Source organism: Mytilus trossulus, chromosome 10, assembly GCF_036588685.1.
Source record: "Mytilus trossulus isolate FHL-02 chromosome 10, PNRI_Mtr1.1.1.hap1, whole genome shotgun sequence".
Taxonomy (NCBI): domain Eukaryota; kingdom Metazoa; phylum Mollusca; class Bivalvia; order Mytilida; family Mytilidae; genus Mytilus; species Mytilus trossulus.
This window is the reverse complement of record NC_086382.1, coordinates 49,867,963-49,936,535: the sequence shown is the minus strand read 5'-3', so window position 1 is coordinate 49,936,535 and position 68,573 is coordinate 49,867,963. Positions and strand designations below refer to the sequence as shown.

Here is a 68,573-nt window from a genome sequence, read left to right as displayed (position 1 = left end):
TTTTTTCACATTTGTTTCGTTTCCATGGCAACGGTAGCCATCTTGATGGTGCCATACCCCACTGCACTATAGAATGTTGTGGTCTACATTATGGTATAGTTCCATTAACATTGTTCAAGCCAATTCCGAGAAATAGCATGGACAAAAAAGTGTGGAAGAATAAATATAATAATAAGAAAAAAAGAAACGAACAATAACAATATGTCTGGAACATTTTGAGATTTTTGAAATTTTTGGTGTTGTTTCCATGGCAACATAGTAGTTCCAATGAGTACCAAAATCATCCAACACCTGTATATAGTGGGCACCTACATTGTATTAAAATATAATGATTCTGAATTAAAGACTATTCAAATAGTCCACCAAAACAAAAAACGGGATTTTTTCACATTTGTTTCGTTTCCATGGCAACGGTAGCCATCTTGATGGTGCCATACCCCACTGCACTATAGAATGTTGTGGTCTACATTATGGTATAGTTCCATTAACATTGTTCAAGCCAATTCCGAGAAATAGCATGGACAAAAAAGTGTGGAAGAATAAATATAATAATAAGAAAAAAAGAAACGAACAATAACAATATGTCTGGAACATTTTGAGATTTTTGAAATTTTTGGTGTTGTTTCCATGGCAACATAGTAGTTCCAATGAGTACCAAAATCATCCAACACCTGTATATAGTGGGCACCTACATTGTATTAAAATATAATGATTCTGAATTAAAGACTATTCAAATAGTCCACCAAAACAAAAAAACGGGATTTTTTCACATTTGTTTCGTTTCCATGGCAACGGTAGCCATCTTGATGGTGCCATACCCCACTGCACTATAGAATGTTGTGGTCTACATTATGGTATAGTTCCATTAACATTGTTCAAGCCAATTCCGAGAAATAGCATGGACAAAAAAGTGTGGAAGAATAAATATAATAATAAGAAAAAAAGAAACGAACAATAACAATATGTCTGGAACATTTTGAGATTTTTGAAATTTTTGGTGTTGTTTCCATGGCAACATAGTAGTTCCAATGAGTACCAAAATCATCCAACACCTGTATATAGTGGGCACCTACATTGTATTAAAATATAATGATTCTGAATTAAAGACTATTCAAATAGTCCACCAAAACAAAAAACGGGATTTTTTCACATTTGTTTCGTTTCCATGGCAACGGTAGCCATCTTGATGGTGCCATACCCCACTGCACTATAGAATGTTGTGGTCTACATTATGGTATAGTTCCATTAACATTGTTCAAGCCAATTCCGAGAAATAGCATGGACAAAAAAGTGTGGAAGAATAAATATAATAATAAGAAAAAAAGAAACGAACAATAACAATATGTCTGGAACATTTTGAGATTTTTGAAATTTTTGGTGTTGTTTCCATGGCAACATAGTAGTTCCAATGAGTACCAAAATCATCCAACACCTGTATATAGTGGGCACCTACATTGTATTAAAATATAATGATTCTGAATTAAAGACTATTCAAATAGTCCACCAAAACAAAAAACGGGATTTTTTCACATTTGTTTCGTTTCCATGGCAACGGTAGCCATCTTGATGGTGCCATACCCCACTGCACTATAGAATGTTGTGGTCTACATTATGGTATAGTTCCATTAACATTGTTCAAGCCAATTCCGAGAAATAGCATGGACAAAAAAGTGTGGAAGAATAAATATAATAATAAGAAAAAAAGAAACGAACAATAACAATATGTCTGGAACATTTTGAGATTTTTGAAATTTTTGGTGTTGTTTCCATGGCAACATAGTAGTTCCAATGAGTACCAAAATCATCCAACACCTGTATATAGTGGGCACCTACATTGTATTAAAATATAATGATTCTGAATTAAAGACTATTCAAATAGTCCACCAAAACAAAAAACGGGATTTTTTCACATTTGTTTCGTTTCCATGGCAACGGTAGCCATCTTGATGGTGCCATACCCCACTGCACTATAGAATGTTGTGGTCTACATTATGGTATAGTTCCATTAACATTGTTCAAGCCAATTCCGAGAAATAGCATGGACAAAAAAGTGTGGAAGAATAAATATAATAATAAGAAAAAAAGAAACGAACAATAACAATATGTCTGGAACATTTTGAGATTTTTGAAATTTTTGGTGTTGTTTCCATGGCAACATAGTAGTTCCAATGAGTACCAAAATCATCCAACACCTGTATATAGTGGGCACCTACATTGTATTAAAATATAATGATTCTGAATTAAAGACTATTCAAATAGTCCACCAAAACAAAAAACGGGATTTTTTCACATTTGTTTCGTTTCCATGGCAACGGTAGCCATCTTGATGGTGCCATACCCCACTGCACTATAGAATGTTGTGGTCTACATTATGGTATAGTTCCATTAACATTGTTCAAGCCAATTCCGAGAAATAGCATGGACAAAAAAGTGTGGAAGAATAAATATAATAATAAGAAAAAAAGAAACGAACAATAACAATATGTCTGGAACATTTTGAGATTTTTGAAATTTTTGGTGTTGTTTCCATGGCAACATAGTAGTTCCAATGAGTACCAAAATCATCCAACACCTGTATATAGTGGGCACCTACATTGTATTAAAATATAATGATTCTGAATTAAAGACTATTCAAATAGTCCACCAAAACAAAAAACGGGATTTTTTCACATTTGTTTCGTTTCCATGGCAACGGTAGCCATCTTGATGGTGCCATACCCCACTGCACTATAGAATGTTGTGGTCTACATTATGGTATAGTTCCATTAACATTGTTCAAGCCAATTCCGAGAAATAGCATGGACAAAAAAGTGTGGAAGAATAAATATAATAATAAGAAAAAAAGAAACGAACAATAACAATATGTCTGGAACATTTTGAGATTTTTGAAATTTTTGGTGTTGTTTCCATGGCAACATAGTAGTTCCAATGAGTACCAAAATCATCCAACACCTGTATATAGTGGGCACCTACATTGTATTAAAATATAATGATTCTGAATTAAAGACTATTCAAATAGTCCACCAAAACAAAAAACGGGATTTTTTCACATTTGTTTCGTTTCCATGGCAACGGTAGCCATCTTGATGGTGCCATACCCCACTGCACTATAGAATGTTGTGGTCTACATTATGGTATAGTTCCATTAACATTGTTCAAGCCAATTCCGAGAAATAGCATGGACAAAAAAGTGTGGAAGAATAAATATAATAATAAGAAAAAAAGAAACGAACAATAACAATATGTCTGGAACATTTTGAGATTTTTGAAATTTTTGGTGTTGTTTCCATGGCAACATAGTAGTTCCAATGAGTACCAAAATCATCCAACACCTGTATATAGTGGGCACCTACATTGTATTAAAATATAATGATTCTGAATTAAAGACTATTCAAATAGTCCACCAAAACAAAAAACGGGATTTTTTCACATTTGTTTCGTTTCCATGGCAACGGTAGCCATCTTGATGGTGCCATACCCCACTGCACTATAGAATGTTGTGGTCTACATTATGGTATAGTTCCATTAACATTGTTCAAGCCAATTCCGAGAAATAGCATGGACAAAAAAGTGTGGAAGAATAAATATAATAATAAGAAAAAAAGAAACGAACAATAACAATATGTCTGGAACATTTTGAGATTTTTGAAATTTTTGGTGTTGTTTCCATGGCAACATAGTAGTTCCAATGAGTACCAAAATCATCCAACACCTGTATATAGTGGGCACCTACATTGTATTAAAATATAATGATTCTGAATTAAAGACTATTCAAATAGTCCACCAAAACAAAAAACGGGATTTTTTCACATTTGTTTCGTTTCCATGGCAACGGTAGCCATCTTGATGGTGCCATACCCCACTGCACTATAGAATGTTGTGGTCTACATTATGGTATAGTTCCATTAACATTGTTCAAGCCAATTCCGAGAAATAGCATGGACAAAAAAGTGTGGAAGAATAAATATAATAATAAGAAAAAAAGAAACGAACAATAACAATATGTCTGGAACATTTTGAGATTTTTGAAATTTTTGGTGTTGTTTCCATGGCAACATAGTAGTTCCAATGAGTACCAAAATCATCCAACACCTGTATATAGTGGGCACCTACATTGTATTAAAATATAATGATTCTGAATTAAAGACTATTCAAATAGTCCACCAAAACAAAAAACGGGATTTTTTCACATTTGTTTCGTTTCCATGGCAACGGTAGCCATCTTGATGGTGCCATACCCCACTGCACTATAGAATGTTGTGGTCTACATTATGGTATAGTTCCATTAACATTGTTCAAGCCAATTCCGAGAAATAGCATGGACAAAAAAGTGTGGAAGAATAAATATAATAATAAGAAAAAAAGAAACGAACAATAACAATATGTCTGGAACATTTTGAGATTTTTGAAATTTTTGGTGTTGTTTCCATGGCAACATAGTAGTTCCAATGAGTACCAAAATCATCCAACACCTGTATATAGTGGGCACCTACATTGTATTAAAATATAATGATTCTGAATTAAAGACTATTCAAATAGTCCACCAAAACAAAAAACGGGATTTTTTCACATTTGTTTCGTTTCCATGGCAACGGTAGCCATCTTGATGGTGCCATACCCCACTGCACTATAGAATGTTGTGGTCTACATTATGGTATAGTTCCATTAACATTGTTCAAGCCAATTCCGAGAAATAGCATGGACAAAAAAGTGTGGAAGAATAAATATAATAATAAGAAAAAAAGAAACGAACAATAACAATATGTCTGGAACATTTTGAGATTTTTGAAATTTTTGGTGTTGTTTCCATGGCAACATAGTAGTTCCAATGAGTACCAAAATCATCCAACACCTGTATATAGTGGGCACCTACATTGTATTAAAATATAATGATTCTGAATTAAAGACTATTCAAATAGTCCACCAAAACAAAAAACGGGATTTTTTCACATTTGTTTCGTTTCCATGGCAACGGTAGCCATCTTGATGGTGCCATACCCCACTGCACTATAGAATGTTGTGGTCTACATTATGGTATAGTTCCATTAACATTGTTCAAGCCAATTCCGAGAAATAGCATGGACAAAAAAGTGTGGAAGAATAAATATAATAATAAGAAAAAAAGAAACGAACAATAACAATATGTCTGGAACATTTTGAGATTTTTGAAATTTTTGGTGTTGTTTCCATGGCAACATAGTAGTTCCAATGAGTACCAAAATCATCCAACACCTGTATATAGTGGGCACCTACATTGTATTAAAATATAATGATTCTGAATTAAAGACTATTCAAATAGTCCACCAAAACAAAAAACGGGATTTTTTCACATTTGTTTCGTTTCCATGGCAACGGTAGCCATCTTGATGGTGCCATACCCCACTGCACTATAGAATGTTGTGGTCTACATTATGGTATAGTTCCATTAACATTGTTCAAGCCAATTCCGAGAAATAGCATGGACAAAAAAGTGTGGAAGAATAAATATAATAATAAGAAAAAAAGAAACGAACAATAACAATATGTCTGGAACATTTTGAGATTTTTGAAATTTTTGGTGTTGTTTCCATGGCAACATAGTAGTTCCAATGAGTACCAAAATCATCCAACACCTGTATATAGTGGGCACCTACATTGTATTAAAATATAATGATTCTGAATTAAAGACTATTCAAATAGTCCACCAAAACAAAAAACGGGATTTTTTCACATTTGTTTCGTTTCCATGGCAACGGTAGCCATCTTGATGGTGCCATACCCCACTGCACTATAGAATGTTGTGGTCTACATTATGGTATAGTTCCATTAACATTGTTCAAGCCAATTCCGAGAAATAGCATGGACAAAAAAGTGTGGAAGAATAAATATAATAATAAGAAAAAAAGAAACGAACAATAACAATATGTCTGGAACATTTTGAGATTTTTGAAATTTTTGGTGTTGTTTCCATGGCAACATAGTAGTTCCAATGAGTACCAAAATCATCCAACACCTGTATATAGTGGGCACCTACATTGTATTAAAATATAATGATTCTGAATTAAAGACTATTCAAATAGTCCACCAAAACAAAAAACGGGATTTTTTCACATTTGTTTCGTTTCCATGGCAACGGTAGCCATCTTGATGGTGCCATACCCCACTGCACTATAGAATGTTGTGGTCTACATTATGGTATAGTTCCATTAACATTGTTCAAGCCAATTCCGAGAAATAGCATGGACAAAAAAGTGTGGAAGAATAAATATAATAATAAGAAAAAAAGAAACGAACAATAACAATATGTCTGGAACATTTTGAGATTTTTGAAATTTTTGGTGTTGTTTCCATGGCAACATAGTAGTTCCAATGAGTACCAAAATCATCCAACACCTGTATATAGTGGGCACCTACATTGTATTAAAATATAATGATTCTGAATTAAAGACTATTCAAATAGTCCACCAAAACAAAAAACGGGATTTTTTCACATTTGTTTCGTTTCCATGGCAACGGTAGCCATCTTGATGGTGCCATACCCCACTGCACTATAGAATGTTGTGGTCTACATTATGGTATAGTTCCATTAACATTGTTCAAGCCAATTCCGAGAAATAGCATGGACAAAAAAGTGTGGAAGAATAAATATAATAATAAGAAAAAAAGAAACGAACAATAACAATATGTCTGGAACATTTTGAGATTTTTGAAATTTTTGGTGTTGTTTCCATGGCAACATAGTAGTTCCAATGAGTACCAAAATCATCCAACACCTGTATATAGTGGGCACCTACATTGTATTAAAATATAATGATTCTGAATTAAAGACTATTCAAATAGTCCACCAAAACAAAAAACGGGATTTTTTCACATTTGTTTCGTTTCCATGGCAACGGTAGCCATCTTGATGGTGCCATACCCCACTGCACTATAGAATGTTGTGGTCTACATTATGGTATAGTTCCATTAACATTGTTCAAGCCAATTCCGAGAAATAGCATGGACAAAAAAGTGTGGAAGAATAAATATAATAATAAGAAAAAAAGAAACGAACAATAACAATATGTCTGGAACATTTTGAGATTTTTGAAATTTTTGGTGTTGTTTCCATGGCAACATAGTAGTTCCAATGAGTACCAAAATCATCCAACACCTGTATATAGTGGGCACCTACATTGTATTAAAATATAATGATTCTGAATTAAAGACTATTCAAATAGTCCACCAAAACAAAAAACGGGATTTTTTCACATTTGTTTCGTTTCCATGGCAACGGTAGCCATCTTGATGGTGCCATACCCCACTGCACTATAGAATGTTGTGGTCTACATTATGGTATAGTTCCATTAACATTGTTCAAGCCAATTCCGAGAAATAGCATGGACAAAAAAGTGTGGAAGAATAAATATAATAATAAGAAAAAAAGAAACGAACAATAACAATATGTCTGGAACATTTTGAGATTTTTGAAATTTTTGGTGTTGTTTCCATGGCAACATAGTAGTTCCAATGAGTACCAAAATCATCCAACACCTGTATATAGTGGGCACCTACATTGTATTAAAATATAATGATTCTGAATTAAAGACTATTCAAATAGTCCACCAAAACAAAAAACGGGATTTTTTCACATTTGTTTCGTTTCCATGGCAACGGTAGCCATCTTGATGGTGCCATACCCCACTGCACTATAGAATGTTGTGGTCTACATTATGGTATAGTTCCATTAACATTGTTCAAGCCAATTCCGAGAAATAGCATGGACAAAAAAGTGTGGAAGAATAAATATAATAATAAGAAAAAAAGAAACGAACAATAACAATATGTCTGGAACATTTTGAGATTTTTGAAATTTTTGGTGTTGTTTCCATGGCAACATAGTAGTTCCAATGAGTACCAAAATCATCCAACACCTGTATATAGTGGGCACCTACATTGTATTAAAATATAATGATTCTGAATTAAAGACTATTCAAATAGTCCACCAAAACAAAAAACGGGATTTTTTCACATTTGTTTCGTTTCCATGGCAACGGTAGCCATCTTGATGGTGCCATACCCCACTGCACTATAGAATGTTGTGGTCTACATTATGGTATAGTTCCATTAACATTGTTCAAGCCAATTCCGAGAAATAGCATGGACAAAAAAGTGTGGAAGAATAAATATAATAATAAGAAAAAAAGAAACGAACAATAACAATATGTCTGGAACATTTTGAGATTTTTGAAATTTTTGGTGTTGTTTCCATGGCAACATAGTAGTTCCAATGAGTACCAAAATCATCCAACACCTGTATATAGTGGGCACCTACATTGTATTAAAATATAATGATTCTGAATTAAAGACTATTCAAATAGTCCACCAAAACAAAAAACGGGATTTTTTCACATTTGTTTCGTTTCCATGGCAACGGTAGCCATCTTGATGGTGCCATACCCCACTGCACTATAGAATGTTGTGGTCTACATTATGGTATAGTTCCATTAACATTGTTCAAGCCAATTCCGAGAAATAGCATGGACAAAAAAGTGTGGAAGAATAAATATAATAATAAGAAAAAAAGAAACGAACAATAACAATATGTCTGGAACATTTTGAGATTTTTGAAATTTTTGGTGTTGTTTCCATGGCAACATAGTAGTTCCAATGAGTACCAAAATCATCCAACACCTGTATATAGTGGGCACCTACATTGTATTAAAATATAATGATTCTGAATTAAAGACTATTCAAATAGTCCACCAAAACAAAAAACGGGATTTTTTCACATTTGTTTCGTTTCCATGGCAACGGTAGCCATCTTGATGGTGCCATACCCCACTGCACTATAGAATGTTGTGGTCTACATTATGGTATAGTTCCATTAACATTGTTCAAGCCAATTCCGAGAAATAGCATGGACAAAAAAGTGTGGAAGAATAAATATAATAATAAGAAAAAAAGAAACGAACAATAACAATATGTCTGGAACATTTTGAGATTTTTGAAATTTTTGGTGTTGTTTCCATGGCAACATAGTAGTTCCAATGAGTACCAAAATCATCCAACACCTGTATATAGTGGGCACCTACATTGTATTAAAATATAATGATTCTGAATTAAAGACTATTCAAATAGTCCACCAAAACAAAAAACGGGATTTTTTCACATTTGTTTCGTTTCCATGGCAACGGTAGCCATCTTGATGGTGCCATACCCCACTGCACTATAGAATGTTGTGGTCTACATTATGGTATAGTTCCATTAACATTGTTCAAGCCAATTCCGAGAAATAGCATGGACAAAAAAGTGTGGAAGAATAAATATAATAATAAGAAAAAAAGAAACGAACAATAACAATATGTCTGGAACATTTTGAGATTTTTGAAATTTTTGGTGTTGTTTCCATGGCAACATAGTAGTTCCAATGAGTACCAAAATCATCCAACACCTGTATATAGTGGGCACCTACATTGTATTAAAATATAATGATTCTGAATTAAAGACTATTCAAATAGTCCACCAAAACAAAAAACGGGATTTTTTCACATTTGTTTCGTTTCCATGGCAACGGTAGCCATCTTGATGGTGCCATACCCCACTGCACTATAGAATGTTGTGGTCTACATTATGGTATAGTTCCATTAACATTGTTCAAGCCAATTCCGAGAAATAGCATGGACAAAAAAGTGTGGAAGAATAAATATAATAATAAGAAAAAAAGAAACGAACAATAACAATATGTCTGGAACATTTTGAGATTTTTGAAATTTTTGGTGTTGTTTCCATGGCAACATAGTAGTTCCAATGAGTACCAAAATCATCCAACACCTGTATATAGTGGGCACCTACATTGTATTAAAATATAATGATTCTGAATTAAAGACTATTCAAATAGTCCACCAAAACAAAAAACGGGATTTTTTCACATTTGTTTCGTTTCCATGGCAACGGTAGCCATCTTGATGGTGCCATACCCCACTGCACTATAGAATGTTGTGGTCTACATTATGGTATAGTTCCATTAACATTGTTCAAGCCAATTCCGAGAAATAGCATGGACAAAAAAGTGTGGAAGAATAAATATAATAATAAGAAAAAAAGAAACGAACAATAACAATATGTCTGGAACATTTTGAGATTTTTGAAATTTTTGGTGTTGTTTCCATGGCAACATAGTAGTTCCAATGAGTACCAAAATCATCCAACACCTGTATATAGTGGGCACCTACATTGTATTAAAATATAATGATTCTGAATTAAAGACTATTCAAATAGTCCACCAAAACAAAAAACGGGATTTTTTCACATTTGTTTCGTTTCCATGGCAACGGTAGCCATCTTGATGGTGCCATACCCCACTGCACTATAGAATGTTGTGGTCTACATTATGGTATAGTTCCATTAACATTGTTCAAGCCAATTCCGAGAAATAGCATGGACAAAAAAGTGTGGAAGAATAAATATAATAATAAGAAAAAAAGAAACGAACAATAACAATATGTCTGGAACATTTTGAGATTTTTGAAATTTTTGGTGTTGTTTCCATGGCAACATAGTAGTTCCAATGAGTACCAAAATCATCCAACACCTGTATATAGTGGGCACCTACATTGTATTAAAATATAATGATTCTGAATTAAAGACTATTCAAATAGTCCACCAAAACAAAAAACGGGATTTTTTCACATTTGTTTCGTTTCCATGGCAACGGTAGCCATCTTGATGGTGCCATACCCCACTGCACTATAGAATGTTGTGGTCTACATTATGGTATAGTTCCATTAACATTGTTCAAGCCAATTCCGAGAAATAGCATGGACAAAAAAGTGTGGAAGAATAAATATAATAATAAGAAAAAAAGAAACGAACAATAACAATATGTCTGGAACATTTTGAGATTTTTGAAATTTTTGGTGTTGTTTCCATGGCAACATAGTAGTTCCAATGAGTACCAAAATCATCCAACACCTGTATATAGTGGGCACCTACATTGTATTAAAATATAATGATTCTGAATTAAAGACTATTCAAATAGTCCACCAAAACAAAAAACGGGATTTTTTCACATTTGTTTCGTTTCCATGGCAACGGTAGCCATCTTGATGGTGCCATACCCCACTGCACTATAGAATGTTGTGGTCTACATTATGGTATAGTTCCATTAACATTGTTCAAGCCAATTCCGAGAAATAGCATGGACAAAAAAGTGTGGAAGAATAAATATAATAATAAGAAAAAAAGAAACGAACAATAACAATATGTCTGGAACATTTTGAGATTTTTGAAATTTTTGGTGTTGTTTCCATGGCAACATAGTAGTTCCAATGAGTACCAAAATCATCCAACACCTGTATATAGTGGGCACCTACATTGTATTAAAATATAATGATTCTGAATTAAAGACTATTCAAATAGTCCACCAAAACAAAAAACGGGATTTTTTCACATTTGTTTCGTTTCCATGGCAACGGTAGCCATCTTGATGGTGCCATACCCCACTGCACTATAGAATGTTGTGGTCTACATTATGGTATAGTTCCATTAACATTGTTCAAGCCAATTCCGAGAAATAGCATGGACAAAAAAGTGTGGAAGAATAAATATAATAATAAGAAAAAAAGAAACGAACAATAACAATATGTCTGGAACATTTTGAGATTTTTGAAATTTTTGGTGTTGTTTCCATGGCAACATAGTAGTTCCAATGAGTACCAAAATCATCCAACACCTGTATATAGTGGGCACCTACATTGTATTAAAATATAATGATTCTGAATTAAAGACTATTCAAATAGTCCACCAAAACAAAAAACGGGATTTTTTCACATTTGTTTCGTTTCCATGGCAACGGTAGCCATCTTGATGGTGCCATACCCCACTGCACTATAGAATGTTGTGGTCTACATTATGGTATAGTTCCATTAACATTGTTCAAGCCAATTCCGAGAAATAGCATGGACAAAAAAGTGTGGAAGAATAAATATAATAATAAGAAAAAAAGAAACGAACAATAACAATATGTCTGGAACATTTTGAGATTTTTGAAATTTTTGGTGTTGTTTCCATGGCAACATAGTAGTTCCAATGAGTACCAAAATCATCCAACACCTGTATATAGTGGGCACCTACATTGTATTAAAATATAATGATTCTGAATTAAAGACTATTCAAATAGTCCACCAAAACAAAAAACGGGATTTTTTCACATTTGTTTCGTTTCCATGGCAACGGTAGCCATCTTGATGGTGCCATACCCCACTGCACTATAGAATGTTGTGGTCTACATTATGGTATAGTTCCATTAACATTGTTCAAGCCAATTCCGAGAAATAGCATGGACAAAAAAGTGTGGAAGAATAAATATAATAATAAGAAAAAAAGAAACGAACAATAACAATATGTCTGGAACATTTTGAGATTTTTGAAATTTTTGGTGTTGTTTCCATGGCAACATAGTAGTTCCAATGAGTACCAAAATCATCCAACACCTGTATATAGTGGGCACCTACATTGTATTAAAATATAATGATTCTGAATTAAAGACTATTCAAATAGTCCACCAAAACAAAAAACGGGATTTTTTCACATTTGTTTCGTTTCCATGGCAACGGTAGCCATCTTGATGGTGCCATACCCCACTGCACTATAGAATGTTGTGGTCTACATTATGGTATAGTTCCATTAACATTGTTCAAGCCAATTCCGAGAAATAGCATGGACAAAAAAGTGTGGAAGAATAAATATAATAATAAGAAAAAAAGAAACGAACAATAACAATATGTCTGGAACATTTTGAGATTTTTGAAATTTTTGGTGTTGTTTCCATGGCAACATAGTAGTTCCAATGAGTACCAAAATCATCCAACACCTGTATATAGTGGGCACCTACATTGTATTAAAATATAATGATTCTGAATTAAAGACTATTCAAATAGTCCACCAAAACAAAAAACGGGATTTTTTCACATTTGTTTCGTTTCCATGGCAACGGTAGCCATCTTGATGGTGCCATACCCCACTGCACTATAGAATGTTGTGGTCTACATTATGGTATAGTTCCATTAACATTGTTCAAGCCAATTCCGAGAAATAGCATGGACAAAAAAGTGTGGAAGAATAAATATAATAATAAGAAAAAAAGAAACGAACAATAACAATATGTCACCCCAACTCCGTTGAGGGTGCCATAATAATAATAATAATAATAATAATAATAATAATAATACTGTCCCATTGACGTGTATAAAATACACACTGTTTTATTCATATAAATGTCATGATTCTCCTGAATAAAATCTACCAGATATGAATACAACCATAATTAGAAACTTGGCTATACATTTTCGTTATTGTTTGTGGTGACAAATTCAACGTCTAACCATTGCCTTAAACTTTCTTACCTTAATGGTATAGTATGTGAGTTCAAAAGATAAAATAAATCTACCCTGATTCCACGTTTTAAAATAATTATGAAAATTAATCCAGAATTTTCACGATGTTTTAATTAGCGATTTCATAATGTATCATACTTGTGTTCCAAACGATGAATAACAGTTTGGTTGTAAATCTTGGTAAACTTTGAAAATTCCTCCAGATTCACATCAACTAAATCGATCTCCGAAAAATGCGTCTTTAAGTTACATTTCTTTCAATCGCAAACAAGTCGATTAGATTGGTTAATTGAGTTCTGTGTAAATCTTGGTAAACTTTGAACATTCGTCCAGAATTTTCAAAAACTAAAGCCAACTGCGAAAAATATGTCGTTCATGGACACGTTGATTGGATACTAGTTCTGTTGTGAATCTTAGTAAACTTTGGTCTGACCAATCACAAGGAAGAACCTGAGATCAGCTAGCACAGTAGTTTTAACAAAAGGTTTGATAAAAGGTCGGCCATGTTCACTGAAAATAAATTTACATCAGGATTGTTGATCTCCGATTAAATCATATATTATTTGTCCTTATGATACGAAAGTATTATACCATCTACGGATGAGTGTGTTTTTTTTTATTCATGCATAAAAAAATAATTAAATGAAATTTTGATGTTTATCATATCTTTTTTCTAGATTTTCAAAATTTAAGAATTGTTTGAATGACAAATACTGATTAAATTGCGCCATTGTCCATGTCTTTTAAAGCTAAATATAAGAAAAATTGACAAAAAGAGGACCAACTTTTTATTTTACCGTAAAATCTTCTTTGATTTAAGATTTGACACCTTCCTCTTCCAATTTTATAATTGAAAAAAGTAAATTAACAAAAATACTGAACTCCGAGGAAAATTTAAAGCGGAAAGTCCCTAATCAAATGGCAAAATCAAAAGATAAAACTGTCATATTCCTGACATGGTACAGGCATTCTCAAATGTAGAAAATGGTGGATTGCACCTTGTTTTATATCGCTATATCCCTCACTTGTACGACAGCGGCATCAAATTCCATTATATTGACAAGGATGCGTGAACAAAATGTCACAAATAGGTTATATGTTTCTAAAATGATATCCTAAGTTACATCATTTAGTAAATATTCTTATACAGTATGTATGGATTTATGCCAAGAAACTAATTCCCAAAAATTTACACCCTGATCTGTGAAAAGAAATTCATTCACAACTTTCAGTTTCACTCTTATTTTATTTGTCAGCATAATCTTACTGCTTCCTATATTCTGTCAAATATTATAGCTGACATGGTCACAATCTATTCCCAAGTAGAGAAACCTACATGACAGTGTAGAATACACACCATATAGTATAATACAAAATGTTCTAAGGCCAAACAAAAAAGTATGTGTGTTTACTAGCACATGCTGAAAAAAATAGGGTAGGTAGGTAGGGATTTTTTTTTACATTGTGTCTATGAGAGCAACATTGTTACTTTAACAGTGCTAAATCAAAAATGGCCCAACAAACTTTCGGGTAGGGAAAAAAATAAGGGTAGGTAGGGGTACAGTTAACACACATCCTTTTTTGATTGGACTAATTGACTTATAGGTGATAATGTGCCAGTCTCCATAAAACTTTAAAGGCATTCGTCCTATAATTTGTTTCGCCGGTTTCGATTACTTGCCACTTTTTCGATCTTCAACTTCGTACTTTATTTGGCCTTTTTAACTTTTTTGGATTCGAGCGTCACTGATGGGTCTTTTGTAGACGAAACGCGCGTCTGGCGTATATAAAAAAATTAGTCCTTGTATCTATGATGAGTTCATTTCGAAATACATTGTATAGATAAACCAATATACCGACATCGGCAATGCGGAACAAGATATGCACGCTGCGATATCATATTTTTCTGTATGTGCTGATGCAGTGTAAAGTTATCACAAATCAATCAATCAATTCAATTTTGGGGGTATGTATTTATTCCTTCGTCATCATTTTTTTTTTCGCGCAAAGAGAGAACAAATTTATATATTTTATTTTTTCGACCCGATCAATCAGATTTTTTTTTAATTTAACACAATAAGGTATGTGGAAATTTTCATTCGAATAGTTTCTTTGTCATCTGCTTGACCAGAATATATTTTAATCAAATTAGGGATCAGAATAGTTTTTAGAAAAAAAAACATATCCCCTGGAAGTCAAATGGTCGTTCCCTTAAGAAACTGATGATATAGATTATAGTCCATAAAGGATGTATACAATAAAATAAATGACACGAAGACACGACTACTTCAATTTCGAAGGAAGAGGGGTTTGAAACTTAATATCCTAGCCTAGTTAGAGCTGAAAGTAATTAACCTTGCATAAGTCAGGATAACACGAATATTTCTCCAGGAACTGAAACGTTTACCGCTTAATCAAGTGTAATCCGAGTCAATCAAAACCATCGTAGTCAATTTTCTGAAAACATAATGTAAAGAAAATCTCTTTAACCTTAATATTATAAAACGCTCTCTTTATTTATATACATAATCTATACTGTACTATAGGTTTTCAGAAAACAGACTAGTCACCTGTAAACAACAAGTGTTAAACCTATGAGAATCACAAGGCAGATAATCTTATCCTAATCTTATTACTGAAGCTACAAGTGAAGATAAAAGAAAGGGGGATATAAGTCGAAGTTTTTGCTTTTGTGATTTCCTTTATGACTGTTGATGAATTCAAATGGATTATATATGGTCTATACACAAAGCATCTTATATATGATTTATGATGTATTTCGTTGTTGTGTTGCTGTCAAATCATGATGTACCTTAGCTTTATCTGTTGTTTGTATTTTAATAAGACACGTCCAGATTTTTATGTCTTCAGCGACTCTTTTCACAAAAAATCGTACGATGGAAATTGATCGTCAGTTAACTGAAATGTTCACGACTTGCAAGATTTGTTTGTGAAAATAGCAGCTGAATAGTACTATCAGATATATACACATGGAAAAAAAGAATTGCAACACCTTGATGTTTTAAAACTTGAAAAAATCAGCCTCTTATTTTGGATGGAATATGATAAAATAATTTGTAAAATAAACGTAGTTAATGATGACATTGGCTTTAAAAACGAACAAAAAATATATGATTTTTTTTATAACTTTCCAATTATTTTATAACAAAATGAAGTGTTTTCTTTGTCAATTTGGCCTGTTGATTCTATTTGAAATGCTTTTTGTTATAGAATGTTTACTTATTCGGGTTATATCTGGTCTTTATGTCAGCTTTGATAAGTGTTTGGTATTACTGTTAATTTTCAATTCTTCATACTATGAACATCAAAATTATTTAAAATCCTTTCTCCTTTTAAGGGGATGGAGCTTGGTTCAGAGAGATAACTCTTAAATTCACTTATGCGTTTGTAAAAGTCAAGTTTAATCAATGTGTTTTAAGCTTTTGGCGAAAACAGATTTTAAATAACAATCAGTGTAAACTAGAAGCTTAGAATCTATTTGTGTAAAATATTTAAGAGTGATTTCACTTAACCGAGGTCTACTTCTTTAAACTGTATACCGTTAACAACAATTTTATTTTGATTTACCTGTCATTAATAGTATTTTAATTTGCGGATTTTTTTCAACGTTACTGTTGATTTTCTAGTATTTTTTAACTTTTCACAGCTGTTGAAACTGCTACTCCAATCATTCATCCTTTATTTTATTGATATTGTATTTGCATTGTATTATAATTCAAATTTATTAGTTTAGTGTACGTTCACTTATGTTAATATATCTTTTGATTGGGTTAAGCCAATTCAATTGGTATTTTATAGTTTGCCTTTCTATGTTGTGATGCAACAGTATTGTTTCAAATAAGGTTGAAGGTTTTGTACTATCAAAACGTTTAAACCCACTGCAATTGTTTGCACCTGTCCTAAGTCAGAAATCTGATGTTCCGAGGATTAGTTTGTTGGTGTGGTTCATAGGTGTTTCTCGTTTCTCGCTTTTTATATTGATTAGAAATTGTATATTCTAGAGGTGGCATGCCTCAGATGTAGATACTAAAAATTTCCAAAGATCTTTTAAAGTTTATAAAATTTAAGACTCTTTCTTCCTTCAATAGCATTTAACATTTGATTTTTCTACACTTACACAAGTATTTCCCATTTTTAACTTAAAGACGAATTGAAAGAGTTGGTATTGCTTTGTTTCATAAAAAAGAATGGCCAACATAGATACCAGTATTTTGTCTTAGGGTTGGATACATCCTACTTTGTAAAGGATCACACTGATTCAAACAAAAAATTCTCTAGACATTATCAAGATGCTTGATTTCTTGGTTGACAACATATTTGTCACGTTTGGAGGATTTTTTTTTCGACAGACTGCCTGCATTCCAATGGGAACCAATTGTGGTCCTCTTCTTGCCGACTTGCTTCTTTGTTTTTTTAGGCTGACTTCATACAGGAATTTCTGAGGATGAAAAAAAGGAGTTCGTAATATCCTTTAACTTTACTTTCCGCTATATAGATGATGTTCTCTCACTAAATAATTAGAAATTTGGTGACTATGTTGAACGCATCTATCCAATCGAACAAGAGATAAGCGATACAGCAGATAAGTTAAGTTTGCCTCATAATGATATCTTGACTAACATCTAGAAATTGACAATGAGGGTCGGTTGAAAACAAAATTTAACGACAAACGAGATGATTTCACATTCCCAATTGTAAACTTTCCATTTCTATGAAGCAACATCCCAGCAGCTCCTGCATTCAGAGTATATATCTCCCAATTGATACGATATTGCTGCGCTTGTATTTCCTAACATAATTTCCTTGATAGAGAGTTACTGCTCACAAAGAGGATATTAAACCAAGAGTTCCAAATGTTAAAGTTGAAATCATCCCTTCGTAAATTTTACGGACGTCATCACGAGTTGATTGACTGTTATGGAATAACCGTTTCACAGATGATATCGGATATGTTCCTTATGTCGTAACTAAAATCCCCTTCCATTTTCATGAATGTGACCTACTGAATTCTATTTACCGGGTTTGTAATCACATGAGTAACACGACAGGTGCCACATGTGGAGCAGGATCTGCCTACTCATCCAGAGCACCTGAGATCATCGACAGTTTTGATGGGATTCATGCTGCTCAGTCTTTAGTTTTTATGTTGTTTCTTGTGTACTATCATTTGTTTGTTGGTCTTTTTCATTTTTAGGCATGGCGTTGTTTATTATCGATCTATGAGTTTGGATTTTCCTCTGGTATCTTTTATTTAGACCGTTGGTTTCTCCGTTACGAATGGTTTTACACTAGTAAATTTTGGGGCCCTTTATAGCTTGCTGTTCGGTGTGAGCCAAGCGATCCTGGTTGAAGACCATACGTTGACCTATAATGGTCTACTTTTAAAAATTGTCACTCGGGTGGAGAGTTGTCTCATTAGCACTCATACCACATCTTTTAAATCTCTTTATACTTTTGATTTTTGTTTTTTATAGGCAATATATGTGTATTTTCTTCTGGAATGTAGTTTACTAAATAATGATAGAGGAGTAGATTAGAACTGTGTGCTCAGGAATAATGAGTTAACTTTGTTAAGTTGACTACCATGGATCAGTTTATTTGGTCAATGAATTTCAAATTTTAATATTAGTGCATCGTTAAAATTATCCTCATAACAGATCTCAGTTGTCTAAAACTGTTTTTTTTATGGGTTTTTTTTCGAACAAGATGTTTGTCAACGTTATAATTGTGTATTTAATGAATTCATAATGAATATGATGCTGATAATTGTAAATTGTCAACACACTGGTTATAGTGGTTTACATTGTTATATTTAGAATAACACATCAAATCAAATGATTTTAATATTAACTGTGACAATAAAACAACGTTCTGGTAAAGACCCAAGAAAAAGAATGCGAAAAACAACCTACAAGCTGATAAAAAAGCTTGAGGAGGCTCGAGGGTACAAAAAATTCAGCAAAAATTGAAATTTTATTTATTACATTATTATAGTTGTTACTTTATGATATGGTACAAAAATCAACAAAAAAAATCAATTCGTATTGGCCCTAGATTGTTTTTAAAATGTTCAAAAATAGCAAAATCCTATATTTAAAAAAAAATATACCCGCGAACCCCCTTAAAAGAGAACTCGTATTAACAAAATACATACATGTATACATGTAATAATAAATAAAATTGAGAATGGAAATGGGGAATGTGTCAAAGAGACAACCTTCCGACCATAGGAAAGACAACAGCAGAAAACATGGAATTGAATTGAATTGAATTGAATTGTAATACTGTTATTCAATAGAGAATTTATCACAATCATACATCACATACACATACATACACTATTGCCCTTTACAAGGATTAGTCTAGTGTACAAGAATTTAAGGGCATCCGATACAGTTTCAAGGGAGTTAACTCTTGGCGCGACATTAAGCGTTTGAATTCCCGCAAAAACGTCACTTTTTGCGGGACGTAATGCGTGTAATGTTCCGTAATAAGAAACGTTATGTGGAATTTTGATTTTCCAATTTCTGTTTCTTCCGCATGCTAACTTCTACGCCATTAATATTAGTGCATTCGATTCTAACAGGATAACAGTCTAATAACATAATAAGAAATAAAACAAATTACTGTTTCTTTGAGATCTTCAACAAAATATCGTATAGTTAGCAATCTCAAGACGACTGACCCTTTTGTTGCATGTCAATTATCATTTTTATTATCATTCATCATCCATGATTGACATTTTATTACATCACAAGAAACCAATGATATTTTAAAACTAATACGGAAAATGTAGGTAAGCACTACTAATATAAAAAATGACACAACTTTTATAAAAGAAGACGACGGGCGTATCATGCGCTCGTAGCGCAACTGTTTATTTGGTGTTTTTTTTATATTTTTTATAAATATATTAGAGAAATGACGGAATGACAGTAAATACAATACAATTATCTATAAATCAATATTTCCGAATGGCATAACTCTTTTAAAGAATAGTTGATATGCACTGATTTTCGAGCGTGTCCGTACGATATCAGTTTTTTAGAAAGTTGTAGACACTTGAAAAATTTAATTAACCAGGAGGACCGGAAGGACAGACAGAGGAAAGAACGTGCGATAGTTTATGTACGCGCTATAAGGTGAAAAAAAATATATAGTTATTGACCAACGCTATGAGAGAAGGATTTTTATCGCAACTAATCCAATCGTATTTGCCAAATAAAAAAATCAAAGTTATAGTTTCATTGTTTGGACAAAAGCATTCTTTAGCAAATTGAAGACTTCTTCTTTATAAGATTTTGCTTTTGTTTTCTGACCACATAAAACAGAAGATGTGGTATAATAGCCAATGAGACAACTCTCAACAAGAGACAAAAATGACACAGAAATTAATAACTATAGGTCACCGTACGGTCTTCAACAATGAGCAAATCCCATATCGCATAGTCAGCTATAAAAGATCACGAAATGACAATGTAAAACAATTTAAACGAGAAAAGTAACGGCCTAGTTTATGTGCTACAATTTATGTACAAAAAAAGAAGTTCCGTTTGCAGAATAATGCTGAGTTCACACGCAATTCGAATTCGATTCGCATTAACTAATTCGAATTAGTTTATTTCGCATTCACAATGTTTTACGAACTAACGTAAATTCTAATTCGAATTGAAATACGCGTTAAATTTGATTTACTGTCCAAAACGACGTTAACTTTTAATTCGTATCAACAAAACCGGATTTCTCAGTGATTAAAACGTGAATAAAAGGATTTTAAGGAACAGCAGCCCACCAAACAAAACATAATAAATCTAGAGATCAACATACGATATGAAATTAAATACGAGTGTGTACAGTAAATGTACCTGTATGTCAAGTTCTAAATTGCCGAGTCTTCAATTTTCAAAGCCGTAAAAATTATCAACAGTACGTAATAACTTTTCTGGAGGTGTTTCTCATTAAGACCACAAAAAGAGAGAGGGATTTCTTATTCACATGATTTTATTTCCGGAAACAATATTACCAATTTATAGATAGTAATTTGCACATGTTACAAGCTGAAAAATGTCTCCGGTCATTTGCAGAGATAACGTGGAATTGTCTGCCAGCGACGTCGTGCACTTTAGCGCTAACGTTGAGGTTACAAAGGGGGGACGCAATTTCTAGGATAAATCGCGTTTATCATGGAATCAAGCACGGTGAACTATATGTTTTATTTGGGAATTGGAGAAAGCATGACAAACTGCAATTTATGCAGAAAAATTATAAAAATGACATTTTCAGAAACAGTTTATTTCTGTTTTTTTTTTAGGGTTAAAAATATACCACTTTGAGCATCTGGTCCGCAATGACAAGCAAGGCTTGAATAATTGTATAGTTATTCATGCTGTGATTTATTTTTTTCCTTTTCGTCACTTATCACAGCTTCACATTGAACCCGATCTTAATAATTTACGACGAAAATTATCTGCTCCAATATTTTTTTAACATTGCCTATTTTTTTTTACAAAATTGCACAAATCCCCAATTTTCAGCCTCAATTTTCTGGAAAACAAGCACGGTGACCTATGTTTTATTTTATAACTCGCCAAGGCCTACAACATATTACAAATTTATAAAAATGACATTAAATCGAGAAACTGTATCGGATGCCCTTAAGGATGTATTCTTCTGACTTTTCAGTCTCATTCAGTCTCGTTGAAATCTCGTTCTTAAATTATTTCCAAAACATATGATAGAAGTGGAAAATATCAATAAAAATATTATAATCAAACATAACTCTGTGAAAAAATTGTGTATTTACCATGAACGGTTTTTGAATAATCCAGTTTTTACGGACCATTCAAGTCAGTATTTTTAGTCAAAATTTTGAGAAAATGGGTGAGGGATACAAAAAATGATTTTACAAGAATAATATACATCCCATCTCATTTTGGTCTTTTCAAATTTCTTAGATATGTATTTTTTCAATCATTTATAACAAAAAAGTTGAATTAATATGCATTTTGTTCTTTAAAATGAGAAAAATCATAAAAATACAAAATTGGCAGTATGGTAAATTTTACACAAAAAAGCATCAAAATATGATAAAACTTTCTTATATTAACACCTACCTATAGTTTTTGTAAGTTAAATTTATTCAGATTGGTCCACTTCATCTTTATGGAAAGTATGAAAAAAAGTTTAATTGTGGAACTGTGATTTTTTCACGATAATAGCCCAAAAATAGGTAAAAATCGATGAAAAGTGAGAAAATCATCAAAATTGGGCATTTTCAAAGGGCCGTAGCAAAAAAAGAAGCACACCACCATATGATTTTTTCTTCACCAATTGTTTTGTTACAGTCTTATAAACCTAAAAATCAGGTTAAGAAAAAAAGTTTAATTCTAAAAATTTTTGGCTCCTCAGAGGTGTACATCCTTAAGTGAGGCAAGCTCAATCATACTGTGGAAAGTAAAACTGTTAACACATAAAATAAGGAAACATCAAGAAGCAGAATATAATAAGAAATGACAAACAAACAAACATTTTTAAAGATTATAATATTAATAGATTTCTATCCGAATTCTCTTCAAGATTTCAATTTGCAAATCAGCTTTTTTACATATATGGTTTAAATGTGGTAACCGTTATCAACATTCATCATGAAATTTATATCTACACCTCATGTAATTTTATGTTATATCCTATACATTTCTGTTGTATTATATATATACAAATAAAGTCCGATGACATGTTGACCACGGCTTTCTGGTTACGAAAAAGTAGGGAAAATCATTAAAAAGAGGAATATATCATAACAATATAGTCTGTCCGTATATGTTCCCTATGAATCATGACCCAAAGAGTGACATTAAAAATTTCAAAGAGATTATCTCATGTTTCCTATTAAAACATGTCCCCATGTTTCATGTGGACTTCAACCGTTCATCGAACAAATGATATAATAAAACTAAGTCTATGGAATATCGCACCAGCAGTTTGATGTTCCAAAAACTTATAATGCTCTATTTAGACCCTTCTACAACGAAATTTGTTTTACATGCACACGTATAAAAATTGCCGCGGTTTTTTTTATCCAACGCAATCATAGGTTTGAACGTAGTTTTCAATTCAGACTTGTTTATATATATATATATATAAGGAGTAAAATTGCCATTAAGAAGAGCGAAAAAATCAGTATTGCATTATCATTATATTATTTTGAGAAAAGAAGTACATATACATTTTTTTTTATTGAGTTTTCATCATTTTTTGTTTAAATCCTAAAAATATTATTTATGAGTTGAATCATTTACACTTATGAGTCAGAGTCGAGTTATATGTTGACACGGATGTTGTTGTAACCTTGACCGCTGGTCACTTAAATTACAAAATAATATTGAAGAACCCGGTACATGCAGGATATCAGAGTTAAATGTTAGATAAGTGATTACAAAAATAGATACGTATGTATAAGTACGCCTGTAAAAAAATGATATTGCACCACAAGTTGTTTTTTGTGGAATAGAATAGACCGATTGGTAAGGTAAGAGCGGCAGTACACATTCTAGTGGTATCAGTTAGACATAGGATTTAGATGTAATCAATTCAAAAGATGCATTTGTGGAGTGTCCGTTGTATTTTATATTGGTATATTTGTGTTTTAGAAATACATCTTTGACTGCAATTTAGTTTTCAAACATCTATCAATAATAAAGAGTATCATGTGACTTACACGAGGGTTAACATTCGGGACGACGAGACTTAACGACAACTTGTAGGGGTCACAGAATAATTTACAATATCCCTTTTATCTCCTTTTTAATATATAACAATATTTAATCGTGTTATCAAATATTCAAATTATTAACACTTTTGGACTGAGACTAATGTCGAATAAAGATTAACCGTAACTGGTTGCTTTCTTGATATATAATAAACAAACAAAAGCTCGTCCTGTACATGCTTGAACTATTTGCCACTGGACGTTAAGCAGATACTAATCTTATCAGAATTAGAAACCAACATAATCAGTACAATAGAATTAAAACTATGATTTAAGTCCGAAAGAAAATATACAAAAAAACACGTTTATTTCTAAATATTTCTCGTGTGCTTGTTTTTAAATGCCTTTTATCATGCCAGGATCATTCCGTGACAAACAGACCGTACGTCACATCGCGTAAATTCCTCATACATAAGTTTTTTTCATTTCAAACTTGAACATTCTGATATGGACTAGGATTAAATAATTATCATGTACTGATGGTTTACATTTGGCATATAGGTCTAAGATAAGAACATAGAACATAAAAACCTTGCTTTTTTTGGGATGAAGTCTCTCGGGACAACAGATCTGATATATTCTTCAGCTTTGCTAGTAGCTTGTTATTTGTGTTATCATAAAACATCTTTTGAATTACCAATAATTCTTATTTTTTTTGTCAATACTTTGCACATATAGGAAGCTTTTGTATACACATGGATTAAATAATACATGTCATTTATCATCAGCATTGGAAAGAAACCAACCAAATATATTTCATCTAGATACATTTATCAAGTGTAAAACAAGTTGAATTATATTATTTTTTAATTCATAATCCATTTTCTTTCCAGGAGCTATTAAATTATGCAGACTTTGCCTGGTGTTATCGTTATTGGCGGCATGTGAGTATTTATAAACACAAATTCTTTGAAAAGGCTGTTTCGGAATTATCGACTTTTGCCTATTTTCATTTAGATGTTTTTGCTAAAGGGAAATTATTCCTTAAAATGACCAACTCTGTTCCTTTCCCTGTTATAACAATACAAAACGCAGGAATATAGTCTTATGTGCGAGACCGATCGGTGTTATTTTTTGTAGATTAAAAACACATGGATTTCTTTTGGTTATTTGTAAGTGGTGTACTGTTTGTAGATCTCTGGGTATCTTTTGGTTACTTGTAAGTGGTGTACTGTTTGTAGATCTCTGGGTATCTTTTGGTTACTTGTAAGTGGTGTACTGTTTGTAGATCTCTGGGTATCTTTTGGTTACTTGTAAGTGGTGTACTGTTTGTAGATCTCTGTGTATCTTTTGGTTATTTGTAAGTGGTGTACTGTTTGTAGATCTCTGTGTATCTTTTGGTTACTTGTAAGTGGTGTACTGTTTGTAGATCTCTGTGTATCTTTTGGTTACTTGTAAGTGGTGTACTGTTTGTAGATCTCTGTGTATCTTTTGGTTATTTGTAAGTGGTGTACTGTTTGTAGATCTCTGTGTATCTTTTGGTTACTTGTAAGTGGTGTACTGTTTGTAGATCTCTGTGTATCTTTTGGTTATTTGTAAGTGGTGTACTGTTTGTAGATCTCTGTGTATCTTTTGGTTACTTGTAAGTGGTGTACTGTTTGTAGATCTCTGTGTATCTTTTGGTTATTTGTAAGTGGTGTACTGTTTGTATATCTCTGTGTATCTTTTGGTTACTTGTAAGTGGTGTACTGTTTGTAGATCTCTGGGTATCTTTTGGTTACTTGTAAGTGGTGTACTGTTTGTAGATCTCTGTGTATCTTTTGGTTACTTGTAAGTGGTGTACTGTTTGTAGATCTCTGTGTATCTTTTGGTTATTTGTAAGTGGTGTACTGTTTGTAGATCTCTGTGTATCTTTTGGTTACTTGTAAGTGGTGTACTGTTTGTAGATCTCTGGGTATCTTTTGGTTACTTGTAAGTGGTGTACTGTTTGTAGATCTCTGGGTATCTTTTGGTTACTTGTAAGTGGTGTACTGTTTGTAGATCTCTGTGTATCTTTTGGTTATTTGTAAGTGGTGTACTGTTTGTAGATCTCTGTGTATCTTTTGGTTACTTGTAAGTGGTGTACTGTTTGTAGATCTCTGTGTATCTTTTGGTTACTTGTAAGTGGTGTACTGTTTGTAGACCTCCTAGTGTACTGTTTGCAGGCCTCTATATGTCTTTTGGTGACTTGTGAGTTGTGTTCGGTTTGTAAATCTCTATGTGTCTTTTTGGTTAGTTTTAAGTGCTGTATTGTTAGCAGGCCTCTAGATGTCTTTTGATTACTTGTAAGTTGTGTTCGGTTTTTAGATCTCTGGATGTTTTTTGGTTACTTGTAAGTAATGTGCTGTTTGTTGACCTATGGATGTCTTTTGGTAACTGTAAGAGGTGTACTGTTTGGAGACCTCTTGGTGTCTTTAGGTTTCTTTTTAGTTTTGTACTGTTTGAAGATCTCTTGATGTCTTCATGATATTTGTAATTTGTGTACGGTTTGTAGACCTCTAGGTTTCTTTTGGTTATGTGTAAGTTGTGTACTGCCGGTTTGTATATTTCTACATATCTTTTGGATGCTTGTTAGTTGTGTACTGTTTTTAGATCTCTAGATGTCTTTTGGTTACTTGTAAGTTGTGTTCGGTTTGTAGATCTCTAGATATCTTTTGGTTACTTGTAAGTAGTGCACTGTTTGTAGACATTTGGATGTCTTTTGGTAACTGTAAGTTGTGTACTGTTTGTAGACCTCCTTACGGGGCGCCGAATGGGACTCTTGTGGTTTTGTACTCAAAATTCAATTTTGTACGGACAAAAGTGACTTTTGTACAACAAAAATGAGATCAGTTTAACAAAATTTTTATCATACCACTAATTTAAAATTTTGTCATACAAAATTATCTATCAGCGGACAAAAGTCACTTTTGTCATGACAAAATTCATTTTTGTTACACAGACTTGACTTTTGTTACCTAATTTGAAAATTGGGCGACAAAAGTGAATTTTGTATTCAAATTAGTTTAGTTTGGTTTCTGTGAACTAATTTGCATACAAAATCGACTTTTGTTACACAAAATTGACTTTTGTGAGACAAAATTGACAAAATTGACAAAATTGACTTTTGTCTCAACAAAATTGACAAAATTGACTTTTGTCTCACCAAAATTGACAAAATTGACTTTTGTCTCAACAAAATTGACTTTTGTCTCAACAAAATTGACAAAATTTAATTTTGTCTCAACAAAATTGACAAAATTGAATTTTGTCTGAACAAAATTGACAAAATTGAATTTTGTCTCACGAAAGTCAATTTTGTCTCATAAAAGTCAATTTTGTCGTCACAAAAATGAATTTTGTCGTCACAAAATTGACTTTTGTCTCAACAAAATTGACTTTTGTCTCAACAAAATTGACTTTTGTCTCAACAAAATTGACAAAATTGACTTTTGTCTCAACAAAATTAACAAAATTGAATTTTGTCTCAACAAAATTAACAAAATTGACTTTTTTTTTGTCTCAACAAAATTGACAAAATTGAATTTTGTCTCACAAAATTGAATTTTGTCTCACAAAAGTTAATTTTGTCTCACAAAAGTTAATTTTGTCTCACAAAAGTTAATTTTGTCTCACAAAATTGAATCTTACCTCACACAATTGACTTTTGTGATTTAATTTCCATATCAGGTAACAAAAGTCAATTTTGTATGACAAATATGAATTTTTTCTACAAAAATGAATTTTGTCTACAAAAATGAATTTTGTCATGACAAAAATGAATTTTGTCTACACAAATGAATTTTGTCTACACAAATGAATTTTGTCATCACCAAATTGAAGTTCTCACAAAACAAGTCTGTAGCACATAGTTTTGTAAGACAAACATGATTTTGTTATGACAGAATTGAATTTTGTACAAAACCACAAGAGTCCCATTCGGCGCCCCGTACTCCTGGTGTCTTTAGGTTACTTGTAAGTTGTGTACTGTTTGTAGACCTTCTGGTGTTTTTATGTTACTTTTTAGTGTTGTACTGTTTAAAGATATCTAGATGTCTTCATGTTATTTGTAATTTGTTAACGGTTTGTAGACCTCTAGATTTCTGTTGGTTACTGATAAGTTGTGTACGGTTTTAGATCTCTATATATCTTTAGGTTACTTGTAAGTTATGTACTGTTCGCAGACCTCTGACGTTTGTATTCTTTCTTACAATGGCGCGTATAAGAAGGATGATAAAAGTCGAAGTCTGATGTCGAGTATACAAAGAAACGCTACGTGTGTGCCAAAATTGTTTTTGCAGTTATTTTGTTTAATAATGGACCAATTAAATAGACATTTGAGCTATTCAAAATTCTACGAGAGATAATTTTAAATCGTCTTAGTCAGATGTACTCGTCTTTGTTTTGTTTTTTATTTCTATATACCTCAATGTAGCACGTGTTATATAAAACGGTAAAAATATTTGCTTGAGCCTTGTTCCTGCGGCCTTAGTAGTGTAAACTTGCACTGCATCGAATGTATTTTTTATAAAGAAAAGAACACAAATATTTACCCGGCCAGCGGTCCGTCTAGATATTTTTTTGTGAGTATTCTCGCCCTCCCATATTGTTTTTAAGCCCAGTACAAAAAAAGTAAACTGTTTATATTTCTGTTGTAGATTCTCATACAAAGTCAGTTACAAAAAAGCAAGATGATACGGCGGAATTAGTATGTAAAAATGATAAACAAATTATAATTCAGGTTGCAGATTACGGAAACAAACCTGGGAAACCAGACTATTGTTACGATCCTAATGCAGAAACAATTGTCAAAGATCTTTGTGATAGAAAAAGAAGTTGTACCGTAGTCGCTGATGACTCTACGTTTCCAAATTCAACATGTACAGTGAATGACAAACAGAAGTTAAAGATCAAATACATATGTGAAAAAAGTACGTACAAATACAAGCAAGCCTCACTTTTCGTTCTGTTGCTATAGCTCATGCAAATACATTTTATATTTTCCGACAATGTACATTATATTGTTTTTATCCTGAAATTTACTCCCAAAACTTGAAGTTTTAGATATTAAAACTAAATCATGCTCTCTAATATTTCAAAGAACGCGAAGAGGGCACAAAATGAACTGTTATGGCATACGAAATATCATCATTACCGCTTGCTCAACATGGAAGTGGGATAACAGGAGACTTTTTTAGGATAAAATAGAAAATATATACCTTTATCACTATATATAATATATATCTCCTACAACTTCTAAGAAAACTGATTGGTTAAAACCGCGTGGAGACCTGTATATTTCGAGCTTTACAACTCTCATCCTATATGAAATTTACTGACCCCATATATATCGTATAAGTACACTAGCACAAAAGGGGACGGTCATTTGATATTCTCAGGAGAAGGGGGAATATTTTTGCTGATTGCCTATCCATTTTCACCTGTTGGTCAACATGCATATTTTTTCATCTTTTTACTTTTGTACACAAATATTTGCTCCTCTTAACTTGTTATGTGGATAAAAAAAATAATGAATGCGTTTTTGCTGTGGTATGGAAATGTTCAAAGCTGTTATCTGGAAATTATTAATTTTAAAACAAACTAGATATCATTGAGATGGAAGCCATCTCTGTGGGCCCCGCTGTCAATAACGTTGGGTAAATAAATATAGTGTGAATCAAAATTGTAAGCGATGGACAGACCAACAGACAGACAGACCTTTGACCAAGGAAATTGTACATACATCATGACACACCCTCTGGTGTTGGTTGAAATGGATGTCAAGTATAATATTTGAAATCAAAACGGTTCCCAAGATATAGAGCGGACACAATCTTCAACTCAGGACACAGGGTTGTCAACTAAAACCAAAGTTTTTTTTACCTTGACCTTTGACCTAGGAAGTTGTACATACATCATGACACGCCCTCTGATGGTGGTTAAAATGGATGTTAAGTATAAACTTTGAAATCATAAAGGTTATCCAGATATGGAGCGGACACGATCTTTACCACAGGACACAGGGTTGTCAACTGAAACCAAAGTTTTTGACCTAGGCAGTTGTACATACATCATGACACACCCTCTGGTGTTGGTTAATTAAGAAATAATTCATGGGGGCTTGAATATATCGTGATTTTACCACGGGTTGGCCCTTTATGACAAATATTTTACCCTGAGCGATAGCGAGGGGTAAAATATCGGCATAAAGGGACAACCCGTGGTAAAATCTAGATATATTCAAGCCCCATGAATTATTTCGATTCTAATAGGACAAATACGGCAATTATTTTGGATCGAAGCGCTCTAGGTGATGGCATTATTTGCCGTTCCAATATATAAACGCACTATTAAATTGACGTAAAATAACGGAGCAAACTGAATAAATGATGATGCTTAAACTATTTATAATAACATATTTAGATAATTTTAGATTAATCTAATTATTATTGTACTTACATGTCTCATATGTATACAAAAACGGCTAATATAACTCATTTTAGCATCATTTGTTAACGTTTCCTTGTTGTGATGATTTTCCGTTTCACAAGCGTGTATTTTCCCGTAAATTGCTTATATTCTGACGTCATTGTTCTATGACGTCGAGTCGCTCATTCATTAAAAAACATATGACGTGGGGGTACAATGGGAACAGCCCATGAAATATATTCATATTTTACCACGGGTGTGTACTCAAAGCGTTTGAAGGACGTCATGTTAGAATAAACATGTTAAGTATTAAGTATAAAATCAGAACGGTTATCTAGATATGTAGCGGACACGATCTTCATCACAGGACACAGGGTTGTCAACTTGAAACGAAAGTTTTTGACCTTTACCTTTGACCTAGGAAGTTGTACATACATCATGACACGCCCTCTGGTGGTGGTTAATAAACATGTAAAGTATAAAGTATGAAATCATAATGGTTTTCTAGATATGGAGCGGACACAAAGTTAAAGTGTTACGGACGGACGGACGGACAGACTGATCACTATAGGGCGACCCGACTTTTAGTCGGGGCCCTAATTAAAAAATTAACCAACGAATGATAAAAGTTGAACAACAAAAAATGATTATTTTAGAACCTGCCTTCTGAATTTCGTCTAAAGTTAATGAATGAATAGTTACCCACTGGACTCTGCATTAGGAAGTACAGATGGTTGAAAAAGTGTAACAAACAACCAAGCATCATAATGCAGGTAGCAATGTTTGGTATATTCCAATGTGCATCTCTTATTTTGGCTATCTGGTTTTAAAATAGTTGATTTAAATGTAAATAAAAAGTTAGCTACATCTGTTCTATGGAAGCTGCATCAATAATTCCTTGTGCCGACAGTTCCATTCATCATACATGCCAGTTCATATATCGATATAGGTTTGTTTGTTCACAAACCTCAATGTCACAAAGAATGCATTTGCATAACAATCAACTAGGCTCAATAAAAATTTCCTCGCTGTGTAGTACTTTTATTTGTATTTATCTGATGAGGTGAGCCTTTTTCAACTGATTTTTATAATGCATTCTGATGTTGTACTGTTGTATTGTTATAGGTCAGGGGATGGGGATTTGGAACCCCGCTTAGATGTTTAACCCGCCTTATTATGTATGTATGTGCCTGTCCCAAGTCAGGAGCCTGTAATTCAGTGGTGAACGTTTGTTACTGTGTTACATTTTTTTTCCTTCATTTTTTGTACATAAATGAGGCCGTTAGTTTTCTCGTTTGAATTGTTTTACATTTGTCATTGCGGAGCCTTTTAGAGCTATGCGGTATGGGCTTTGCTCATTGTTGAAGGTGAACTATTATAGTTGTTAATTTTTGTGTCATTTTGGTCTATTCATACCATATCTTCTTATTTTTATATTTGATAATATACTTAGACAGAGAGCTCAATCCTTAGATATTCTTTATAATACCTGTCATCATGAACAAATCAAATTTAAATTGTTCTTTTCGAAATGGGATATCATGATTAAGAAATAATTCCTTCGTGTCATACTCTATGCTCATTTTAACATGGGTAGGCATTATATTTGTCGATATTTTACACTGAGCGTTAGCGAGGTGTAAAATGTGGTCAAATATAATGCCTACCCATGTTAAAATGAGCATAGAGCATGACACGAAGGAATTATTTCGATTCTAATAGGACACATACAGTATTTTTATAGATCGAAGCGTACGAAAATACCGTAGAAATGTTTGGCTTTTCCCGTTTCCTCCCCGAGAAGTCTGTGCATTACATTTCATATTTGATAAGTTTAAAATTACGAGCAGTGTAAATATATGTTGTTAAATAAAAATATATAATAAAAGTTTATGTTAGCTGCTTAAATGTATAAATTTAAAAGGATAACGATGGAAATAACGTTAATATACACAGTAAGTTCGTGCGCATGTGTCAAACATATTTTTTATGCTCATTAGAACACGGCTTTGTTTACAAAGCGTAATAAGGACGTCATATTAGAATATAAAATTGAGAATGAAAATGGTAAATGTTATATATCAATAAGACTAAAAAAAAAACTATGATAATTTCGACTTTCTATCTACATTTCGAGTGAATTATAGTAGTGTTGGGAATTCAAAACTACACGCCTCTTGTTAGTTATCATTTTATTACATAAGTTGTATCAGAAGGATACTTCTGGTACTGAACTTTCTGTTCTACTTTTTAATCTTTTCAGAAAGTCTCCAACCTTTGCCTCCAAATCAGCATTTTCTTCTTTCTACAAAACATTATATAAAATTTTAAATTAATTCATACTTCTTTATTTCAATTTGGATTTTAGTAGATGGGATTTTTCTATAATTATTGCATTCATCGAGAAAAAGTTGTATTCTTTGTATTAATGTTTAAACTTGCCTGACCAAAAGGGTCAACAAAGTGTTTCTCCTTATAAACTTTGCATACATCGTTGTATTGTTTATTTTTTTTAAACTATTTTCCTTTCTTGTCACCATGATTTTATTCGTACATATTTCTGTATTTCTGTCCGTTTCAAATGCATAAATAAACGTCTAATTCGGATTTGTTTTCCAAACAACTTGACTTTTATTAGGCAATGTGGAAATTAACACAAAAGGTCTTCGTCAGGCCACTTAATAAAACCAAAATGCCTTTTTTAAGCCAAGTGAATAAAACCGAAAGTTCTTCGTCGGGTCGAGTTAGAAAAAAACAGAAGGTCTTCATCATGCGTATTTGGAAAAAAACAAAAGGTGTTCACCAGGCTAAGTGGGGTAAATCTTATGCTTTTCATCAGGCCTAGGGAGTAAACTCGAAAAATCTTCGTGTGGCCTAGTGAATAAAACGGGGTTTATTTTACAGAGACTAGCGAGTTAAATAGAAATTATTGGGGATAGTGGTCTAAACAGAAAAGTCGTCATTAGGCAAAAGTGGGTAACCCCCCCCCCCCCCCCAAGTGTTTTAGTGGGTTAAACCGAAAAGACTTCATCGGGCAAATTGAAAAAAACGAAAACTCACAATTCGACCTAGTGAATAAAACCGAAAACTCTGAATAAGCCCTAACGAGTTAGACTGAACAATAATCTTCATCCGAAATAAAAAGAAAATGCAAGTCGTTACAAGACCTAGTGATTTAAATAAGTCTTTATCGTGCCTAGTGAATAAAACTGAAATGACTTCATCCGGTTTATTAAAAAAACCAGACTTAAGTCTTCAACGGGCCTAGTGGGTAAATACAAAAAGTTGAGATAACCTGAGTCATTAATATTATCAAAAAATGCCTTTAAATGACATAAAATATCACATGTAAGGAAAATAATCCAACACTGTTCCATTTTCAGTGATATACGCTCACATACTTAGTTTAAACTTACCTGTCTTTGTTTGATAATGTCAGCACTACTACATCGTCCAACAATAGGTATGCTCTTTACAGACTTCACTGGTACCGCAGAATAAGTCTTTCTACTGGGCTTTCGCTTGGGTGAGGAGGGGCGACGTTTTGAAGACGTAAATTCGTCACTCTCTTTTTTTAACACTGATTTTTCACTTGCGTGCTTTAATTGTTTCAAAGAGTTCGAAGTTTTTCTAAATAAATTATCAGAAGACGCTCTTAGAGGTTGCGGCGATTTAAAAGATGGTAGGGAATAATATCTGTTTTCTAATGATTTTGCTTGGGTTGCAATCTTCCATGGAATAGTTGGCGCACTAGTTTTTCTTGACAGTCTATCCTGCAAAGTTTTAAAATCTTCGCTATTGTGTTTCATTTTTGATTGACAAGAGGTACAACTTGCTTTTGATGCAGAATATTTCCTTTCTAAACCGAATCCAGATGTTTTATTGTTAATGTTGCCGAAAGACAATTTTGCTGGCGACGTTTGAAATGATACACTGTGTTGCTTACTCTCCGTTTTCATATTTTTTTGTCCCGTACGTCGTCGTATGTCTGCGTTATTCAGTTTCAGTTCTTCTTCAATTTGTGATATCAATTTGTCACTTACTTTTAACAAATTTTTTCCTTCGTTTATTCTATCTTGTTTGGTCCCATCTCCGTCTGATGTATTGTCATCACTTCCGTCTGTATATAAAGACCACAATAATGATTTACGACCAATAAAATCATCGGAAAGATTACTGGAAGAATCATCAGATGAAACTGCTTGTCCAGCTTCAAAACTAGTAGCTATTGGAACCCGATGTAATTTTGCTGTTCCGTCTGCATGATAACGAAATCCTGCTGGTGGTAATTTTACATCGGTCACTTTTTGAACCTGTACAGAATTCCTCCCAGTAAACGAATATCTGGATTCCAAATTGTGTACTAATGTTCGTTGTTGACGCCTGTTTTCTTCTTTTGAACGAAAGGCTTTTTTGTCGATCTGTTCATACTTTTGTAATAGTTTTGACAATTCAACGGCGTTTTGAGGGCATTCTACTAGTTTTGAACTAAAATATATAGGCCCGAGTTTTTCTTTAGCGTCTTGAAAAGATTTCGAAGGTGCGAAACGTTTCGAAGAAACTCTTTTAAGGTTGGATTCATTTGAAGGCAGAACAATACTCATTGCTTACCTGGATGCAGCCATGTTTAGTACCATGCATCGTGACGTCAACAAAGCATACATTTTCGCGCTAAATGCAGTTTGCTATTAAAATGAAGATTAGCAATAATTCTGCGGGTTGCAAAATGAAAAAGGAATCATGATTGTAGACAAATAACGTAAAATAAATAATGCATTTAAAGCATAATTTACTCAGCCTGTTATTACGAGCGGATTCACTTTCAAACATAAACGCAAGCGCATAGAACTTTCAAGAACAGTACCGCACCAAAAATATCAAACTACCCAACATTATAATGCCTCGTTCACACGTACGTTTAAATCGAATGCTAATCGAATTCGCTTATCGCGTTCACACACTCTTCTTTTTTAATTCGAATTGATTCGAATTGGCTAATTCGAATTATCCAATTCGCATTGGAAATACGTTTTTGTTAATTCGAATTAAAAATTAACGTCGTTAGGACAGTATTTAGCGTATTTGACGTGCATTGCAATTCGAATTAGAATTGACGTTAGGACGTAAAACGTTTCGAATGCTTAAACTAATTCAAATTAGTTAATGCGAATCGAATTCGAATTACGTGTGAACTCAGCATTATATTGATGGCTGGACTTACTGAAAAGATTTAGCCGATCGTGCAAGAGCTGTATAGCCAGTCAAGGTCGTTAAAAACTTCCATTTGTTTGTTGAAAAGATTTCATATCATTTCGATACACATTTACTTTAGAAGACACAGTCCAGTGTGATGCAAAGCGAAAAAAAAAATTACGCAATTTCAAGGTAGAAAAACAACCTGGTTGAGAGTTACACTTATTGGTAATGTTACCACATCGGCTTATTTTTATATTGATTATGAAAATAAGCAAATGTGGAATTGTTGCAAAATTCCACAAGATATAAAAAAAAGAAGATGTGATATGATTGCCAATGAGACAACTATCGACAAAAGACCAACATGACACAAACATTAACAAATATAGGTCACCGTACGGCCTTCAACAATGAGCAAAGCCTTACCGCATAGTCAGCGACCAGATCACACAAAAATTACCAACTTAAGGTCGCCGTACGGCTTTGACTGTGAGTAATACCCATAACGCATAGTTAGCTATAAAAGGGCCCATAAATGACAAATATAAAACAATTCAAGCAACAACATGTATTCTTCAGTATTGAAGCTTTGTTGACCTAAAACAAGAAGAAGAAGAAGAAAAAGAAAGCTAACGGCCTGGTTTATGTTCAAAATAATAAACAACGACAGCCACTCATTGCGCTCTTCTTATGTGAACACATTATCTTTTAAAATGTTTCGAGTACAGTATCGCATGACGTTTCTTAGAATGTCTCTCATTCGTGCATTCGGATGACGGCTAAAATAAGGGTCAATGCTAAAAACTCTTTGACCTTTATTCACACAGTTAGAAATGTTTTTTTTTCAATCTAAAGCCGATATGCTCCTTTGTAATTAATCCCAAGTATTTTTCTTCATTTACTGGATGATTAACTTGGACATAATTATCTTAACTATCTAGACTTTTTATTATTTTGTAAGTGCATTCATTACCTTTACATTTATTTGCATTAAATTATATTTTCTATTTTCTACACCAATCGCATAATTTATCTAGATTTCATGGTCACTGGTTTGTAAAAAATCTTTTCTTTATAGGTGAGAAAGTTATGATAAAAGCCAAATGTGTCGTGGAGGGAACTTCCATAAAGGGGACTGTCTTTTTCACTCAAGAGGTAATTTACCATTTTTTGTTTGTCAACACTCTGATAACACGATGCATATCTTGTATAGAATTATAGCCCTTCCTTGCCTGTTCATGATTTGAAAATTTTAAGTAAAATATTGTATATTTACTTAGTTTGATAATTTTTAATGGATGAAACTCACTTTGGTATGATAATTAGAATTACTAAGATCTGAGGGCGAAACCGTGGCATATAAATATAAGTATCTTTAAAGCAGTGCTGATTTTCTGACTGCTAACATAAAGGTTCTTGGTTCGATTCCCGTTCCGGGGTAAAAATTAATGGCAAATGTTCGGCTCTCCCTTGACACCATTTGCTAGTATGGTCTTGAGGAAACGATAATAGTCCGTCGGAAGGGGACGATAAATTTTCTTGGAAAAAAATCATTGGATATATAGCAGTTTGACAAACATTAACTGTAATCATTGAGAAGCTTAACATGTCCTTAACAATACAATGTGATTAAAACGTTGAGCTGATTTTACAGAAATATCTCTCCGTCGTGTCAGGTATTTAGATTTTTTTTAAATAGCACTGAGTACCAAATGTGCAACAATTTTGCATAAAAATTGACAATCTTTAAAGTTTCATTAGACAGACTAAACAATTTGTATTTATTATCCGTTATTATAATGTACGTCTTTAAACGCAGAAAGATTAATTTTCATAAAGATACACTAAATATGTCACATTGTATACAGAGTCTATACATATCAAGACATGATAGCTTAGAGTAATAAACATAAAAACTTTCAGCAAATTCACTTGTGACGTCTTGCAAAAAGTCAACTTCAAGAAATGAGAAATTATGCTTCATGTCTCAGAAGTCGTATCAAACAGAATGCCAGAAGGGCCCCACATGGGCGTATGTCATCATTTGGCGTCCGTCGTCTGTCGTCGTAAACTATTTCAAAAATGTTCTCCTCTGAAACTACTAGGCCAAATACTCTAACTAAATGTTAATTAGGATATCTAGTTTATGAATTGTATCCGAAGTTTTGATCCATTGACAAACATGACCGCATTGGCTAAAAATAGAACGTAGGGGTCATATGCAGTTTTTGGCTTATATCTCAATAACTTAAGCTAAAGCCTAAATGCAAATCTGACATGGGGTAAATTTGTTTAAATGGTCAAGATCTATTAGCCATGAAGTTTTCAGACGAGTCGATCAACCCATTGTAAGGTTGCTGCCACTAAATTGGTAGTTTTGGGGAAATTTTCTGTTTTTTGTTATTATCTTGAATATTATTATAGATAGATATAAACTGAAAACAACAATAATGTTCAGCAAAGTAATATGTACCAAACATTTCTAGGACCAAAATTGTCAACTGACCCCTTCATGAGTTATTGCCCTTTTAAAACCATTTTACACAATTTGTTCATCAAGTTTGCTAAAATTTTAAAGTCTTCTCTTAAATCAAGGTGAGCGATTCAGGCTCTTGAGAGACTCTTGTGTAGATGGTGACGTTCCATTGTCACCATCTCACGGTGTTTATAAATCTCAACTTGTTCGATTTGCTTTTTTTTCTGTAACAACGTGTTAGATTTTAACGAAAGAAACCTATATATTACTGAAAATTATTTCTCCAAGGATTTTGATATCACAAACAAGTCAAAGCATTTACTAAATATCATCGGTACAAACACACCATTATAAGTTATATGATTCGCTACTGACCCCTTACGGATCCATAGAGGATTTAATTCACCCTCTATGGATCCGTAGGGGGTCAGTAGTTAACTGTATAACGAATTTATCGCACGCTGACAAATTGGACCTCGTTATTTTAGTATTATAGATGCACACAACTTATACGTTCAAGTATTTCACATCAAATCTTTTATGATACTATACTTTACAAAGCACAAAGATGTCGACATTCACCTAAAAGCTAACAAAACTTTAAACAGACTTATCAAGAAGGGATATTGTTACGATACTGTTAAGTCATTAATGATTTTGGCTTTAATATTGAATCACTTAAGGGTTTTTGCATCGCAAATAAACGCATTTATTCTAATACCAGTTGTTGGCATGCAACGGGTTATTTTTTCCCCGTAAATTTTAGGGATATATGATACTAAACCCCTAACAGGAGGGATTGTACTTGGTATTCAATTGATGGAAACATAACCTTTTTATCAGTTTGATTGAGGTTTTGAGCTTGCATTTAAGTGGCTGCTACTATTCCTTTGTTAACTTTTTTAATCATTTTCATTTCATTTAGTACATTTTGTTGCCTATTCTGTCATGATACCGGAATCGGACTTCTATTAAACTGAGTCTTTCTGTTAGAATTGGTGTGTGTGTGTGTGTGTGTTATATATACATTAGCTAGAGGTAAAGGGGAGGGTTGTAATCTTACAAAACATGTTTAACCTCGACGAATTTCTGCGCCTGTCCCAAGTCAGGAGCCTCTAGCATTCGTTAGTCTTGTACGATTTTAATTTTAGTTAACTTATATATTATTTAGTTTATTTGACGTTAAATATCCCATTTTTGTTTAGGTGAAGCAAGTGCGTGATTTTTTCGCTGTGTTGAAGCCCCATTGGTAGTCTTCGGCTGTTATCTGCTCTTTGGTAGGTGTGTTACCTCTTTAACACATTCCCCATTTCCATTCTTTACTTTACCAAACCGTTTTTGCCCTATTTGAGATCTCTAATTAGCCAAGTTAATTAGCTGGTGATCAACAATCACTGATTAAAAACGTTATGATACATATTTTTTTTATCTTCAAGTTAAAATGATAGCATCCTCGTTATGGTCTTAGTGTCAGGAAAAGGTTCGTCGCAGGATCAGTATTTTTTAATCAGATTTACTATGTCGTTAAGATGGGGTTATTTTAAAATAGATATATTATAAAACATTATTTCCGAATCTTGGAGCCCAAAAAATGGCCTTATCACATCTTCTCATTTGAGTGAACATTTATTTGTTATCTTCACATTTTTTTAAGTGATCACACAATCCTTTATTATATGTATCTGTTATCTTTTCTGAAAAGCTCAAATGATTAGAGTTGAAGTCGTACAACTTTGCTCAGTGCTTGGGGCACAAATTTCATGCTCGAAACATGAAATCCAGCATTTTGATTGGTTGATTTTGAAGTATGAGAACAATAAACTGGCTCGATCTATTGAATGGTCACAAAAAACAACACTTATATTTGTAAATAGAAATTTTAAAAAAAAGTATTCTAGAAAATTTACAAATGTGTGAAATTAAAGTAGAAGGAAGACTTTTGTCTAATTTACAAATGTATTTAGTTCTAATATTTGATAATTGATTACCTTTCAGAATAGTAATTCACCAGTCAGAGTGACAGGGGCCTTCATTGGTTTAAGAGCTTCAGTACAACAAGGTTTTACCATTTATGAGTTTGGAGACATCACAAATGGTAAGTATAACAATAATATGTCCATATCACCCGGATGCCCCACTCGCGCTATAATTTTCCATGTCCAGTGGACTGTGAAATTGGGGTCAAAACTTTAATTTGACATTTAAATTAGAAAGATCATATCATAGGAAACATATGTACTAAGTTTCAAGTTGATTGGACTTCAACTTCATAAAAAACTACATTGACCAAAAACTTTAACCTGAACTTCGAACTATCATTTTCTATGCTCAGTGGATCATGAAATTGGGATAAAAACTTTAATTTGACATTAAGATTAGAAAGATCTTATCATGGGGAACATGTGTACTAAGTTTAAAGTTAATTAGACTTTAACTTCCTCAAAATCTACATTGACCTGAAGCGGGACGAACGGACGGTACGACGCACAGACGCACGCACAGACCAGAAAACAAAATGCCATAAACAAGATATCTGCCAGGTACTGACGTCGATTATCATCTGAAAAGGTTTTGTTTTTGTGTGTAGTTTTAAACTTTACTGAGAGTCTGTTTTTGGAGAAAAAAAAAGTAAAATCACAAAAATACTGTACTCAGAGGAAAATCAATTTGGAAAGTCCATAATCACATGGCAAAATCAAAAAACAAAACACATCAAAAAACGAATGGACAAGAACTGTCATATTCCTGACTTGGTACAGGCATTTTCAAATGTAGAAAATGGTGGATTAAACCTGGTTCTATAGCGCTAACCCTAGCTCTCACTTTAATAACAGTCTCATCGAATTCCGCTACATTTACATGATGCGTTAAATAAACAGTCACAATTAATAAAATAGTCAAAATATGGGTACATCAGTCATCATCGTATAACAATTTTAAAAGGAGCAATTTAACAGGACACAAAAAGGTACTTTTGGCGAGGTTCTGTATTTATACATCCCGCCATTGTGTTATTGTGTAATCGTCATTTTTGTATTCTTGTCTTTCATTTTTGCTTATGTCTTCAGAGTGTTAACATGCCATTTTGTTTTCTTTGTTGACAAAAAACTGTTTGTTGGTAAAGTGAATAAGCTTATTACATAAGTTAAATGATTGCTGAACCCCAATTTTTGACAATTTTGCCTATTATTTCCGTTTGTTTTGCTCACATATTGTCTCCGCCAGGGGTTTTGGTGGTGGAACATCGCCAGTTTTCTGGTGGTTATGGGCTTTTTTCTGTATATGCCTTATTAGTCTCCTGATAAAAGTTTGACAATTTTGTGGCCTAATTTCTTTTGTTGATCTAGGGTACACTCTTTAAGAGTTTACCCATCTGTTAATGTGCTCCAATATCAAACGATTTTTCACTTGTCTTGGCACTGATACCGTGACTATACTTAAATTTGTCATTTAACAACGAAATGTTCTGCTGTACCAGTTCCGATATAAGGTTATTTCAGACGATTAAAATTTTATCGACCTATTTCTGGTCGATTTCTAAGCACCAGCACACATTTTCGTAGTTGCAACACATTCTAAACAACTCAATAACTAAAAATTAGTCAAATTTCCTAGAGGAAAAGTATGTATACATGGCGTGGACCGTGATATTCGTTCATTGCATCCATCGCTAGCGCTCATGATAAAAATCGAATATCACGGCCCAGGCAATAAGTAAATCAACAACTCTATTTGGGTTTTTTTCCGTAATCTTCTTCTTTTTTTACTCTGTCTGGTGATTAGCAATACAAGAAACCTGCTACCTGCAGGATGGAGTTTTTTCTTCCCATAAATGGTTGCCTGCCATGGCTAAAGATCGAGTTCCATCTTCCCGGTTTTTCTTTCTAAGTCTGCTCCCATAGCCTTTTGATCTTCCCAGATCTATCCACAAGGCAGCGGTACTTTTTACCCATAGTTGGGACAATATTGATGAGTACAAGGGCGTGTCCACGCGCCGATTGGCCTACACACTGCATCTCTAGAGCCCTTGCTACTCCGAGATCCTCTACAATAATACCTAGAATGCTAGATACTAGTTACCATGCGCTGTCGCGGGGATGCATTGTAGAAGTCTTGAATAGTGTAGAGGCTATGTATTGGCAGAAAGACTTACGCACTCGGCTTTCTTTTCACCAATAAAGAAGACTTTCCATCGGTGACAGAGAGCATAGGGCCCTAACCACACTAAACGCATACACAATCCTGTGGTACAGACCAACAGCACCCCAACAAATCTATGGCTTCCATGAATTTTTACTCAATTAGCAAAAGTGATCTGCAAGACGATATCTCCAAATAAGCCATACTTGACAAAATCACCAGTTGACTTGTTATTGAAGCTGTTGCCTTTGCTTATTATTTACACCTGGTACGTTTCGTCCTCCAGGGTATTATCAGCCCAGTAGTCAGCACTTCGGTGTTGACATGATTATCAATTATATGGTCAGTTTTATTTTCCTGATACAAAACTTTGAATTTTTCAAAAAACTAAGGATTTTCTAATCACAGGAATAGATTACCTTAGCCGTATTAGGCACAACATTTTTGAAATTTGGGTCTCAATGCTCTTCACTTTTGTACTTATTTGGCTTTATAACTGTTTAGATCTGAGCCTCACTGATGAGTCTTATGAAGACGAAACGCGCGTCTCGCGTACTAACTTGTAATCCTGGTACCTTTGATAACTATTTACACCACTGGGTAGTTGACATTGCTGGTGGACGTTTCGTCCCCGAGGGTATCACCATCCCAGTAGTCAGCACTTCGGTGTTGATATTAATATCAATTATATGGTCATTTTTATAAATTTCCTGATACAAAACTTTGAATTTTTCAATACAATAAGGATTTTCTTATCCCAGGAATAGCTTACTTTAGCCGTATTTGGCACAACATTTTTGAAATTTGGGTCTCAATGCTCTTCACGCGCGTCAGGCGTATTATATTATAATCCTGGTACCTTTGATAACTTATTACACCACTGGGTAGTTGCCACTGCTGGTGGACGTTTCGTCCCCGAGGGTATCACCAGCCCAGTAGTCAGCACTTCGGTGTTGACATGAATATCAATTATATGGTCATTTTTATAAAATTCCTGATACAAAGCTTTGAATTTTTCAAAACAATAAGGATTTTCTTATCCAAGGAACAGCTTACCTTAGCCGCATTTGGCTCAACATTTTTTGAATTTTGGGTTCTCAATGCTCTTCAAAATGTGTACTTGTTTGGCTTTATAACTTTTAGATCTGAGCGTCACTGATGATTCTCATGTAGACGAAACGCGCGTCTGGCGTATTTAATTATAATCCTGGTACCTTTGATAACTAGTTAATATTTACATGTTTTGCATTGTTTTACCTCTAATCTTGCAATATATAATAAATAGATAGACACTTTTAAAAGGCAAAACTATCACCTACAAATATGTAAAGATGACTGAAATTGTCCGTTCACCCATGATAAAGTTATTCTACTGTAACGTCGTTGATTTTTACTAAAAGTGGCCAACGTGGAAGATGCAGGTGACCTACACATGTTCCTTAGAGCCTCTGCTTTTTCTTATAGGTTGTCTTAGCGCAGGAGAACATTATAATCCATTTGGAAAGACACATGGTGCACCAGCAGACGAGGAACGGCATGTTGGTGATCTAGGCAATATACTTGCAAGTGTTTCGGGGAAGGCAACAATTAATTTTACAGACACAATGATATCCCTAACTGGCCCCCAGTCTATCATAGGAAGAACAGTAGTTGTAAGAATTATTTCATTAAGGTTGCTAAATTCTGGAAACAAGATATAATATACAGAATTTGTTGCCTCTCATATTGTGAAAGTTAGTTGTAGAAACTATGCATTATCATATGGCAATGAATAAACTCATGCAACTGCCATACAAGTGAGAGGTTTAGCGCTATAAAACCAGGTTCAATCCAACATTTTCTACATTTAAAAATGCCTGTACCAAGTCAGGAATATGACAGTTGTCCATTTATTTGATGTGTTTAATCATTTGATTTTGCCATTAAAATAGAGACTTTCCGTTTTGAATTTTCCACGAATTTTAGTATTTTTGTGATTTTACTTTTTTTCACATACATTTTCACAAATATGCCAACAGCAAAAAAAGGCATATAGACATAAACGAAATAAAAGTATACAAATAAAAACCGAGCCACGTGAAATTGATATAATAAACAAAAAAAGACTTTAACAGTAAAAGTTATATTTTACTAAGACAAATAAAAAAACAATAAAACACGTTATCAAGATGACAAACACCGTCAGTACCTAGTATATATACTTCAAGACCATCGTGTATCATATGTGAAGTTGATACGGAATATTTATCAACAAGGTCTTGATATCTTCGGATGTACTTTGAAAAAAAGGACAAGACGTTTTGTGACATTACCATGACACTGCTCTCGTTTAACACAGCCTGAGTAGCACCTATAGGCTCTTGGATACCGAATGAATTAAGGAATGTATATCCAATATGCAGGTGAAATTGGAATATTGATACTTAGGTGGGGGAAATTGATAATTTCTATATTAAAATCGTTTCGCTTGTCATCTATTCTTGTTCTGAGATGGCCATGTATGTCAATTTCGAGGTATAAATCTAAAAATGAGACAGATGAACACGTGTCTGGCTTTTTTTAAATTAATAATTCTGGATGATATACAAACTGAAGCTAATCAGAAAAGCTTGGATTTTTAATGGAAAGAACATCATCTGTTTATTTGTATGTAAAATTAAATGGTCTAGCTTCTTTGGTCTATCTGTTTGACAAGTGTCTAAAGGAACTTCTTCTCGACAATGAGAGTTTTAATAATCTTTTTCATCTTAATTCAAGTTTAACCTGTTCAGAAATATTTTGCTTTCAATAATTTAAAATCTTGACTTACCTATAAGTTTCCAAATTCAAACTTTGACGTTTCAAAGCAGAATTTTTACTTGTTTAGCAATCATTTAATCAATGGTCTGCCAAAACCACTTTCTTTGCCAGCAAGACATTAGAAAGAACCATAATTGTATCATTGGAACTCATATCGCATCTTCATATATCTATTTATTGTCTGAAATAGTAACTTGATTTAATTAATAAACAAATATATTCACCTTTATATCAGTCACAATACATACACATAATTTTCTATATCTTTTCAGGTCCATGGAGATAGAGATGATCTGGGTTTAGGTGAAGATGAGACTAGCAAGACAACAGGAAATGCTGGAAGTCTGGAAGCTTGTGGCATCATTGGTATTGCAGAGGTGTAATGGCTTTAATTCATTGTTGATTGCCTTACGTCGCATTAGGACACAAAAACTATATATATTGGTGAAGTAATGCCTTTGAATGAAAAATAATAGTTTATTGAATAAATGCGGCGCATTTTAACACATATGGGTTGAAGGCATACATAAAGGAACATATAATGGTTTACTTTGATTAATTGTTATTTGGATGGAGAGTTGTCATTGGCACTCACACATCTTCCTATATCTATATAATAATTTTACAATACATAAAAGACATCAAATGAACAAAACATTATATACATATATGTATCTATCATGCAGTTGTTGAGTCCACCCTCCTCAGTGACCATGACTTTTTTACAAATGGAGCTGCATACTACATAATTGACTGACACGAAATACTTCATACTGCATAGTGATGTTTATATTATCTTAAAACTCATGTTACAAAGTGTTCACAAGAACATTGAATTCGTTCCTTGTCTCTGTATTTCTACTTCTTATTAGCATTTTCACAAGTCATAGAATAAATAATGTGGTATGATTATGCAGAATGTAGTTTTATAAAAATTTACGTATTATGTTTTGATGACTGGAATTTGGAATGCTATTTTTTTTTTAAATTTATAACGATGCAATATTAAGCTTTTAAACGATAAAATTAATTGCTTGATCCTAGCCCTAACCGTTTTGGAGAAAGGGGTCAAAACAATACTTTAATATTTTGTATACATTTCTTATTTCTTGACCAATTTTACTGGGTTTAATTTAAAGTCTTGAATTCCTGTGATATACAGAATCTATCCGTGTAGTAAGATTTTGAGCCCCCTATTTTAATCCAACCGTTGTATTTAGATTTTCTATATTGGGACAAAGTATTGGTTTTTTATACGCCCGTCAAAATTTTGACGAGACGTATTATGGTATACACATGTCCGGTGTCCGTCCGTCCGTCTGTCTGTCTGTCTGTCTGTCTGTCTGTCTGTCTGTCTGTCTGTCTGTCTGTCTGTCTGTCTGTCTGTCTGTCTGTCCGTTTGTCTGTCTGTCCGTCTGTCTGCTGGAAGTCCTGAAGCTTGTGGCATCATTGGTATTGCAGAGGTGTAATGTCTTTGATTTATTGCTGATTGCCTTACGCCGCATTAGCACAAAAAATATATATATTGGCGAGGTAATGCCTTTAAATGAATACTTCATGTAGTGGCAATGCATATTGGGTGATGTTTATATTATCTTAAACTTCATGTTACAAAGTGTTCACAAGAACATTGAATTCGTTTCTTGTCTCTGTATTTCTACTTCTTATTAGCATTTTCACAAGTCATAGAATAAATAATGTGGTATGATTATGCAAAATGTAGTTTTATAAAAATTTACGTATTATGTTTTGATGACTGGAATTTGGAATGCTATTTTTTTATAAATTTATAACGATGCAACATTAAGTTTTTAAACGATAAAATTAATTGCTTGATCCTAGCCCTAACCGTTTTGGAGAAAGGAGTCAAAACAATACTTTAATATTTTGTATACATTTCTTATTTCTTGACCAATTTTACTGGGTTTAATTTAAAGTCTTGAATTCCTGTGATATACAGAATCTATCCGTGTAGTAAGATTTTGAGCCCTCTATTTTAATCCAACCGTTGTATTTAGATTTTCTATATTGGGACAAAGTATTGGTTTTTAATACGCCCGTCAAAATTTTGACGAGACGTATTATGGTATACACATGTCCGGTGTCCGTCCGTCCGTCCGTCCGTCCGTCCGTCTGTCTGTCTGTCTGTCTGTCTGTCTGTCTGTCTGTCTGTCTGTCTGTCTGTCTGTCTGTCTGTCTGTCTGTCTGTCTGTCTGTCTGTCTGTCTGTCTGTCTGTCTGTCTGTCTGTCCGTCTGTCTGCTGGAAGTCCTGAAGCTTGTGGCATCATTGGTATTGCAGAGGTGTAATGTCTTTGATTTATTGTTGATTGCCTTACGCCGCATTAGCACAAAAACTATATATATATTGGCGAGGTAATGCCTTTAAATGAATACTTCATGTAGTGGCAATGCATATTGAGTGATGTTTATATTATCTTAAACTTCATGTTACAAAGTGTTCACAAGAACATTTAATTCGTTTCTTGTCTCTGTATTTCTACTTCTTATTAGCATTTTCACAAGTCATAGAATAAATAATGTGGTATGATTATGCAAAATGTAGTTTTATAAAAATTTACGTATTATGTTTTGATGACTGGAATATGGAATGCTATTTTTTTATAAATTTATAACGATGCAATATTAAGTTTTTAAACGATAAAATTAATTGCTTGATCTTACGGGCGCCGAATGGGACTCTCGTGGTTTTGTACGGACAAAAGTGACTTTTGTTCAACAAAAATGAGTTCAGTTTAACAAAATTTGTATCATTCTACAAATTTGAAATTTTGTCATACAAAATTATCTATCAGCGGACAAAAGTCACTTTTGTCATGACAAAATTCATTTTTGTTACACAGACTTGACTTTTGTTACCTAATTTGAAAATTGAGCGACAAAAGTCAATTTTGTATTTAAATTAGTTTAGTTTGATTTCTGTGAACTAATTTGCATACAAAATCGACTTTTGTTACACAAAATTGACTTTTGTTACACAAAATTGACTTTTGTTACACAAAAATTACTTTTGTTACACAAAATTGACTTTTGTAACACAAAATTGACTTTTGTGAGACAAAATTGACTTTTGTGAGACAAAATTGACTTTTGTCTCAACAAAATTGACAAAATTGAATTTTGTCTGAACAAAATTGACAAAATTGAATTTTGTCTCAACAAAATTAACAAAATTGAATTTTGTCTCAACAAAATTGACAAAATTTAATTTTGTCTCAACAAAATTGACAAAATTGAATTTTGTCTCAACAAAATTAACAAAATTGAATTTTGTCTCAACAAAATTAACAAAATTGAATTTTGTCTCAACAAAATGAACAAAATTGAATTTTGTCTCAACAAAATTGATTTTTGTCTCACGAATGTCAATTTTGTCTCACGAAAGTCAATTTTGTCTCATCATTGTTGTTACAAAATTGAATTTTGTCATCACAAAAATGAATTTTGTCGTCACAAAATTGAATTTTGTCTCAACAAAATTGACAAAATTTACTTTTGTCACAACAAAATTGACAAAATTGACTTTTGTCTCAACAAAATTAACAAAATTGACTTTTGTCTCAACAAAATTTACAAAATTGACTTTTGTGTCAACAAAAATGACAAAATTGAATTTTGTCTCAACAAAAATGACAAAATTGAATTTTGTCTCAACAAAAATGACAAAATTGAATTTTGTCTCAACAAAAGTCAATTTTGTCTCACAAAAGTCAATTTTGTCTCACAAAAGTCAATTTTGTCTCACAAAAGTCAATTTTGTCTCACAAAAGTCAATTTTGTCTCACAAAAGTCAATTTAGTCTCACAAAAGTTAATGTTGTTTCACAAAAGTTAATGTTGTTTCACAAAAGTCAATTTTGTCTCACAAAATTGAATCTTACCGTACACAATTGACTTTTGTGATTTAATTTCCATATCAGGTAACAAAAGTCAATTTTGTATGCAAATATGTTTATATTTGCATACCTTTAAGACAAAATTGACTTTTGTCATGACAAATATGAATTTTGTCTACAAAAATGAATTTTGTCATGACAAAAATTAATTTTGTCTACACAAATGAATTTTGTCATCACAAAATTGAAGTTCTCACAAAACAAGTCTGTAGCACATAGTTTTGTAAGACAAAAATGATTTTGTTATGACAGAATTGAATTTTGTACAAAACCACAAGAGTCCCATTCGGCGCCCCGTAGATCCTAGCCCTAACCGTTTTGGAGAAAGGGGTCAAAACAATACTTTAATATTTTGTATACATTTCTTATTTCTTGACCAATTTTACTGGGTTTAATTTAAAGTCTTGAATTCCTGTGATATACAGAATCTATCCGTGTAGTAAGATTTTGAGCCCTCTATTTTAATCCAACTGTTGTATTTAGATTTTCTATATTGGGACAAAGTATTGTTTTTTTTATACGCCCGTCAAAATTTTGACGGGACGTATTAAGGTATACACATGTCCGGTGTCCGTCCGTCCGTCTGTATGTCCGTCCGTCCGTCCGTCCGTCTGTCTGTCTGTACGTCTGTCTGTCCGGCGTAAACATGTCGCACCGTAACTTGAGAACGACTTATCCAAATTTCATGAAACTTTATATAGTTGTTTCTTATGATGGTCAAATGATCTGTATATTTTTTGGTGAAAATAAGATTTAAACTTTTTGATTTACGGCACTTTGTAACTAAAACAGGGGTGTGTTTTTTTCACACTGTATCTTAAAAACGATTTTTGATTATGGCTTTAAACTTTAAACACTTCTTAGTTATATTAATATTAATATCTGTTTACTTTTTGGTGATGATTCAAAATTTCATTTTTGAGTTATTGAGTATTTTGTAAAAAAGGGGGAGGTTTTTTTTTACATGTCTCACCATATCTCAAAATCGATTTATGACTATTGCTACAAACTTTACACATGTCTTTGTTATATCAATCTTAAGATCTGTATACTTTTTGATGATGATTCAAAATTTCATTTTTGAGTGATTGAGTATTTTGTTAAAAATGGGGAGTTTTTTTTACATGTTGTGCCGTATCTCTATTACAATTTATGATTATTGCTTAAAACTTTACACACTTCTTTGTTATATTGATCTTAAGATCTGTATACTTTTTGGTGATGATTCATAATTTTATTTTTGAGTTATTGAGTATTTTGTTAAACAGGGGAGGTTTTTTTTACATGTCGCGCCGTATCTCAAAAATAATTTATGATTATTGCTTACAACTTTACACACTTCTTTGTTATATTAATCTAAAGATTCAAAATTTTATTTTAGTGATATTTAGTTTTTTGTAAAAAAAAAACCCAGGGTGGGGGTTTCCCGCCGTGTCTCAAAAACTATATATGGTTATTGCTTAAAACTTTCTCAGAAACTATGATTATTGCATATAACTTCCACATAAGACGTCGGGCGAATCATGCGATCATGGCGCAGCTGTTTTTTTTTTATTTGTCATTATTAAGGTCCATAAGGTCCAAAAACTCTGTTTCCATTTTAACAAAAGCAAATAATTCAAGGGGTCCACACATATGATCAAGCAATTCCTTGTCTCGTTTAAAAACTTAATATTGCATCGTTATAAATCTAATAAACTTCAACTTACCACGTAGTTATATAGACTTTTATTTTAAGAAAGTCACAATTGTTGAGACATTATTCATGGTATGAATGATATTTCAGCCTCTTTGAGCCAATTAAAAATATCGACTCGTTTGAACTTTACGTACTACTTATTTTATATCAAGTAATAATGCTTATGATGATATGTAAAATCGAAAATGGAAATGGGGAATACGTCAAAGAGACAAAAATCAGACCAAAGAATATATAACAACCGAAGGCCTACAATGGATCTTCAACGCAGCGAGAAACTCCCCCCACCCGGAGTTAGGTCTCAGCTGGCTCCCTAAATAAAAATGTGTTCTAGTTCAGTGAAAATTAACGTCATAATAAACCCTAAAAGTTTTAACATATAAATTAATTGAAATTAAAAAAAAAATTACAAGACTTACAAAGGCCAGAGGCTCCTGAATTGGAACAGGCGCAAACATGTGGCGGGATTAAACATGTTTTGTAAGATCTCAAACCCTCTATACCTCTAGAAACTGTAGAATAAAAAACACACAGCAATAGGCACAGTAAAACTAAGTTTAAAAGAAGTCCGTATCCAATGTCAGAATATGTAACAAAAAAAAGAATGTGACCATAGTACGTATACATGGGTGCCCCGACAAAAGTTTCCAAATTTCAGCCTCCAGAAGTGATTACAAGAAATACTCATTTTCTCCCGATAACGATCAGGGATTGGAACGCTCTCCCTCCTGGGGTACCAAAAGCATCGTCAGTCGAGGACCTTTGAAGCCTCGCTGACAAAGCTGAACTAAATTATCATATTGGGGTGTGGGAGGGGTCTGTATGCGCACCTAAGTTATGGCATAATAATCAGGTCGTTGATTGTGGCCATTATCAGGCAGAAGCAGAAGCCCCAATCGCACTATCATTTTCTGTGTTCAGTGAACTCTTATTTGGTATCAAATTTAGAAAGATCATATCATAAGGAGCATGTATACTAAGTTTCTAGTTGATTTGACTCCCAACTTCATCAAAAACGACCTCGACCAAAAACTTTAACCTGAAGCGGGACAGACGGACGAACGAACGAACGAATGAAGAGACAAACGATTGGACGGACGGACGAACGGACGTACTGACTAGAAAACATAATTACCATGAATGGGGGCATAATAAACAAAGCAAAATGACAATGATACATAAATTAACAAAGGACTACTAGCAGTTACTGACATGCCAATTCCAGACCTCAATTAAAATGATTAAACGCGGATAAAAAAAAAAAAAATTTGTACGTTGATACCACTCTCTGTTGAAGTATAGATTTTTTTTTAATGGGACGAAGAAGGAACGGTGATCTATAGCTGTCATGGTTTATGTGTCATTTTTGTCTTCTGTGGAGAGTTGTGTTATTGGCAATCATACCACATCTTTGTAAACCTTACAACAAGTCCATACACTAAATACAATTGGTCAATTACTTATAGAATTTTCATTTCAGTTATTCCATGAAATGAGGTCAAAGTCAGGTGAATCCTGTCTAACAAGACATGTAGGAAGTCACAAGGAATCCACATACCAAATTTTATTTTCTTATTACCCTAAATATAATCCATTGACGAAAAACAAATACATATATGACAGACCTGAACAAATGACAACCATTGTAGTACTACATCTAGCTGGCTCCTGATTTGAGACAGGCAATTCGAGGATCGACAAGAGCTAAGCACTAAAACAATAGACACAAGGCACCGAAAAAAAGAGTACTCATAGTCACTAACAGACGCTCCAAAGCCAATTAAAACTCAAATCATGTTTCCCAACACTAAAGTAGGACTACTTCACATCCAACGGATTTAGCGTAAAGACGTCATAAACAGTCTGAAAAATGCATGACCTGGCGCGATGCCAAAATACAAGTAAAGAGTTTCTACAGAATGTTTAAATTTGTGGTAAACACTCCTGCCTTTTATTTTACCATCTGAGATATTCAAAAATTAGAAACCCTCCCCCTTGTCATGCCCAAATTATTTCCCAATGTCCCCCTCCCAATATTCCTCCAAACCATTCACCAGGCAAGGATTTGTGTATATATGCAAATCCAGGTTACAAATGACTCGCCGTCCCTACATATGTTATTTTACTGAGGAGTATGAGATACCGATGATCTGCATATCTAGGGTCAGAATAATGTGCCCTGTTAAAGTGTGATGTCTGAAAATTGGTTCATTTAACCTGAGGTATATTGTCTCAGGAAACCTTTAACAGGGCCGTAATTACATTCATGAGGCAAATGTCTCATGTAGGAAATTTCAAAACCAAACGCTTGCCTGCCCTCCATATCAAACTGCCTTCACGGCGAGTGCCTTGCAACAAGCAAGTTCCCTCAGACGTAGCCCTGATTTTTCGGGATCAATGTTTCTTATTTATCTGTCTTTTGTTCATTGATTGCCCTTCTGTATTCTGTTAATGTTGCATTCCTTTGTGTAATCAGAGACATATATACACATGTAATCTAGTAATTTTGTTATGAACTTGATCATGAGATTAAAAAAAAACAGCAGCCAAAGACTTAACTATGTGAATTCCATTTTTGCTTTATCATGCACATTGGTCTTTTGATGTTGTCCCTAGAAAATTAAGTCAGCTTACACTGAATTTATACATTTTGCTTTCAGACCAAAATATTGTCAAAAAATTATTAAAACAAAACTTGCATTTTCAGATTACGAAAGGGTCAGTTTGGAACACCCAGAAAGCATGAATTGTATCATTTGTTCTATAGCTTCTTCGGCCTTCAGTGGCTCCAAAACCCTTCAAAAATAATTTTGCCTCGCTCCGCTCGGCAAAATATGTTTCTCCATTCTTTTAAAAGAGGATAGTTACAACTACTGAACTTTAGTACTATGAATGCAGTTGGGAACATAAAAGATTCATCAAGTTATGCAGATGATGATGATTAATTCTGATTAAATGGTACATAATCGAATCACTTGACTATACATGTATTTTTTATAATAAACAAATCATTTAAAAATTGTATGTTTTCGAATATCATAAATATAGTTGTGAAAATGAATAATCAGTCCCTTGCTTTAATGAAAATGAAAAATCTTGCTTCAATAGTGCAGAAAATGAACCTTATTACATATGCAATTTGCGTGAAAGTTCACCTGAGTTCGGATGTTTATACAAATGTGCAGCATACTGAGCCGATCTTTTGCATTGCTGACTGACTTAATAATTTGACAATGTAGGCTGCATGGAGTTGCAATTGTGTTGCTATTCCTGCTGATGGTGAGTATATTGCATTTGCCAGTGTCAGGTTAGGATGACATTTTTTGTATTCCCATATTCCATAACACTTCCCTCTCAGGCCTCTCAGGCAGTATGATGATTTCTGATGATTTCTTTTTAATTATAAACCTTCAAGAGCAAAACATTGATACTGTCTTTCGTAAAAATAATACATGATACGACATATATGTGTTCTATAAATGTATTATTTTATTTCGTAATATATTATTTTTAACAGTTTTGTTTTAGTTCTGTGATTTGTTTCGTTTTGTTTCTTTTCATTTTTGTTTTTGTTTTTTGTTTCGTTTCGTTTGATCGTTTCGTTTCGTTTCTTTTCTTTTTCTTTTTTTCTTTTTTGTTTCGTTTCCTTTTTCCTTTCTCGCAGACGCTGTAAAATCGGAGCGTGTTGTTTTTACCACATAGCCTAAAATTTACCACTAAACTATACAAAAAAGCAAAAAAAATGTTTACATTTCAGTTACATGTTATTTGTTTCCGTTTCGTAATCTGTTTCTGCGTTTTAGCAACACCCGTTGCACACGACACTTGTCCACATTTTCTCACAGTCAACGGTCACTTACCGGTCACTTGTTCATAAGAAAATCTTATCTCTGTAGGTATGGCAGCTAATATAAAAGCAGTTTGTGTCTTGAAAGGAGATGGTGCTGTTACAGGAACAGTCGCTTTCACACAACAGGTATATTTTTTTTTTTTAAATAATTCACAAAAAAATATTTGTTGCTCATGTTGCCGGTCAACATAATTCTCGTATCATATGACTACAGGTTAATCTTTTTGTACTGTGGCCCCCTTTACGGCTAAAACTGATCATTGACTTGGATTACAGGGCGCTAGTTTCGGGTTGAGGATGTTTTTCATCCAGAAAAATGCACTGTCATGAGGAACGAGCGTCGCACCTTGCACAAACACCAATTAGAAGTTATTGATAGCGGAAAGTACCTTTGAAGTTAGAGTTGCCGTTATTCAGTGTAAAAGCAACCAGCACCCTTAGTTGTAAGCCATCTATGATCAGTCAAAAACACAGCCTATTGTGCATTGACCAGACCATTGATCTAGTGTGCTGCCGCAGTGTGGGACCCCAATCAAACCACCTTGATCAAAGACCCCCAACAGGTCCAGTCCAAAGAAGCTTGTTTGCTAATCAACCATTACACAGACACTTCCCCAGGCTGTGTTATCAGGGGTGGATCCAGCCATTTTAAAAGGGGGGTTCTAACCTCGGGCAAATGGGGTATTCCAACTACATGTCTCTATTCAAATGCATTGATCATCCAAAACAGGGGGGGGTTTCAACCCCTGGAACCCTCCCCCTGGATCTGCACCTGGTCAAGAGGGATACCCTTCAGCAAAGATGAATAAAATAGCTACTGATCCTTTTCTACAAGATCAAAAACCAACTAATGGTGATACAACCAGCTTTTAACTACACACTGGGGGACAACAGAACATCGGTAGGCATTAGTCTGGCATATAATCAACACCAGATAAGAGCAACAAAGAAAGTTTACAGCAACTCCTTTTTCCTTCACTCTATAAGAGACTTGTACATACTGCTAGACACAGTACTTAGCAGCTGCACCAACACTTAAAGACCAGGGCCAGATTTACCAGTGTGCTCTGGACCCAGATACAGACTAACTAAGCAACAGTTTGCCAAATTGTACATCATTTGCTGTCAGTGAGTGTCACATAATTTTTTAATTAATTTTCAAGAGTTAATGATTAATACATGTAAGATATATGTATGAACTATTTTAGGAAGTTCATCTAGAATAGGAAACATATTTTAAAAGAGAAGACTTTTATCTAATTTACAAATGTATTTTAAACTTCTAATATTTGGTAATTGATAACCTTTCAGAACGGCGAATCAGCAGTGACAGTGACAGGGGAGCTAACTGGGCTAGCACCAGGAGAACATGGTTTCCACGTTCATGAGTTTGGAGACAACACAAATGGTAGGGCAATAGAGCATTTTAAAAAATTAGCAAAACATTGAGGAAAACCTGTGATTGCATACAGCCTAGTCGTTTTGTTTCAGAAATATCTCACTGTAGTTCATGCAAGATTAATATTTTGGTCACTTTAGGGGGTTTGTATGATGTCATCAACTCAGCATAACTTTGTAATTTGTCAAATTGATTAAAAAATGTCAACCATTCAAAAACCACTGCAGTCATTCACTAATATTGGGCATTAGTGAGATACATTTTCAAGAAGGAAAAAGGGAGGGGAAGGGTGTAAAATTATTTATAGAACACATACACGACATAACTTTGTTTCTCTAATTTTTGTGTGATTTTCACATTTGCTGAACGGTGTGAGAAAAATATTTCTCCTCACTACTGAAAAAACTGTTTTTGGCAAATGATTGGTTGAAATTTTATTGTTATGTTAAATTTATGTGTTTTTTTCTGAATTTTCTTATTGTGACGTTATGAAAAAAGGCTACCATGCCTGATGACCTCACATCAAAAGTACACAACTTTCCTCAAATCTTTGAAAAGGAAGGACAAAAATCATAAGAGAAAATTTAACCACTACATGTATAACTAGTGTATCTCCACTCTCAACAGTTAAATTTTAAGTATTTAAAAAGCTCTACAAGCCTCGAGTTGAGAAATATTATAATACACTTGTTGCAGTTGTGGAATTCCTTTTAGTGTTTTTTTTTTTAATCCAGATTATATACATGGAATTGCATTGAACATGAAGTTATACATTTATGAGTATACATTTTTTTTTTCTGTTAGGTTGTACTAGTGCAGGATCACATTTCAACCCATTTGGAAAGACCCATGGTGCACCAGGAGATGAAGAACGACATGTTGGTGATCTGGGAAATGTATTAGCAAATGCAGATGGGAAAGCAGAAATTAAAATAACAGATGCAAAGCTATCCCTAACTGGTCCCCAGTCTATCATAGGAAGAACAGTAGTTGTAAGTAATATCAGAAACCAGACAAAGCCAAGGAAAAATATGGGAATAAGTCAAAAATGTGACTTTAATGGCTATTCCTCAATATAACGATTCTTAAAACTTTATTTTTATCACTATCAATTAGGTTGCCTAATTCTACAAAAATAACATATATACAAAACCTAGGTTGCCTTTTCTAATTCTAATTTAAAAGTTGTGTAAAATGTGTATTATCATTTGCAAATACATGACCTCAGTTTTACATACATGTGGACTGGCCTAATTCTTTGTGGATTGACTGTAAGAAGTCTATTTCTGTCTGATGTATGTTACATGTATGTGTAAGGAGATGTGATATAATTGCCAATGAAACAACTCTTGAAACAAGACCAAGTGACACAGAAATGAACAACTTTAGGACATCTTTCACTCTTCATCAACGAGAAAGGCCCGTTTTGCATTATCAGCACTTATAGGTCCAATAATGACAAAATGTAAAACCATTCCAACAATGAAAGAAAAACAAATATGTAACACAGCAACAAATGACAACCATTAAATTACAGGTTCATGACTTGGGACAGGCACCTACATAATGTGGTGGGGTTATACAACTTTGAAGGCACCAAACTTCCTCTTACCTTGGACATTGGTGTAACAGTACATCATAAAAGCATGTCAATGTATCACAATACATTAACCTCATTCTAATGGTCTCCCGGTTTGATTAATTCGTTAGTAAAATACAAATTAATGATGAACTTAAAATAGAGATATTATAGTACAAATGTAATTCGATACTTAAAATACAAATAAATGTTGAAATTAAAATAGCAATACTCATATTATAACATGTTACATATGCAAAATATTCAGTAAATGAACCATTAGTGAAGGTACAGGGACACATAATTCCCATCTTAGGCCAAATAAAACAAGTATGTGTGTTCACTGTACTCCTACCTACATTGTGTACCCTAGAATTTTTATCCCCTACCCTAAAGTTTTTATGAGCATTTTTGATTAAGACCTATTAAAGTCACATTGTTGCTCCCATAGACTCAATGTAAAGAATGTATTCAAAAATTCCAAAAAAATCTTACCTGCCTCACCTATTTTTCTTCAGCATGTGACAGTTAACACATTCTGTTTTATTTGGCCTTATTGATCCTTGCTTTCTTATTTGAAGGTACATATGTCACTTCTGATACATGTGTATATGATATTTATAACATTAAATCTAATACTTACACACATTTTCTATTTCTTTTCAGGTCCATGCTGATATAGATGACTTGGGTAAAGGTGGTCATGAGCTAAGTAAGACCACAGGCAATGCTGGGGGTCGTCTGGCGTGTGGTGTCATTGGAATTTCAAAGGTGTAATGCATTAGAATGAACACTTCATGTAGTAGCAATGCAAAAGGATATTTTATTATTTAAAATCATGTTACAAAGTGTGCAGAAGAACATGAAGCCATTCCTTGTCTCTGTATTGTTATAACTTTTTCTTTATTAGCATGTTCATGGTCATGTATTATTTAGTGAGGTATGATATTTTTTTTACTTTTAAACTTGATGGAAAATATACTTTCTTCAAATTGAAATCCTTCATACAATATGTCAATTGATTTATAAAAAGAAAATTAGTTTTCTCAAAAATAAAATTAAAAAAAATGCCTCATTGCTATGGTAAATTGTTACTTCCTTTTAGATGCTTTGCTATTTTTTATTGTTTCGTTAGCTTTAATATTTGTTTTTCTGGTGCACATTTTTTCAGGAGCTTATTTTTCCAGTGGTATAGACATTTTTTATACAATAATATACAGAAAGAAGCACTGTAAATATTGATTCTCAATAAAAAAGAAAATGTTTAAAAACAATGAACAAAATTGTGGATGAAAAAAAGTATACATTCAATGTTGATTGATACTACATGTAGTACCTCACTTTTATCCAGATTATTTACATTTATAGTGCTATTGGTCTGAATAATAAATGGACTCTTGGTGTTTTGAATTTGTGAACAATTATACTGAAATGATTAAGGAAAGATTCAATCTTGTCCATTATGTTGTATTTTGTTTATGTTAAGTTCTAACGAATACATTTTGTAATCAAACTGAAATGACTCATGATTTGCCCAGTAGTTACCTGGATATTGCACAGCAGGTGTTTATTACACTGGGACAACTGTCTGTCTAGACGGATTAAGGCATCCATAAAATTAAGTCCCTACACATACTGTATATTGACCTTCAAATACCAATTATTTTATGTGAAATAACAAGGTTTGTGAGGATATGTGCCATCCAACTAAAACATACCGTATTCAGCATGTTCAGTAGCAACAACTGGAAACAAATGGAAGCTATTTATAAGATCGCAGTGTAAATTATTTCAAACATACACAACAGCAGAAAATGTTTCTAGTTTCATTTTAAAGAGCATAACCTTTATCTTACAGAATACAACTCGTCAATATTTAATGTTAATGTATGATTTTATCTAAGCCATGACGTATTTGTGGTAGATATAAAAATGTGTGACTGTTCCATACCAATGAGTACACATGATGAAATGTCCCTCCTGCTTTACTTGTCTCAATTACACTTGTACTTGTTTTAAGTCTGTGATTAGAAAGTTTTACAAGTACCACATTAACTTATCAAAGATAATTTCAATAGGTCAAGGTCATAGGAACCCTGCCAAATGTACAAAATCATCTTACAATCATTCAATACATCACATATTATTAACATACAGCTAATAAACTGAAACCAAGAGTTCCAAATGGTGAAGTTGAAATCATCCGTTTGAAAATTTATGGAAGCCTGAACTTTATGGAATATCTGTTTCACAGATGATTGGCCTTGTCAGTTAATTTTCAATCTATGAGTTTTAATGTCCCTCTTGTATCTTTTCCCTTCTTTTATAGTATATAAGAAACTATATTCCTGCTTAACTTATCTTAATTGACCTGATATATTGAAAAAACAACACTAGTATACCACTGTTCAAAAGTCATATATCTATTGATAGAACTAAAAACCAAGGTAACACATCACCTGCAAGAGGAAAACAACAGAAAGGACTATTTGATAACAACTGTCATATTCCTGACTTGGTACATGACATTTTAAGGAAAAAAATGGTGGTTTGTACCTGGTTTTATGGCTAGCCAAACCTCCAGCTAACTAGTATGTGGCTGTGTAAAAAATATTGATAAAATGACAACAATATGTGACTGAAATACTAAATAAACATGCAAAAATACTCCGTACAGGAAAACATTTCAATAGATATTTTATGATACATTACAACATGTTGACTACAGAATAACAACGTGACATCTTCCATTCAGGACACCACAAACAGTGACATATATATATAATCTTAAAGTTCATACAATTATTTGAAACAAGATATAAAAATTAACAAGTACCTTATAGACCTATCAATGATGAACCCTACCATGCAGACGTACATAAACGTATAACAAATTCAATCATTCCATACATCGCATATTATCATACTTACAGTTTTTTTTTAAAAACACACCTTATTACACACAAGAGTGCACACGCTGAAATGTATCGCCTTCTTTACTTATCGTTGATAGACCTAAATATGAAGCTTTATTACAACTGTCACATAAACTCAACATTAACCAAGAAAACTAAACATTGATCAATGAACCATGAAAATGAGGTCAAGGTCAGATGAACCATGCCAGGCAGACATGTACAGCTAACAATTCTTCAATACAACAAATATAGTTGACTTATTGCTTATTAATTCAGAAAAACAGACCAAAACACAAACACTTAACACTTAGCAATGGACCGTGAAAATGAGGTCAAGGTCAAATAAAACCTGTGTAACAGACATGGATCATAAAATATTTCCGTAAACCAAATATAGTTGGCCTAGTGCTTAAAGTATTAGAAAAATAGACCAAAACTCAAAAACTTAACTTTGACCACTGAACCATGAAAATGAGGTCAAGGTCAGATGACACTTGTCAGCTAGACATGTACACCTTACAATTATTCCATACACCAAATATAGTAGACCTATAACATATAGTATAAGAAAAACAGACCAAAACACAAAACTTAACTATAACCACTGAACCATGAAAATGAGGTCAAGGTCAGATGACACCTGCCAGTTGGACATGTACACCTTACAATCCTTCCATACACTGAATATACTAGACCTATTGCTTATAGTATCTGAGATATGGACTTGACCACCAAAACTTAACCTTGTTCACTGATCCATGAAATGAGGTCGAGGTCAAGTAAAAACTGTCTGACGAGCATGAGGACTTTGCAAGGTACGCACATACCAAATATAGTTATCCAATTACTTATAATAAGAGAGAATTTAACATTACAAAAAATCCTAACTTTTTTTCAAGTAGTCACTGAACCATGAAAATGAGGTCAAGGACATTGGACATTTGACGGACGGAAAGTTCGTAACATGAGGCATCTATATACAAAGTATGAAGCATCCAGGTCTTCTACCTTCTAACATATAACGGTTTTAAGAAGTTAGTTAACACCGCCGCCGGATCACTATCCCTATGTCGAGCTTTCTGCAACAAAAGTTGCAGGCTCGACAAAAATTACCATTGACCAATGAAACATAGAAATTAGGCCAAGGTCAGTTGTACCCTACAAGACAACATGTACATCGTGTAATCACTCTATACACTAAATATGGTTCCTACTGCTGTAAAACGCCCATTACCATGACAAATTAGCCGTGAACTTGAGGTCAAAAGTCAGATTAACTTAACCTACAACATATGAAGAAATGAAATTCACCAATTGCTTATACTAGTAGTTTCTGATAAACTGACAAAAACATGGAAAAGTTAACATTGATAACATAATCATGAAAATGAGATCAAGGTCAGATGACACATGTCAGATTACAGTCATTCCATACACCAAATAGGTAACCTAAAGTTTGTAGTATCTGGGAAATTGATAAAAGTAATAACATGAAAATTTAACATTGGCCAATTGAATCTTTAGCCAAGGTGAGATGTAACATGTCAGTGGCTCTAATTATATGTCTATTAGTACCTGGGGGATAGACAAATTAACAAAAACCTACCATTGAAGAACGGCCAAGGTCGGACGAAACATGCCAGCTTGATATGTACACATAACAATTATTCCATACTCTTCATACAGTTGATCTATTGCTAGGTATCTGAGATACGGACTTCATGTAATACAAAACTTATCATTGATCGCTGATCCATACATTAAGTTTGAAGTCGGATGAACCCGGCTATACAAGACCAGTAGAAATTGCAAGGAGCCCACATATACCAAATATTAAAGTTATCCTTTGACTCACTATAAGAGATCATTGACCGTAACAATGTAGCAGTTACTAAACAATGAAAATTATATAAGGAATAGTGGACATGTGACAGACGCAACATAGTAAGGGACCATGAAGAATCAACGGGAACTTTTATCCAGAGGAAAGTGCCGGTGTACATATCCATGACAACTATGTTCTAAAATACAAAGCTTTATAATTTAATGGTAATTAATCTTAATTGTAAGGTGTGGTGAACAGTTTACAATGGTTAAACGTATTTTAAATCTGAATACTTTACATTCATGCTTGCAGTTAAGTCTTGTTTCCATTGTACGAATGGTAAACGATTCACAAAAAGTTGTACGCATTCTAGTTAAACTGGATACCATATATTCATGCTTGCAGCTAAGTTTTGTTTCAATTGTTGTAATAGTTATCAATTTACATTTATGTTGCGTGTTTTAAACTGGATACTATACATGTATATCCATGCTCGCAGCTAAGTTTTGTTTCAATTGTACGGTGAGGTAATATTTGCAATGGTTATACGTATTTTAAACTGAATTCCAAATATTCATGCTTGCAGCCTAATCTTGTTAAAATTGTATGGTTGGGTAAACCTGATACTCTATATTCATGCTCAGATCTAAGTCTTGGTGTTTACGGTGTGGTAAACAAATTATAATGGTTAAACGTATTTTAAATCTGGATAATTTCTTCCATTTCAAACAAAACTTAGCTGCAAGCATGAATATGTGGTATGATACCACATATTCATGCTTACAGCTTGTTTCAATTGTAAGAATGCTAAACATTCAAGAATAGTGATAGGTGATTTAAATCTGGATACCATACTAGTATATACATGCATGCTTGCAGCTCGGTCTTGTATCGATTGTACGTTGTGGTAAACAATTTATAATGGAAATACGGATTTTAAGCTGCCCGGATACCATGTATTCATGCTTACAGCTTAGTCGTGTTTCAATAGCACGAATGGTAAACAATTTACAATGGTTATACGATATTGTCAACTGGATTACACATATTCATGCATGCAGTTAAATCTTGTTTAAGTTATACGAATGTTAAACAATTAACAATAATTATACGGATTTTAAAACTGGATACTCTATATGCATGTTTGCAGTTAAGTCTTGTTCCATTGAACAAACAATAAACAATTCACACTAGTTATACGTATTTTAAACTAGATTCCATATATTCGTGCTTGCAGCTAAATTTGGTTTCAATATTGTACGGTGTGGTAAACAATTATCAATGGTAATTACGTACTTTAAAACTGGATACTATATATCCATGCTTGCAGTTTAAAATAGGTATAGGAAGATGTGGTATGAGTGCCAATGTCACTTATGAGACAACTCTCCATCCAAATAACAATTTATAAAAGTAAGCAATTAAAGGTCAAGGTACGGCTTTCAACACAGAGCCTTGGCCTTGTTTCAATGTTACAAATGGTAAACAAGTATACATGTAGGTCAAGGTGTTTTAATGTTACAAATGGTAAACAATTATAGGTCAAGGTACGTACGGACGCAACGTCAGATATTGCTACCATTCAGTGTAACAGAAAAAATGACGTTAAATTTGGAAACGCGCTTTATCTAATTCTTCCTGCTTTCCTTTTTGGGTAAATGCAAAGTATAACACACAATTATTTATGCCGTGAGATTCCAATCCAATATGATTTATAATCAACATAGGATATTCAATTTTACTGCTAGTAATTATGTGTTTTTGGAGGAATATTGCTGCATTATATATTCAATCTGAGTATGATTTTATTCAAGCAGTGACATACAATAGCTTATACTTATGATACTGAAGTTTTCTTACTTTTTGATCGTCTTATAGATCTGTATTTTTGTAATGTGTGCATAAATTTGTTTTGTTGAAAGCAGTACATTTAAATTTAGTGGAGGAAGGAACACGCGAATGTAGTTCATGCCGTCCATAGCATATTACGCTTGTGGCGACGTAAAATTATGTTAACGGACAAACTTGCAAGACATTATCATTAATCCGTATTTTTTTTTTATAGATAACCCTGTAATATTAATGCTATTTGGTGTACCAACTTCAACTTTAAAAGTACTTTTTATTGGTATAGTTATCAAAGCTGAAAAATAATCTTCACGAAATAAAATCTCTGGTTTTTTTTGGCCGTAAAGTTTTGCGAAGGCATGAAAGTTTAACTCGGACATTTCCGCAAGACATTGCAAATCTATTGTTTTGAATTGAATCTGTTGCTCAATTTATTTTTTCAATTCGAATTTTGGGAGCTAACACTTAGTACAAAAGGATTGTGCTTACAATTTAATGAATTATCTGTCAAAATTTTATTTTTGAACTGAAATGTTTCAAGTTTCCAAATTAAATTTCCGATGGGACATTTCCGTACATCATTTTCTTTTGAAAATATGTATGCAAAATTCAAATGGTGACAGCAATGTTAACCAATACTGAAATATATCACGTCATAGAATGTTCATGCAAAATTTCGAGTTCGAGTTTTATGTTTCGAGTTTGTTACATGGGACAACGCTAAATAAACGGTTTTTTTCGGATAATCTGTGTCTTCCTAAGCCTATGAATATTATATTTTTATTATACCCCCGCTTTCAAAAAAGGGGGGTATACTGTTTTACCTCTGTCTGTCAGTCCGTCCGTCAGTCAGTCCTTCCCATGAAACTTTCGTCACATTTTTCTCAGGAACTACACATCCACCCTTTCTGTAATTTGGTATCAACATTTATATGTCAGCCATACCGTGTGATGCGTTTTCAGATTCATCATTCATCGACTTCCTGTTTACCGAACACTTGTATGATTTTATAAATGATAGCCAAGTTGAAAATTTTCGTCAAATTTTTCTCAGGAACTACCATACAAGGATTTCTGAAATTTGGTGTCAGGATAAATATATGTCAGCTATACCGTGTGATGCGTTTTCAGATTCGTCACTCGACAACTTCCTGTTTACCGAACACTTGCATATTTTTACACTATTAATATTATCCACTTGCGGCGGGGGTATCATCAGTGAGCAGTAGCTCGCAGTTTCACTTGTTCTTTCTCTATCATAATGTGAAAATTTAAGAATCAATCTTTATTTTCATGTATAATCTAAAAAAATTATTTCAGCATTTCTTTAAAAAAATTCCCGTCAAATATTTACTTAACGCTATTTTTCGTGGTAATAGCAATATCTAACGTTGCGTCACGGCCTTCAACACGGAGCCTTGGCCTTGTTTCAATGGTACAAATGGTAAACAATTTACAAGTTACAGCAAAAGCGAAGTGGTGAAAAAAAGAATCTAAAACTGTGTCGGATCCGGAAACTTTTATTAGTAGCCTACTGACTGCCAAAGAGGGTTGATTGATTGATTCTCTTTATTTCCTCCAATATACTGAAGATTTACATTTTTAAACACAAGTATACTAATTACAAGAAATGAACAACATATAATTACAAACTACAATTAAAGCACACACACGTGCACACAAAAAAAAACATATAAAAAAAAACCATTTTACATATATATCATCGTGTAATGTGTTTTCGTACTAATAACAGTTTTTACTGCTTACGGTTTTCACTGTTTAGTTTTTATTCAGGTGTTTACTCAAATTTAAAAAGCATGTCCTGTAGATTGATTTCATGTTTATAGTTTTTTTGTCAAGGCTTACTACGATTTTTTACTGTTTCCGATTACTTTGCGATTTTTGTATGTCCAAAAAACGGCGTCATATGTTTTCGTATGAAATAAAAATTGGATCAGTACACGGACAGGAAATGACTATAAAATCCGGAAATTAATATTTTCCAAAGTCGTGGTTCTGGTGATAGCTTGAATCATAAAAAAAGTTATTAAATACTTTTCAGTACTAAAAATTACTAGCAAATAGTTTTAGGTTGGTGTTTCATGTGCTGAAATTGTTAGATTTTGATTAGTTTCAGATTGGCACCTAGTTTGTACAAAATACATTATTTTTTCTAAAATAAAATGCAGTTTTCAAAATTTAGGATTAAATATAAAAAAGTTAAGACTGTATTCATCTTCAAGTATCAATGATGTATAAAAAAAATTGTCAATAAAATATTGAATAATTAGATTTTGAACAACCATTTTATATAAGAACCCTGTTAATTTTAACTCGCTGGTTTGTAATTAAAACGGCCAAAAAAACATATGGCAGTCGTATGCCTTGAAGATCAGATGTCTGACAGGCAAAAAACACATCTGGACTTTATTTTAACCCCTCTGAATTTTTTTCCACAACTATTCTAGTGATGCATATTTTTGACATTAAATAACAATGGCTAAATAGGTCAGTTTTATCAAATTTGTTCTAACGTCTTTAAAAAGCGCTGTTGAATATGTTTTAAATTTGTCAAGTTGTAGTAGTGTTATTGTTTTAAATATAGTAACCGAAAAACACACAACAATATACGCGTATGCATTTGAAACCGACAAAATGTGGTTGATACGAAAACATATGACATACGAAAACATATGACACGACGATATACAATATAAATGTATATTATATCTACATGCTACATTTGTTTTATGCAAATAATTTAGTGACCAAAATTAAACCTATGCTCAGATAATTCGCCTTTAAATTTACCGTACAGATGAAATATATGATCTGCCAAGCAACACATCATTTTTCTTCAGTTGTCAGAGTTCACAGAATGCATAAAATCTGTAATGCCACCAAGTAAAGCTACGATTATATCATTATCATCTTGCTGAAAAAAGCGTACAGATTCCTGGACTGGTAAAACGTCAACAATTCCGTAAAACATGTTATTTCTTACATCCAAAAGTTTTTCACAGTACAAAATTAAGTGTTGAACAATATCTGTGGAGTAACATTCACATAAAGAGCATTGACCATCCTTTATTGCTATTGAGCCCAGTTTTACCATGACTAATAATTTAGTATTTAAGTGCGGATAGACAACAGCAAGACGTAAACGTCTGTGAATAGATAGTCTGTTTTGTATTCCATAGTAACGACAAAGTTCTGGTCGACTCTGTATAGCTGATTTCCAAACATTTTCTTCTCTGATTTCAATTGATTGATTAACAATTTTGGACCATAGCTTTTTATCCGGGATATACAAATCATCCATGTAACTCTCAAGAAAGGAATGCATATCATATTTAATCAGAGTTTTTATTAAGTCATATGTTATTGCACGTTTATCGGATTCGCCAAGCAATAGTTGACTGAGACGTAGAGTAAAAACTTGTTTATGAGTTGTATTGGATTTAGCTCTGAACAACCGTCCCAGGAACAATAATTTGAATTTATCGACGAGTCCTTGTATAGCCCATAGCCCGACAGAACTTGTACATGCATCAGTTGGCGACCGTTTATCTAGGCCTAGTACAAATCGCACAAAGTATCTTTGTGTTTGCTCTAATAATCTAGTTTCAACAAATGTTAACTGACCCCAAAGCTCACACGAGTAAAGTGCAGTTGGTAACACAATACGTTTCCAAATAGTAGTATTTGTTATCGAGTTCATGCCATTCCGATTAAGTCCTATACCGTAGAGAGAATGTAAATTCATTTTCATCTTTTTGCACGCCTTTTCAGTACGGTCGTATGATTTCATATTGCTATCAATCAAAGTTCCAGCATATATAATACTTTGCTTCATAGGAACCGTTGTTTCACCCAGACAAAACTCATTCTTTGTCTCATTATATTTTATCGTAGATTTTGATGGTTTGAAAAGAAGGTGACTGCTCTTAGTTGCGTTGTATTTCTATGAGTGGCCGTTCATGTCATTTGCGCGATTATATACGCGTATATAATTTTCAACGCGTATATATACGCGTATATTGTGGTTTTCAACGCGTATATTGTGGTTTTCAACGCGTATATTGTGGTTTTCAACGCGTATATTATCGTTTTATACGCGTATATTGTTAAAATAAACACGTTTATACTTTATTCCAATTTATTTATCATATACGCGTTAATATACGCGTTATTTGCATAAATATACGCGTTAATATACGCGTTAATATACGCGTTATTTGTGTTAATATACGCGTATGAAATCATTATATACGCGTTTATAAACATTCGTTTATCTTATTGTTTTAACCAAGCGTGGTTAAAACAATAAGATAAACGAATGTTTATAAACGCGTATATAATGATTTCATACGCGTATATTAACACAAATAACGCGTATA

General features: G+C 33.3%; 3 protein-coding genes across 3 annotated transcripts; 2 read left to right on the top strand and 1 right to left on the bottom strand.

Moving 5' to 3' along the window:
• The first annotated feature begins 24,981 nt into the window (after nucleotides 1–24,981).
• On the top strand, nucleotides 24,982–45,908 carry LOC134686312 (superoxide dismutase [Cu-Zn]-like). The gene is made up of 6 exons (XM_063545980.1): nucleotides 24,982–25,028; nucleotides 28,761–29,033; nucleotides 36,806–36,882; nucleotides 40,199–40,298; nucleotides 43,808–43,995; nucleotides 45,415–45,908. The coding sequence occupies exons 3-6, from the start codon at nucleotides 36,817–36,819 to the stop codon at nucleotides 45,523–45,525; spliced, it is 465 nt and encodes a 154-aa protein (XP_063402050.1). The 5' UTR covers nucleotides 24,982–25,028; nucleotides 28,761–29,033; nucleotides 36,806–36,816; the 3' UTR covers nucleotides 45,526–45,908.
• On the bottom strand, nucleotides 32,707–35,196 carry LOC134686311 (uncharacterized). The gene is made up of 2 exons (XM_063545979.1): nucleotides 33,948–35,196; nucleotides 32,707–32,836 (listed from the first exon to the last, which is right to left on the bottom strand). Exons 1-2 carry the CDS (start codon nucleotides 35,133–35,135, stop codon nucleotides 32,741–32,743), a joined length of 1,284 nt encoding a protein of 427 aa, XP_063402049.1. The 5' UTR covers nucleotides 35,136–35,196; the 3' UTR covers nucleotides 32,707–32,740.
• Nucleotides 45,909–54,438: 8,530 nt separating the features above from the next.
• LOC134687560 (superoxide dismutase [Cu-Zn]-like) lies at nucleotides 54,439–59,101 on the top strand. The gene is made up of 4 exons (XM_063547950.1): nucleotides 54,439–54,730; nucleotides 55,916–56,012; nucleotides 56,808–56,995; nucleotides 58,249–59,101. The coding sequence occupies exons 1-4, from the start codon at nucleotides 54,653–54,655 to the stop codon at nucleotides 58,357–58,359; spliced, it is 474 nt and encodes a 157-aa protein (XP_063404020.1). The 5' UTR covers nucleotides 54,439–54,652; the 3' UTR covers nucleotides 58,360–59,101.
• The last annotated feature ends 9,472 nt before the right edge of the window (nucleotides 59,102–68,573 follow it).

Excerpts from the sequence above, each read along its gene's own strand:
- LOC134686311 (XM_063545979.1), bottom strand. The coding sequence starts at position 35,135 with ATGAGTATTGTTCTGCCTTCAAATGAATCCAACCTTAAAAGAGTTTCT. Across the intron at positions 32,837-33,947 it reads ACATTATCAAACAAAGACAG|AAAGAAGAAAATGCTGATTT; the intron begins GTAAGTTTAAAC and ends AATGTTTTGTAG.
- LOC134686312 (XM_063545980.1), top strand. The coding sequence starts at position 36,817 with ATGATAAAAGCCAAATGTGTCGTGGAGGGAACTTCCATAAAGGGGACT. Across the intron at positions 40,299-43,807 it reads GTTTGGAGACATCACAAATG|GTTGTCTTAGCGCAGGAGAA; the intron begins GTAAGTATAACA and ends TTTTTCTTATAG. Across the intron at positions 43,996-45,414 it reads TCATAGGAAGAACAGTAGTT|GTCCATGGAGATAGAGATGA; the intron begins GTAAGAATTATT and ends ATATCTTTTCAG.
- LOC134687560 (XM_063547950.1), top strand. The coding sequence starts at position 54,653 with ATGGCAGCTAATATAAAAGCAGTTTGTGTCTTGAAAGGAGATGGTGCT. Across the intron at positions 54,731-55,915 it reads CAGTCGCTTTCACACAACAG|AACGGCGAATCAGCAGTGAC; the intron begins GTATATTTTTTT and ends ATAACCTTTCAG. Across the intron at positions 56,013-56,807 it reads GTTTGGAGACAACACAAATG|GTTGTACTAGTGCAGGATCA; the intron begins GTAGGGCAATAG and ends TTTTTCTGTTAG.